Here is a 72,089-nt window from a genome sequence, read left to right on the forward strand (position 1 = left end):
ATTCTAGCTCAAAATAATAAACACAACATCACACAATTTTGTCCAAACAGAGTTTAGTCACAACCACAACAATTCAACTTCACAGCACCACAAATATATATATATATATATATATATGTCTGTGTGTGGGGGGCAGGATCTTGTCACACTAGTATAACTCTAAAAACTTTTACGCTCTATCTTAACCTTTCATTTAATTTACATTTAACGAGTTATAATTTATTACTTTACTAACCATTAGATGTAAGTTAAATAAAAGGCTCAAATCGAGTGTAAGAGTTTTTAAACTTACACTAGTGTGAGAAGATCCTTCCCTTATATATACTTAGATTCTCAACTCCTTTGCCAATCAAATCTATCTCCCTTACAAAGGAGTTCAAAATAAAGAAAGGGGTGATCTTTAAGTATCCAAGGATTTAAGAACCAAGCTCCAAGTTGTCCAGTTGTTGCTGCCCTTTAAGAAATATAAAACCGTAGGAATGAAGAGAAATCTAAGTATGTAATTGCATGTGAAATTTGAGAAAATATTGGCTAGCCATGGAGAAGAATAACTCACAGTTTGTAGGATGAGAAGAAGAGAAATTTTTGTGAAGTTGAGAGAATTCTTTCTTGCAATTTTAGAAGTGAAATTGATGAATGGATGGAGGGAGAGTGGACGGTCATGTCTTATTAATTTAGAGAGTGGAGTTTGTGAGGTGGTAAGGACATAATGAGGTGTCACACTTTGAAGAAACAAGGTGGCAATTTCAATGAAGATTATGTGGTAAGATTAGGAAGAATTAGAAGATTAGGCTTATGTTAATTTAGGAGAAAGAATTAATCAAGTAGGGTAATCATAATTGTGTACTCAAGAGAATAAAATTTTAGTTTTGAAGTGTTTTCACAATTGTATCTTAATATGGCTCAATCAATGAGGGATTAATCAGTTTTGAAGGGAATAAGAAAACTAAATTGTCGGATTACGTATACAACATTATTTTAGCGTAACAAAATTTTATCTCATAAAATATTACTACCGATGATAATAATAATTAATATTATCACTTTTAATTTAATAATTTAAAAACTAAAAAAATATTAAATTTTACTCATACAACTTTATATCCTATTTCTTCGCGTAAATGTTTATCGACAAAAATTATCGTAAACTTTTAAAACAATTAATTGTACGTAACTCTATAAATAATAAAATAATGATAATATATATTTCCATTAATTTTTTTAAAATAATTCAATCACATAAGCACATTATATACTAATCACAGAAATCGGGATATTATAGATAAGGTCTTAAGGGTGTTGCTTTCACAATAGTTTGTGGCTAATAGGAAGAAATGTCATTGTGCTCAAGTCTCTAGTGAGTATTTGAGGCATATTGTATCTCATGAGGGAGGTGCTATGGATCTTAGTAAGGTGCAATGTATTTTGCAATAACCTCCACCTAGGAATGTCAAAGGAGTAAGGGGTTTCCTTGACCTCACAGGGTGCTATCGAAAATTTGTACAAAATTATGGGAAGCTTGCCAAACCTTTAACTGATTTGACAAGAAAAGAGGAGTTTAAGTGAACCTATGGGGAACAAAAAGTCTTTGAACTTTTGAAGAATAAGATCACTTCAGCCCTAATTTTGGCCCTCCTTGATTTTGATCAGGAATTTGTTATAAAAAACAATGCTTCCAGAGATGGGTTGGGAGCTATTCTCAACCAAAAGGAGAGACATGTTACTTTTTTTTAGTAAAGCTCAAGTGGAGAGAAACATGGCCAAATCTGCTTATGAAATAGAATTGATGGTATTAGCTTTATCTATACAACATTGGAGACCTTATCTTCTTGGGAGGAAGTTCAGTGTCTGTATTGATCAAAAGAGTTTAAGGGAGTTATTATTACAAAGGATTACCACTAGGGATTAACAAAATTAGCCTGCCAGGCTTCTTCGTTACCGATTGGATATGGTTTATAAACCAGGTTTGAAGAATAAAGATGTAGATGCCTTGTTTAGGATGCATGAGGAGGGGAATTTTTGTACCATGAACTGAAATGGGAAACTAGGGGGAAGTAGTTGTTGAAGTACATCATGACAAAAGGATGTTGAAAATTATAAAAGATATTGTTAAAGGGGGTGGACAACATTAGGAGTACAACTATAGGAATGACGTCTTGTATTACAAGAACAACTAGTTATTTTTACTACTTTCTCTTGGAATCTAATCTTGTTACATGAGTTTCATACAACACCACATGGAGGGCATTTAGGTTTTTATCTCACTTATTGACGACTAGTTGTAAATATGTTTTGGTAGGGCATGAAAGATAGGGTTTATCAATTTGTTTGTGCATATGATACATGCCAGAGACAAAAATACATGGTCATTTCCCCTAGGGGTTTGCTGTAACCTCCCAATATTCCTAATCAGATATAGGAAGAAATTTTTATAAATTTCATCATAGGGTTACTCAAGTCCAAGAGGTATTAAGCTATATTTGTTGTGGTGGATAGGTTATCAAAATATAGCTATTTTTTCCCCCTGAAACATCCCTATATTGCTAAGTCCTTGGCTAAAGTGTTTATTAGGGAAAAAGTTTGTTTACATGGTATCACAACATCCATCATAAGTAATAGAGATCCTATTTTTGTGAGTACTTTCTGAAAAGAGGTGTTCAAGTTACAGGGAACCCAACTAAAATTGAGCACGTCTTACCATCATCAAACGAATGGTCAAACTGAGGTGATTGTCCAGTGTTTGGAGACTTTTCTATTGTGTTTTATTGCTAATCAACCACATACTTAGGTTCATTAGATACCTTGGGCTGAGTATTGGTATAATACCAATTTCCATGTGGCTACACGAACTACACCATTTGAAGTGGTCTATGAGAGAGCTCCTCTAGTAATCACTCCATTCTTACTAGGGGAAAACTAGAGTGGAGGCAGTCCAAAGAAAATTGACTGATCGAGATGAAGATCTGAAGCAACTTTAGAAATATCTAAAACATGCCCAAGGGAGAATGAAAGAACAAGTTAATGCAAAAAGGAGTGAAAAAAAGCTTTGTTGTTGGGAAATGGATTTTTTTGAAGCTACAACCTCATAGACAACAAACTATTCATACAAAGATGTGTCCTAAAGTTAGTTCCTCACTACTATGACCCTTTCAAAATTGTTGATCGAATAGGTGTAGTGACCTACAAAGTTAATTTGCCTCTTATAGCCCATACTTATCCTGTTTTCAATGTGTCTCTTCTTAAGAAGGCAATGGAAAATTATTAAGTAGAAACCACTTTCCCTATTAGTTTGGAAGTTGAAACTTCTGTTATTATTCCTACTGTAATTATTCTTGCTGTAGTTTTGGCCCATAGAGTTATGACTAAGAAGGGAGAAAATTTGTGACAAGTTCTTATTCAGTGACAAGACAAACTAGTTGAAAAAGTTACATGGAAAGAGGAATTCCACATCATAAGGCAGTTCCTGATTTTAGTCTTGAGGACAATACTATTTCTTAAGTGGGGGACAATGTTAGAGATCTAATAAAATCAATGGCCCAAGTGCTAATTTGGTGCAATGATAATAAAATAGCCAACCATTTGGAAGGTATATTTAAAAAGAAATTAGAAGAATAGAAATTGATGATGTGACAAGAAGTCTAGTTTTAAGTGATTTCTATTATATTGAAATGAAGTGAGAAAAGAGTGATATTCTTAAAAAAAGATTATAGAATTTGTCAAAGATAAAGAGATATTAAAGATTATGAAATTCATTAAAGATAGAGAGCTATATCTCTCAAAGCACATGAAAAATCATTCATGTATTTCCCTTTTGATCATTCAATAATACAAATAACATTTCTCTTTCAAACAATTTTTTCAATTCTTTCTTTATTTCTAAACGATTTTGCATCAAAATTCTGTGTTCACCAAATAATTATACTAGCTTCTTTTTATATATATTAAAAAAAAAAGTAAATATCCTAGACTCGTGTCATAAAATACAACCTGGAAAAAAGACCTGGCCGGTCTGAATGATTTTTATTTTTTTTAAATGGTTTACATTAACTTTATGTTTAGTTTGGTTTGACAAGATTTTCACACGGGTGGATCATCTTGCAAATTTTATAGACAAGTTCATCAATTTTTTTTACCATCACTTCTCTCAATTTTAATTCTTTAAAACAACTATATGTATAAAGACCAATAAGAGAACAAAATTTATGAGACAACTTTTACATGGAATTCCACAATTCATTTCATTAATCCGATGGCTTTGGGGACAAGCTGGGGCCCCCTGAGAAAATGTGAACTCTATATGAACTCTTGTCATGGACTAGTGATTCAACCCTTGTACCATGAGAAATAACTCCCGAGGCTGCATGTCGTTCTCTATAAGATGCCCATGTAACCGCATACAAGCCAATAATGATGAAAGATCCACCGGTGATGCTGTTGTCATGGAAAAAAATTAGGAGCAATAGGAAACTTGAAACAACAAAATAAATTGATCCACAATACCACCTCTGGGAGCAGGTGCAAAACATTTTCCACACGTTTTGTGGGCAGAAGTTCCGTTTAGATGTAAAACTTGATAAGTATTTATTCAAGAGTTTGGATCCGTTTACACTAGGTGCCAAATTTAACAACTTACATCATTTAATAACTTTAATATAATGCAAAATTGATCAATACAATTGTTTAATCATCTTATATTATCTTTTTTATTATATATATCAAATTTCATGTAATTTGAATATTTGTAAATATATTGTCTAAAATTTGATATATACTTATATTTTAAAACTATATTATCCATTGAAACAAAATAATGCAATGAAGCACCTAATAATTTTACTTTTTCATGAAATGTTATAAAGTTTATATATTTAATAAAAACTTAATTGAATTAGTTAATTTTACATTTTATAAAAAGTTATTAGGTGGTGTAAGTTTGCAAGTTTAACACCTAATGTCAAGAGATCTTAACTCTTTATTGCAAGCTTGTGTCATAAATTTCAACATGAAACTTAAGAAAATAAGTTAAAAAACAGCTTATTTCAATGCTTCATAAAGAAGCTTACTAAAGTGAGCTATAAAAAGAGTTTACAAAAGTGATTACTGATTTTCATAAATTTAAAAAGAGTTAACATGACAAGTCACCATGTTCCATAATCTAGTTGCATAAATCTAAGAGCTAAACAATTGTTATACCGAAAACAAAGATCTGTAGCTTAATGTAGACATCTATCCATCTTTTACGGAAAATAAAGTATATCGTGCTGCTCTTTTGAATCAGCATTAACAAGTCAAGTACTCTTATAGAACTTATGATCAACAATGTATCAATAACAAGGAGGTAAAATGAGATCTTACCTTCCCATGTAAATTGGACTTCCAAGAAAAATTCTGGACAAGAGAGCAGAAGCTCCAGGTTGAAGTGGATTATAAAGGGCAACCATAGCTGGCCCCAAGATCTTGTTGCACCATGTAATAATTCCATAATTAAGGGCTGATGCGATAAATCCCTGAACAAACAAGGAAAACTTATGTAAGACTCTACATGTTAAAAGCCTTCTAAAGTAAATGATTACAAATTGATATAAATATCGCTAGTGTCTATCAAAATAAAATAGAATAAAAATCACTGAACTCTAAAATGCTGGAACAAAGACTTGCATTACTTTCATGCTCAAATAAACACACCCTCTTTTATTTAGCCCAATAACTATAATTCCTTTCTTAAACTACGGGCATATAGCTAAATACAAATTTCAATGACAATTCATGGCCTCCTTCTTTCCTTTGTGTAAGTTCAAGTATTTTTCGCCCACTCTAGCATGACCAGACAGAAAGAAACCACTAAATCATTCCAGGGAAATCCAACTTATTCCATACTCCTGCCCCAATGAAAAAATGGGTTTTGCCAACAATTCTAAAGCCTGAGTCTAGTTGCTTGGATCAAAAAATGGTCGGCTGTGGTACATAGAAATGGGATGTGCAACAGCACTTGGTCACTAAAATTAAATAGGTGTCATGGGAGGGTTAAATGCGTTACCAAAATGTGTTCAGAGACTATGGTTTTATTTTCCCATTGTTGGATAAGAAATTGATAGAGGCCCATTAGTAGCAGGTCGAGGGGATAATCCTGAGATGTAGAGCGTTTATGATTGAAGAAATGAGAAAGGAAAACAAATATAAACAGACTAGTTCATGACATATACCATGGTCTGTTAAGTCTCTGTTTTGGTATAGGGTTCAATAACCGATAGTGGAGAGGTGGTTATATTGGAGGAGTGAGACAGGAGGATTATAATTTTTCTGTTTGTTATTCCTTTTGGGCTTTTGGCTTCTATATCAAGCAGTAATTGTTTTCTCTGTAAAGCATAGGACTGGGGTAGGAACTTAACAATTCTCTGGTGTAATCTCTCCTACATTCCTATCTTTTCTGGACTTTAATCAGACTACTTATACACTTGGCATCCATCAGCAACCATTTGCAGAGCAGAATTCTGGCTGCTATATGCAGCACAAACATTTGTTTTTATTTAAATCTCAATAGATTTGTTCTTTGTTTTTTTCAACTTTAATAATATCTATACATTAACATATGAAAAGAAATCAAAAAGAAGAAAGTTTTAGGTCATTAGGTGTACTATGAATTTTTAAATTCTCTACAGAAACAGGATCAGTACTAAGATTAGAATGAAAAGTTCATGATTTTGAATTTGATCAACTGCCAATGAAAAATTCTTCACTAACAACAAATAATAAATTCCTGGAACATTTTAATTACTAAGGGCTTTCAGTTTGACTTCCTAGTACAACCTTTTCACAGCGTGAAAGTGGCACATATGGGTTAGCAAATAGTGTAACGTATAGTATCAGTATATCAAACTTGAATCCAACATTAAAGACAAAAATTTAGGAAAGTATTAAACAGTAAACAAGAACATTTTCTTTTCATTTTTCTCACTCTAAAACTTGGTGCATATTGACACCTAAATACTTAAGTGAGAATACTTCCACTAAATGAAAGAAAGAAAAGAATGACATTTAATGTGTTAAGGAGTAAAATCACACAAACAATGGAATAAGGAATACGGACTACAATGATTGTAGATAACTAATATCAGCTCATGATACTGAAGGTTGACTTAAAATCCTAGTGACTCACAGCATAAATAACGGCAATGATTTCAGACCGTGTCAAACTCCAGTCAGTTGACTCATCAGTTGCAAAGAATGATGTAGTTACCATCAGTACAGCACCAAAGAAGTACGAATACGCTGTGACAGATAGATTTGCAGGATACTTTTTTAATAAGGGAGCCTGAAAATATTTCATGATAATAAATTAAACATAACAAACATTGCAGTTGCACATATAAAAGTACCTAATATCATCATGAAATTAATCAGTGAAGATATTTTAAACGACCTAATTTAGGAGTGGTGTTTCTGCTAATAAATCATTCAATCTGACAAGCATGACAACTTTGGGAAGTCATCCAATAGCATATCAACCTGTGTTAATTTAAAATATTTTTGAATGAAGATGAAGGGAGAATGGTAAGTTTTCATTGTGACTGTCGAAAAAAATTAAGAATGAAATTGACTAACTCGGTGCTGTTAGTCTCCCTCTCTCTATATTTATATTAAGAAATAATGCACAATACAAGAGAACTGACTATTCCCTAACAATCCCCCTTAAGATGAACCCTATATGTCAAATTGTCAATCATGTTTAGCTTGTAGTTCACACATACATAGTAATAAGACGCTACTGTAGCTTCTTTTCACGCTTAAAATGACAATCAACTCAAAATGCTTCAGTATTTCACAAAAGATCGAATTATAATCAATACACTTGATAATCAATCACACAAGCTCGATAATCAGTCACATTATAGTTTCATAGATCTTCAACTCTTAAAGATTTTGAGGTTTTCCAGATGACCCATCTCGTCTGGTGCATAAAATATGACTATTAGTGTCATCACACCACATCATGTGTATAATACATGGGAATTGTGGCTTAACATATGAGTAATAGAGAAAAGAAATGACTGTGATCACTACCCTTTTTATCTTAATGCTTCCAGTAATCAACAATCGTTTGCAGGATATAAAAGATATGAACCTGAATGGTTAGAAAAGCAGCCATGCACATGCAGTTCCCTATGAAGCACAAAACCCCAAGATGAAAATGGTCGAATCCGAGATCCAGTAAACCACCAATTAACCATCCAGAAGGCTCTGGTTGACCTTTGGCACTTATTTCACTATGTGATGCGAAGTCTGTTTCTGAATTTCCTATCAAGGCTGGACCACGATACAAAACCATCAGTACAGCACCAAAAACACAGGAACATGTCCCTCCAACCTTGGCCAGACCTTCATATCTTAGCAAGTTCACACTTTCTGTACTGCATGAATAAGTTTATTAGGGCACACATTACTGTATGTCCTGATGTATCTTAATTTAATAAATGTACAAATTTGTGGGCAACAATAGTGTGGAGTTGTGTGCTTCAGAAAAAGGTAAAATGAACATGTCACATGCACATGCACATAGAAATTGAAAGAGAGAAACTAACCCCATCACTACAGCCAACAGAAAAGTAAAGACCGGAGTGGCTGGCTGAATTGCAGCAGCATAAGTTGGATTAGTATAGCTTAAGCCAATGAGAAACAAAAGATGGTTGCCAAATATCCTAAGCACGAATAAAGAAGCAAAAATACCATTGCATCAATAAAACACCACAGTTCAAACATATCAAATAGAGGGCATAAGTGAACATATCAAGAACCTCACCCAGTTAATCCGAGAAAGAAGAACGAGATCACGAGGCGCTTGGTTAAGGGTGGTCGTGTATGTCTACAAACAAGGCATGATTAGGATACTCATGCATCCGAAATAAAGCGAAGACAATGAGTATAAGGTAAAAAAGAGTTGCAAGTTGAAATTTCATTTCCAAAGCTTGATTATATAGCACAAGTATGAGCATTTCCAGAACCAGACTTGAAACAATAACCAATAAACCGCAATCACCATAAGCCAGCAGGCAGGCATGTATTCCAATTATATTCAACGACTCAAAATCTATTTCATGAAAATCAATTCCATTCAATTTTAAAGCCAGTAGGCCTTAAATTTTTTTCAGCTTATTTCAAAATTCATGGTCAAATTTATGACAAAAGCTCCCATGTAAAAAAGGCGCTCAATTAAGTTGTTTTTTCCGACAGCATCCTAAATATCGAAATGCTCCAAATTAAGGATAACTGAAGAAAAAACAAAGAGGAACTCTTCTATTGCAACAAAGAAAAGGAGAGAGTTACTTTTCACGGAAAAAAGCGATGGGAGCGAGAATGGAGAAGGCAAGGAGATCGCGGAAGACGCAGAAAACGATTTGGTTGACCCCAACATTGAGCGCCAATTTGGTGATGACGTGGAAGCCTCCGTTGAATAGTTGAACCATTGCCATGGCGGTGTGAGCCTTCCATATCTCACCCCCTGAAACTGAAACTGAAACTGCTCCCATTACCAGAGTTCACGATGAGGGCTTTGGTTCGGTCCGTTCAAACCGAGCCTAGTTTGGTGCATTCAAAATGAAAATTCCGATGCCAGGAATTAATGTATTTTAAAATATACTACACCAAGTGTTGTGTCTGAGTCGTGTTGGAAAAGGGCTCCGATCTCTATGCAGTTCCTTCCTTTTCGTGTCTCATGCTCTTCCAATCCAATTAATCAAAGGAAATTACTATAAATAAATAACATAATTTCATACGAATATTTTTTAATGTACAAGATTTATTAAAATCCTGTGTTTAAAAAATACCATTTTTAAAAATTATCACTAGCAATTTTTGGTACAAGCACTGAGAGAACAAAAAAATTATCAAATTTTAGAAATTGTCATGGACAGCTTTTTTAAAAAATTATAAAAAATAATAAAATAATAAAAAATTTATACAAATGAAATAATTTTGGTAACTAATTTTTTAGAAATAAAAAAAATTAGGTTAAAAATTGGCTATGGATGATTTTTGAAAAAAAATTCATATTTTCATAATTTTTCCTAAAACGCCATATTTGTTTTTTTTTCATATAAAAAAATAACCCTACTTTCTAATCCTTCGGGAATACTTTTATATTATATATATATATATATATATATATATATAAATCTTTCTACTTTTAAAATAAGGAAATAATTAAATACTAATAAAATGAAAAATAAAATAAAAAATATTTAAATGTTAAATGTATTTTATATCTTCAAAATATTAAATATATTAATACTTCATTTTAATATATATACTTAATTAAGTGTTAAAAATTATATTAAAAATTTAATAAAAATAACGGTCGCGTTGAACATTAATTAAGGAATTAAAAAAAAAATTGTTCAATTGCATTAAAAGAAGGTATATTTGTTTTATTTTTAATAAGAAATTTTATTTTTGATCTTTTAACAACTTTCAATTTCTACGGAGTTGCTTTCATCTGCTCACTACTCTTCAAATTGTTTACAAAGGAAACAATTTCCTTAGCATGTATACAATAAAAATTCAATAATAGCAATTTTATAAAAAAATTTAAAAATAATATATTAAATATCATACATTGGTATTAAATATTATATTTTTATTTAAATTTATTATTTATTGTGTATTTCTTGTATATATTAAAAAAACAATAAAAATAAAAACAGAAAAGAAATCGTGCCTAAATAAATAATAAAATAAAGGCTGAAAAGGGGGGGGGGGGGGGAGAATCCCAAATTCTAAGTTAGTATTAAGTATTAATTCACAAAAATATAATCACCAATAAATCTCATCCTAATAAGTAAAAAAATGAATCTTTTAAATATGTTAATTAATATTTTATTTTTAACTATGCATATATAAACATTTTAATAAAAAAATATAATTGATTTTAATAATTTTTCTGGGCCAAAGAAATCAATATATGATTCTAAACAAAAAAATATGCTCAATGTATATCAGTTGATGTTAATTAAGGAGTTCAAAATCGAATCAAACTGCATTTTTATATTACATTTTAACTTTGTTTTATTTATTCTTTCATTATTAAATTTAAACCAAACTAAATTGAATTACATTTGTAATAAATTTATATTATTTTTTGTATTTTTATAAAAAAATTACCTAATTTTATCATAATATTGTATAAATATATATGATGTATTACTTCTAAATACTTTAGATTCTCATTTTTCTCAATTGAGTATCTTTTCTTTTTGTTTTCTCAACAAATAATTTATTATTTTTCATAATTTTTTGCTTTTAATTGTAGTTTCTTTTCTTTAATTTAGATTTTCAATAATCTCTTTTCCAATTTTTAAGCTACTATTTATTCTAAATTTAAAATTAAATTAAAATTTATACAATAATAAATAAAGTTTTGAAACAAATCATACAGTAACAAATAAAAATTGATGTAAACCAAATAATATTTTATGATTCAGTTTAATTTAATTTTTAAATTATATTTTAATCGAACAAAATTAAATCATATATATATATATTAAATTAAATTAATATTTTATGTTTAGATCAAATAAATTTTTGAATAAAAATTAAATTTATCTATTAACCATCAATTGTCTATAATTTAAGTTTTAGGATAAGTGAAAGTATGTAAATACTCTGAATATTAAAGTATTTTATGTTTTTCTCATGTGAAATAACTATAACTATTAATGTTATATAACGTATAACAGATAATCTATCTTAAAAAGGGTACAAGATAATTTTTAAGTTTATATATACGATAACAAATACTTAAAATAAAATCATGATTGATAAAATAATTTTTATTATAATTGTTTAATTTTTAAAATTATTTACAATTTAAAATAAATTTAGAGTAGAATCTTTTTAAAAGGAAAAAAATGAAAGACATATTTTTTAATTTTAATTTACAAGAATTATAAATCCAACAAATATATTATTATTTTACTAATTTATATGTTTTATTTAAAAAAATATTAATTTTAAATATATTTATTTAAAATATAAATTTTGACTTCCCTCTTCTCTCTTTCCATTTCCAAACGATCCAGTATAATTTCTTTAAAAAATTATCCTAATTTGTTTATTTCAATTTATTTTTATTTCTATTATAATTACTTTTAATTATTTTGTTTATGTCAAATCTGATAAAGTGGAATTCGTTTTGAACTTTCATTAATTGGTGGTACGGCTCATTTACGTGTTTTTCCATACAATAGTTGTATGTGTTTGAACTTTCATTAATCCGACGTCGTCTCTTGGCTCCATCCCTTCTCATCTCATCGACGTCGCTGTCTCTCTTTCTTGGCTTTTTTATTTAATTAATACATATTTAAAAATAAATTTTTAAAATAAAATTCTTTTCAAATTAATTCTTTGTCTAAGATTTTTCTTTATTAAATCATCGGTCATGTACCGATGATAGCTTTTTTATTATTTTTTTTTATTATTCTATCGGCCACTTAGTTTCAATATTATTTTAATATGTGACACGTAAAAATATAAAAGGGCAGAAAAATTTAAAAAAAAATATTAATAATATCAAAGGAATTTGAAAGAGACAGAATAAGTGTCAACAGCACAGCAGTATCGACTAAATAGGGATTATAGACATTTAAAATGGACGGTCATGGATGATTTGTGCCACGTGGTGAGATTGTGAGTGTCTTGAAATTAACACAGCGACTAAGCTATCGTCCTATCCTAAACTAGGTGTGATCTTGATACATGGCATATTGAAAATTGATGTCACTCACAACTTCTTCTCTTTCCTCTCCATCAGTGATTCTCCATTAATGTCGGCCTCCAACAAATTTGTATGCAATTTTGTAAAATTTTTGTTAAAAAATTTGTTTTTGTTTGCATTATTATCTGAAAAATTTGGAAAGTAAGAAATAATTTGTTGAATTAGTGATATTTTGTTGAGTTGTATTTAGAAAAAAATAACCAATTTGAATCTCAACTTTAGGATCTTCGGTAGTGAACTGGAATAGTCATTCTTGAGCATTCAAGGTTAGTAATAAATATCAAATGCAATTTTATATTTCTTTTTATCAATTTTTAGTATTTTTTTGTATTTATAATGAAATTTCTGAATGTTTATATATATAAATAATGTGCATTTGGCTGGAACCGTAGAATAAGGAATGTTAATTTGTGATGAAAAAATTATATATAGAAATTGATTGATATTAAAAAAATTAATGGATGTATAAGTAGTGAAATTATATTTTAGTTGATATATGTAATATTATGTTTAGAAACACAAAAATTATAAACATTATGATAGTTAAAATATAATAAAATATATAAATTTAGTTAAATCATAAAATATTAAATTTAAAATACGTAATTAGTTATATTTATAAGATAATAAGATAATTATATTTAGAAATAAATTTGTTATTAAGTAAAAAGTATGAAAAATTATATTATTAGTGTTGATTAGTAAAAATAATTAATTAAAAAAATTAAATATATAAATAAATAAATAAATTTAAATGTGCATAAATTAAAATAAATATATTAGGTTGTAATAAAGTTAAATAAAAAATGTTTTTGATTTAATATAAATAAAATAGGGAAAGTAAAATAAATATTAAAAATTAAATAAAGTAATAATGTAGTTTTTTCATAATTTTTTAAATTGTTGTAGAGTAAAATAGAATATAAATTGAATCTTTAATAAAACTAAAATTAATAACACTATTATTATAATTTATATAATAAGTATAACATGAAAAGTTGTTGTTAATACTTTGATGCATAATTATTATTTTGAAAGTTTTCATTAACATTTAATATATAGATATATGATAGAAATTTGCTAGAAGCTTTTGTGGGGAGTAGCTTGAAGCTTAGTTGGTTAGATCATCATTTCAGTCATGTTGCCATGCATAATCATGACGAGCTTTAACTTACGAGATTTGCTAGAGCCTATATTTTTAGACTCATTGGAGGGTTTATGCTAGCAAATCACTCTAGCAGCAGGGTCATAGATCGTTACTTGCTGTTGCTTGAGGATTTTTGCATCACAGTACAGTATAGCTGGGGAGGAACAGCTCTCAGTTTCTTGTACAGAGAGTTATGCATGACAACAAACATTGATAGACTTGCCATTGGAGGTTTGACTCCATTGCTGGTTATGTGGGCGTGAGATAGGTTTCCATATTTGGCTCCTCGTAATCCTCTACATTTACGACATGATCTTCCTTATGGTGCCAGGTATGCATAGTATATCATAAGTTCCGTAATCAATTGTTTTAAATATTAATACTTTGTTGTATATTTATACTTTATCAATTTTGTTATTGTTTAGGTGATTAGTAAATGGGGTGCCTAGAAGAGGGAAGAAAGATGTTGCATATTATAGATATAACTTGATCGTCTTATGCGTGATGAGGTATGGCTTTTAATTTTAATTTATAAATTATTTGTTGATTATGTTATTTTAACAATAATCAATAATTTTGTTTTTATTCAATTTGTAGATCATATGGCAGCCTTATAGTCAATAGTTACTTTCTACATTGCCTCCAATTTGCTTAGAAGGGAATCATATTTGGAGGTCAATGGTGCCCCTTATTTGCATACAGATTTGTGAGTGGCACTAATCAGATCGCGTAATGCGTCAATTTGGGATGGTCCAACACATTCCTCGAGATCCTTATCAACCTAATGCATTACATAACATCACACTCAGAGGTAAGACTGGCAAGAATTGGAATGATAAGTTCAGACATGTCTTAGCGTTATGGGAGAGGCACCTAGATTGGGTTTTTAGTAACGAGCCACAAATTGGCTTATTGAGTTCCAATTTAAAGTACATGAGATGGTATGTTCGTCATACTAGATGTTGGATGATGAAAGATGCAGCTGTTTTTTAATTAATGGTATGTATATCCACCTAGCTTTTTTATATAACTAGCCTGTATTTTGTATACCAACTATAATATTCTGTTTGTGTGAGGAGATGCACATGAGAGGGCATATTACTTGGCTACTAATGGCCAACAATCATTCACTTTTGATGAGTTGTGCTCATTAGCCGAGACCATGCTGTCTTTACAGAGTGAACAGGCTCGGATCTTATAACCGTCATCGGAGTTGACCCACCTGTCCAAAGTGGACACACAGAGGAGCCACCTGTTGATCTTGGACAACCTGAGGGACGCAAAGAAGGGAGAGGTTTGCAAAGACGGAGGTGACCGGTGCAAGCTGCCACATGGTCTATACTGCCTTTTCCAGTTAGACAAGATGGTGTGTATTTTATCCCCTCACAGATGCCTTGCATTCCATCTCAGTCTACACAGAGTTCATACTTTTACTCATCACAACTTACCACACATTATGTGTCTTTGTTTAGTACTGCAGAAGACTATGTTCCAGACTTTCATCATTTTATGACCCCGTCTCTGTATGATCTGTCACTATTCACACCTTCCGCTCCAGGTCCAGTTATTGAGTCACTAGGAGAGCCTTCTACAGGATCCATGCCCAATTTAGAGCAGTTACAGATAGTACCCTAGCATGATGTGAGATGTAACCCTCATAAGGAGGCCAGAGATCGACCTCATCATTGCATTCTCACTCCACATGAGGACCATGACCAGCAAGGCAGACAACAGTGATATTAGCATTGTATAACTATGTTTAGTTATTATGTATTATGACTAACCAATATAAAGATGAAACTTTATTAATATATCTGTTCATTCGTATTTCTACCATACATATGATACTCAATACTATTATAATACCATCATAAAAGTGGGAGTCTATTACAACAACTGAATACGTAACAAAAGACTTTATAATAGTAAAGCCAACATTTTATAACAAGTGTCATGTAGGTTGATTATGCCTAGGACAATGACATTGGTTGTGACCAATCTATTTACACAAACGACATCGTTGACGTGATTGAGAGTCCATCCAATTCATTTCATTCCTAATACGGGTAGATTTTGATCGACCTCTTCCCCTTGATCTTTGGTCATCTGGTACTAATTTTCATTCATTCGATGTTAATATATTATTGTCATTTCCAAGTGGCCACCAGTCAGATGAGTATGCATTAACAACAGATTAGACAGAATAAACAGGATCAACCAATTGCCAATAATCAATACTCACAAATGCACAAGCAGCTATGACATGTGAGCATGGGTAGCGATACGCCTGAAACTTTCCACATTCACAAAATCTATTGGATAAAATCACAATCCACTTGTTACCACCATGTTGCATGATAGGATTAAAATCCTCTTCTACTTCAAACCTTGTTCTTTGTATGTCATATTGTCAAACTTGATGTGAAGAAGCTTCCTGCTGATTTTTCTTTATTTGCTGCATTAACTTATGACAATATCTACTACCATTATTAAGCTCTGTTGTTGCTTCTTCACCATGCTTCATAAAATACTCTACTAAACGTGCATATGTACATTTCACCAATGCTGTTATTGGCAAATTTTGTGCACCTTTTAAAATTTTATTCACAACTTCAGATAAATTGGTAGTCATATGCCTATAACGTCTTCCTTCATGATCATAAGCCAAAGTCCATTTTTCTTTGGAGATGCAGTTAATCCAGCTTCTAATGTCCTGTGACTCATTACAAAACCGTTCAAGTTTTTTTTTTTTCAAATCTTTGCTTGTATGTTGTATATCCTATAATAAGAAATCAATAATATTATGACTGCATATATTTAATACGTAATGAGTTCATAATAAATCGACTTAATTTATTCACAACATTTGTACCTAATTTGATTAGCTCTTTCTTCAAGCTTGCATTCTTGAATCGCTAATTAAAATTGTTTGCTATATGACAAATGCAATACACATGATATGCGTTCGGTGGTTGCCACCCAATATGTAAATGACACTTTTAATACTTTAATGTCTATCGGAGATCAAACAAATACCTGCCTTGTCTGTGACATGAAGACGAATAAGAGCCAAAAATCATTCCTATGCTGACAAAGTTCCCCTTCTACAATGGCAAAGGCAATTAGAAGGACACAATTATTTCCATCTTGTGCGGTAGCAATCAGTAAAGTTTGATGGTACTTACCATACAAGAATATACCATCTACTTGTATTAAGGGTTTGCAAAAGTTGAAAGCAGTGATGCATTGTTTAAATAACCAAAATAATCGATGAAACACTATATTGTTATCCACTTGGTGACCCCTCACATAGTCATTGATTTCAATTTTGTATATTGACCCAGATGAATGTAATTGCATGTACTTTAACTATCTTGGTAATGTGACATACGATTCATCCCAATCACCAAAAACCTTTTACTATAGCTTTTTGTTTTGTCTTTCATGCTTTCTTGTAAGAAACTTGATAGCCAAATTGACCATTAATTCTTTCTTGGATTAATGTGATTGGCACCGATGGTTGCTCTTTTACCATACCTACAAATAACAATATAATTATGTATAATGTTCTTCAATAATATATAGAACCATCAAACGTATTAAAATAAATTAGTGCAATTTACCAAGAACGCAACTACAAATGAAGTTTGAATCCAATTTTTTTGTGGTAAAAAGACATCATTGCATGAACACACGTATGTGGCACACCACACCTTGTGATTTTCCACTTGCCAAAATTTTTGCCCAAAGTTGCTCTAACCCTCCAAGGACATCCTGTACTATGATTTAGGCATTTCACATGAAATTTGGTTGGTTTTATTTCCACCACAATATAGCTTTGATGTGTTTTCAATGCAAAGCTTTTAATAGCCATTTTAACATCTTCTTTAGACTCAAATATTTGGCCAACAAATAATGCATCACCCTCCCTCAATGCTTGATCAGGATCAACATCTATATTTTTCATTTCTTCATCAACATGTTCCGAGTTAATATAGGTATAATGTGGACTTGAATTCCAAAAGGGAGTTTCAACCAAGCCTGCATATTGCAACACAATCGATTTATTTTACATTATTATTGAAATATATTTTATAACAGATTAATGTACTTAATATCTTCAACTCCTGCATTATCACTTATATTCCAGCTACTATGAATTGCACCCTCTAAATCAGATTCAGATGAACTTTCTTCAGGATCCCCCCATTCAATTTCATTATCATCATCATCCTCATTTTCATATTCACATTCTACACAACCATGACATTTATTGTTAGGTAAACATAATTACAATGAAATTAAATATATATTTTCATCAGAAAATATAAAATTACTACACCAGATACAAATGGGGGTTCATCTGCCTCAAACATGTTGTCACGTGAACATGATAAATTTAACTCCACACCTTGTGACTGAATACAAGAACTCTCACCAGACGCAATATCTATATATACTTCAATTGCACTTCACTGATTTTATTGAAGAAAAGCACTTAGTATGCAATCAATATCTTCATTATCACATATATCCATAATTGTGTATTGTCTAACAATCGGTTTTACTAAAAATCGTGAAATCAATCTAGATATAACCTGACTAATAGACAATTTAAGTTTTGCATGAATATTTCTTTTCAATGTCTTCAAACTTATTTCATGTTTAATCTTAATCATTTTATTATTTCCTTCAAGCATAACACCTTCATTACTTGAAAATATTTGACCGTTTCAATATACAATTATCACAAAATTAGTCATCCTGCATCAACAAATTATACTACTCAATGAGAACATATATATTTATTTAATTGTTAATTGTAAATGACCCCATTCATATTTCAATTATAATTACAAAATTTCACACATTTTTCTATATTTTAATAATTGATTATGCTTCAATTTATTATATTAATCATATTTTAAAATTTTTAAAACTTCCATATTTATTTTACATAATATATAATAACTTATTACCTACTTGTGCATCCTAATATACATAATTTAAACACTTATTCTTCTCAAATCCTATTAAATAAGAAATTAATATTTCTTAATTTAATTAATAACTACAACAATAAGTACATTTACAATAGCGTAAACTCCCCGTTACAAAATTTACACTTTACATGTATACCACAATTTTTCCTAATTTTCTTCCATAAATCAATTATAATAAAATATAAAAATACAAACCTACCAACAAATCTACATAAATATTATATTAAATATATTTAAATCCTTCCATTATTTTACCACTTTTAAATAATTAATTATAACAAATTAATTTAAATTTCATACTAAATTTTTACACTATTAATACAAAAATATTATAAAATTAATAACAAAATTTACTAACCTCAAATATTCTTCCGCTCCTCCAACACGAAGTGCAATTTCAGAACCTTCATTCAGTATATATAGCAAGTAAAATTGGACAATAACCATTACACAGTAAGAAACTAAGAGATAGTGACCACGGATAGTGTATCGTCCACTAAAGTTTAATACTTCTGCCTTCACGTCACGTGTCACAACCTTGACTAGTATCGACCAAACATGACTGATACAATGTAAATAAAATAAAATAAAATAATGGCTATTGTCCTATTTTTTTTTTCTAATTTTAATATTTTTTTCTTTTTATTTTTCTGTTATTTTATATTTTCATGTGTCACATATTAGAATAGTTTTAGAGCTAACTGGCCGATAGAGTAGTAAAAAATAATAAAAAAAGGCTATCATCAGTGCATGCCCTATATTGATGCTGATTTGAAAAAAAAAAAAATCAGACAAAGAATTAGTTTGAAAAAAATTTTATTTTAAAAATTTATTTTTAAATATGTATTAATTAAATAAAAAAGTCCTCTTTCTTTCTTTCTTACTTTTTCAGTTCTATTCTTCTGAATCGCCATGCCATGATCTCTGTTGACGCCGCCCACGACTGTGTTTCTGTCGCCGACACCACCTCTACCCACCGCAAATCATCCCCTCTCGTCGACGACCCCGCTCCTGGTCTGAATGCAGCCACCGCTTCCCCAAGTGTTTTTTGTTTTTATTTTATTTTATTATATTTCCTGAGTTTTGTTTTTAAAGTTTTGGGGTCTGGGCTGGCCCAAATCCGGTTTTTATTTTTGTTACAGTTTTTTGTTCATATTCCCTTAGTGTAGGCCCGACCTGGGCTTGGTAATGGTAAGTTTCAGAAATATAAAATTTGGAAGGCATTGGGCTCGTGGAGTCCAATCAGATGAGCGAATACAAAACAAATTGTCTAAAAAGAATTATGACCCAACAAAAAAGAAGTGTTTAGTCTGCATCAAAAATAAAGAAAGGGATGGCTGTGTTTTTCTTTAACTTATTTTTATTATTTATTTATTTTTAGCCTGCTTTTAGTGAAAATAATTTACCACTCATTTTTATTTATTGTTCTAAATCTAATCCTTTTAATGTTCACTTAATTGATTTTTAAATAAAGATAATAATAATAATAATAATAATAATAATAAAAATAAAAGACAAGGATAAATGAACTCTCAAAATAAAAATTAAAAATATTTTATCTTATTATTATTATTATTATCTCTATCTCATTATATTAGTGTATCTTTTGAGTTATAATTTTAATTTTCTTATGATAATAAAAAATTACGTAATAAAAAGGTTCATTCATTTTCAAAAATTAAAATAATGCATCTATTCTTACTTTGATTTAATTGATCTTTCAATATTTTATTTATTTATTAATTTATAGTATTTATTTTTTGAGTTATTATTATTATTATTATTATTATTATTATTATTATTATTATTATTCCCTTTTGTGTTTGTAAATAATAGCATTGATGATAATGAGATGGATAAAATAATATTAAGAATTGAATTTTCTATTATAATTTCATGTTATTTCATTATTTTTGTTTTAGTTATTTATTTTGTTTATTTTTTCATTAGTATTATTATTATTTTGTTATTTTATTTTTGTATAAATTTAATATAACTTAATTTAGATTCATATTTTATGTTTTTTATTTTATGATTAATAAATTATATTTTATTTTAAAATATATAACAAATAATAAATAAAATTTATAAAATAATTTATAATGTTAACGTGTAATTTATTTATCATCATGCGTTGTCAACACCTATATATGTCTACAATACCTCATCCAAATGAAGCATAAAATGCAAAAGTAGAACTATACAATTTTTCATATAAAGCCTAAACAAAAATAACAAATCTAAATCCAATTCACTATTTATGTTTGCGTGATTCAAATTGCTAATATAGTAAAAATTGATGTCTTAATATTCTAACCTAATTTCTAATCAGAAAAACTTGATATCTTAGTAAAATCTAACTAGAAACATGTGCACCAATAAATATTAACAATGACAATGTATCTTCATCTTTATATCTAGTCAATGTAGAAGAAGGAAAGACTTTACTCTAAATTTAAAAATTAAATCAATATATCTATTGTGATTAATGATACAATTATACAAGTGACTAAAATTAATTGATATATAAAGAACATAAGTAATTCTTTGCAAGGTTCTAGAAAATTTAAATCAAATTCAATTGCAAACGAATTAAATAAAGTTTAACATAAAATCCATCTTATAAAAATTTAGAAATACATATGAATATAGAATAATACAATAACACAATGATGATAGAATAAATTTTTATAGAAAATTTGGAAAGACAAAAGAAAGTCTCCGAAACCTAATAAAAACCTAAAATAAAACTATCTATAACTATGTAAATTTCTAATTATGAGATATATCTAAAAATTGACCCTTATGATATCTATTTATATATTTCCGAGTCATGTTGGATATTGGGATGGATATTGAAATGTTTGGAAGCCTTTGTTCAATCTTCTACATGGAAAACCAACAATGCAATACTAAAAGCTAGCGTTAAAAAGTATATCGTCTTCAAGCTGCACAAGTTGTAGTGTCTAAATAGACTTTGAAACACCTAATCTGTGTAATGGAACACTTAGCCTCTTTTGGATACAAAGGTTGAGCTTCAATAGAGATATATGTGTAGATATTTCTTCCATATTTAGTTTTTCTCTATTATTTGTAATGTCTTTCTAATTTGTAATCTTGTTTCACTCAATCTTGATTCAAATTTTTATGGAAATTGCATTGCTTTACTTCTAAGCTTAATGGGCATTAACTTGGCCATTCAAATATACAAATTTGGAGCATTTTTCACAATTGAATAAATTGGTTATATGTTCAGATCTAAGATAAATATATCAACTTTTGAATTACCAAGACACATAGTTAGGATTTTGTATGATTACTGTTAATTCTTGTGCTTAATTGTTGTTCTTCATTGAATTTACCTATGATATTTGTATTTTGTTTTTATTAAAAGTTAATGTAAAGTTACAAAGACATTAGAATTTTCACTTGTGAATTAGATCATGCAATTTAATTATGAAATTTGAGTTAAGAATTTTTTTGCAAGAAGTGAGATTTTGGAAGACAATATGATTCCTAACCATTGTATTTCTTGGATTTCTATTTTGTTGTGTGTTTGATTTAATCAATCATAAATCATTTTAACTAGTTGTTAGGCTATAAACAATATTCTGGTTTACACTTTGTTTCTTTTATAAAAAAATCATTTTCTATATTATATTGTTAGTTATTCTTGTGTGCATTGTTGAACATAGACTACAATCCTTAAGGAAAATACTTTGCTTACTCTATATTATTAGGATCAACATAGTGCACTTGCTGTTTTTGGTGATTAACACGTTTTTGGTGCCATTGTTGAGGATGATTGAATTGTTTGTCAACAATAGCGTAGGAATTAATATTTATATAAATTTATATTTTTTTTGGTTATGTTTCTTAGAATTAATTCAATTTTTTATTCTCTATATTTTTGTTCACACAATAGTAGTTCTTTTTTTTTTTTTTTTGTAATCATTGATTGTTGAATTTTGTGCATAATATTGATTTTTGTTTCTATTTTCTAAGTTAGTAATTTTTCGTATATGTTTGTTATTGTTTTTTGATAAATTAAATTTCATTTTTTTTGTGTTTTGATAACTGAGATTGCATTTCAATTAAAATTTCTGTTTTCTATTTCAATTTTATAATTGATACAAATAATATAGGTTTATGTTAAGAAGTTTTCTTTTTATTTTGCAAATTTTTTATTTTTGTTCACTATTAAATATAGTTATTTTTCAATTACTTTATTTTTATTTAGCTCAATTAATCATGAAATATTGCTATTTGAACTTGGAATTGAAAAAGTAATAAGTAAAATTAGGTGGAATACAAGGAAAAAGAAAAAGAAAGTCAATCTAATTAAATTTAACATGAGCAAATTGGATAGGAAAATCACCAACACAAAAAACTTTAGAATTAGCGTTGGAAAATAATGTTAGAAGAGCTTCGAGATTACTTAATGTCTAGTGCCATAACCTGCAAAGGAAGCATAATAAGACATCTTATTTAGGTAATAAATTTCAAATTTAACATGCCTTTCTCAATATAATACAACAAAATTAGTTTGAAGGTAGTGAGTTTGAATATCCTAATAGACCTTTATTTAGATTTGTGATAAATTGCATGCGGAGGAAGCATGAAGTTTGAGATTGTTTCTTTTCCGTCTACAAATTAAAGTTAGCTAAGATGAGAGAGAAAATTACACCCTTTCTGCAACTAGGTCATGAATCAATCTATGATGCATGAGAAAGATATAAAGAATTATTAAGAAGACGTCACCATCATGAATCATTTTATAATGCAAGTATTAGAAGAGCTTTTTAGGTTAAAACACCTGAAAAATTGCTTGAGCTGTTAGAAAATATGACATCCAATCTTATTAGTGTGTAGTATGATGGATAAATCTGAAAAGGAGTATTAGAAGTCAATACTTTTAATGCTTCATTGGCTCAAAACAATTTTATTATGTGACAACTTACAAATCAAACTCAACAATTTGCTAATATGTAGTAACCACACCTCTGAAGTGTGATTAATGTGAAGAAGCTCAAATCAATCGAGAGCTTTGATAGGTAAAAATTATGCTGCACCCTAGAGCAGAGCCATATGCATGACACTTTTGGACAATAACAAGGGTCCTTTTGTAGACGTGTCTCTTCCTCAGCTAAATGGATCTAATCCTTGGTTGTTATATTGTCAATGAAATGATAACATTATCTTTTCTTGAATTCTTAATTCAATTTCTAAAGAGATAATTGCAAGTGTAATGTATTCCTTTTGAGCTACTGCCATTTAGTTCAATTTGAAAGAAAGATTCTAACAATACAATGGTCCTCATGTTTTTCAACTTAGGTGTAATATTCTCAATCTTTAGCAAGATTTTTTTGACTATTTCTTAGCACTTCCCCAAACTCAGCTTTATGAAAAAGTGATATACATACATGATTACTCTTCAAGTTGGTCATCATAACTATTTTTTTTTTTCAACTCTAAGGGAGTATTAACGGATAAATATAGTGATATACTGTTTTATTCACTTTAATTAATAAGTTAAGTTGTTATATATGTTATGTCAATTATCCACTACTTTTATATAAAAAAGTAGTTCCTTGTGATAAAATACAAAAGAATAAAATTCAATTTTATTTCAAAAACCATTGCTTTCAAATACGGAATACTATGGAAAGAACTTTATATAATTACTTTTCCGACTTGAATACTAAGTCTGGGATTTATCTTGGAAGGAATGGTTAAATAAAAATAAAAATTTAAAATTGATTTGATTTGATTTGATTTGATTTTATAGAAATAAGAAATAGTAACCATATACATACATGCCGCGAATCATGCATCGAAAAGTACGAAAAGATGTACGGACAAAAAAATTATTAGCTCCTCTTGGCCTACCATTTAATCGCAGGAATTAGTAGCTAAAATATGGTTTCACACCAGTCTACGATGAACAAGTGTTCTTTAGGTAAGTGGAGGTTAACGTTGATCGGTAAAAACGGAAATGTGAAAAGCACAAGACAAGAGATATCATACTTGATATTACATATACTAGAAATTTATATATTCATTATCAATAAAAAGTTGGGAGCAGTTCTCTTCATTTCTCTCCTTATTATTCATTCTTCGGCATTATACAAAAGAGAAGGACAAAATTATACACGAGAGTTCATCAATAGTCAATACACTACCTTTGTGTTGATAAAAAAAAAGAAAAAAGAAAAAAGAAAACTCAATTGTTGTAAATTTTATTTCACTGTCGGAAATAAACATTTCTAATTGTTTTATCGCAATTGATATTTATGTGTTCTTTTTAATAAATACCTTAAATTTTAGTTTTATTCTAATTAAAATATGACATTCATATTAAGTTTCAAGTTAAAAAAGTTACTAAAAGGAGTGACAATGTCACATGCAAAAGAAAGAGACTCAAAATAAAAAAAAGCAAATGAAAATTTTGCACATTTTAGTTACACAAGAATCATATATTTAAATAAAAAAGAATTGTAATGGATCAATATATTTCTTGAAATAAACAAAAATCAAATGAAAGATAAAACATAAATCATGAATCAATTAAATCTTTTCATAGACTTGCTTAAAACTGAGGTCAGGAACTAAGTTTTATTTTTCTTTAGAAGTTGTGTTAAACTAGAGTTTAATTACTAATAGAGAAGAAATGATAACTAATTATTCAAGAAAAGCGTTAAAAACACATTTTTAATATATTATTTTTAACACATTCCTAATTCATTATAATTTATTGAAAAGTATAAAATATGAGAAAGAATTATTAAACTAAGACAGAAAAAATAAATTTTATAATTTTTAATAAATTTTAATTAATAATTAAGAACATGTTAAAATAATATATTAGAAAATATATTACTAGCATTTGTAATGATTTAGTTCTAATCTCAAACGTTTAAAAAGTGATTTATAATTTAAAGTAATGAATGAATACAATTTAAGTTCTTTTTTAATATTAATATAGTTTAGTTTTTAGAATGTATTTGCATATACAACTTATTTAAGTATTTATTCAATGAGTTTTTTTTTAAATAACTTATGCCATAAATTTATTGATGAAATTTATTAGGATAATTTGAAAGTAACTTATTTAGATAAATTATACCAAAAACAATTATTGAAATAAGTCAAAAATAATTTATAAGAATCATAAGATATTTTTTATAAGTTATTCATAAATTTTTATAAATAGGCTTTAACATAGTAGAACAATGAATTAACAAAAGGAATAAAATTTAACAATCAATTATGAAAATATTAAGGCTTAATCGCATTTTGGCCTCCAACTTTCGCGCTCTTTCAATCATTCCTTAAATTTTAATTGTAAGATTCTAGTTTTCTTATTTTCTTAATTAAGCAAATTGCACACACACTTTTACTTTGAGAGACTTCTCCTTTGGAATCTTTGGAGGCAGTTTGCAAAGTTTGCTTAATTAAAGAAAATAAAGAAATTAAAATTATAAGATTAAAAACTAGAAGACTAACATTAAAAAAGCACCAAAATTAGAGACAAAAATGCAATTAAGTCAAAAATTTAAACTTCAAATATTTATTTATGATTTATGAAAGAAGTTAAAGTTTAAGAATGAATAAAAATGAAATTAATTTTTACAGTTTTTATTTTTATAATAGACTTTAAAAAAAGAATTAAGATGAATTCAATTTTCGGTGTATCTTTTTGCTCAAATGATAAAATATAATAAGTCAAATACTTCACAAAAAACTATATTTTTTTACTAGAAAAAAAATCTTTTGTTGTATGAAAATTTTCCACCAATAATACAAAAAAAACTGCTTACAGAACAATCCAATTCCAGCTTGTTTGTTTGTCAAATACTTTTTTATTTTATTTTTTTTATTTAACGTTTGTCCAATAAAAAACACACATTGTACAAAATTAGTGTAATTACTTTTCTCTTACAAGCAGTTTTATTTTAAAAAAATAAAATTAATCGGTTAATAAAACGAAACAGTTATTAATATTTTTCCATTATTAACCGTTTAACGACAAGCGTTACAAAAGGTAATGTTTTTTCTGAGGTACTTTTAAAATGATAGAGATTGTACAGAAAAATAACTGATACAAATCGTTGAATCCATGGGAAAGGCTGCTATATATGTAATAATTATGTCCCATATCTGGGAAAGAAAATCAAGCTGCAAAATACAAATTAATAAATGACTGAAGTTGAAGGTAAATAATTAATTGAAATTGTTTTGATAATAATTAAAATTAAATTTAATAGAAGAGACTATTTAAATTAAAAGATAAAATTTAAGAATTAAATCGATAAAGTTTAGGATTTTTTTGGGTAAAATAAATTAATTTTAAGAATCAATTAAGTTGGCATGGAAGTTTAAATCTTTATTTGTAAAATATTTATTTAAGAATTAATTAGGGAGATTATTATTTAATGTATATTTATAAATAGATAATATTTGAGTTTCAACTAAGCTCTTGTTTTGATTGAGCACCATCTTTTGGTCACAAACCTCCCACACGGTTCAGGAACGTGCTAGATTCAAATCCAGAAACAGTTAAAATTAATACTTTTAAAAATAAGCAAGTTAGACATCTATTTTACCAAACAATTTAATTTCATAAATTATTTATACAACTATAAGCTTTCGACTAACTTATGGTTAGAAGTTACAAAATTTTCAGCTCTTTTATATATTAAGAATATTTGTTTTGAAAAAATTAATGTTTTTGTTTTTTAAATATAAACTAACCTGTTGATAAAATGAAAAGCAGTCAATAATGTTTTTCTTATAAGAGATAATTTTATTTAAGTTAAAAATATTTATAAATAATAAGATTAACATATTTTAATGAAAATATTTATTTTAGAAGCATTTAAAAAAAGCAAAAGATCGAAAGGGGGAAAACAAAACGAAGGTAATACTTTTTCTTTGAGGTACTACTATAACATGATATATATTTGACCAAAAATAACAAAAAGTTGCTATATATGCAGTAATGAAATGTCCCATATTCTGAAAAGAAAATAAAAATCGAAGCAACAAGTTAATGAATGTATAGTGGTAAATCATTGACAAGTGACCTATATAATCTTATCTAGTAGAGCAAATCACCCATTAGCCAATTGGGACAAATTTGGGGCTACGTGTGAATTATGCTATATAAGTGTTTCAATTAGCATATAGCTTAGAGGCTGCGATATGGATTAATTTAGATATTGAAGCCGCACAATCTTCCCAATTGTCATGTACCTTCCCCACTCACAACAACACCTAAGATCCATATTCATGTTGCTTTTTCATCTTTCTTTTTCTCTCTACATCTACCACTCTCACTCAATCATCAACATTAACATCCCCCAGATTCGTGAATATATTATATACCAATACAGCAATCATAGCTAAAACATTCCCTTGTACCTACAAATGATTTTGATGTGGGTGGAGGAGGAGGATCCAAATCACCTCACCTCTCTTTTCAAACAGGAAAAAAAAAAGGAAAAGAAAAATCAGTGGAGAAAATATATAAATATTTTATGACTCTCCTAAATCTATTTGATATTTTTTTTTATAATTTATCAGAGTAAATATTTCATATTAAATTTATTATAAATAAAATAAAATTGCATATCTAAAACACTCTTTATCCAAGAAAACAAAAGAGGCACGCGTGTTTCCTGTGTGGGTTATACTTTCTGAAACCTTGCAGTGGCACCTGGGATTTGCCCCTCATTTCATTGTTCCAGATCACACCCACTTAACTTTCTCTCTCTTTACTGAATTATGAGTGGCAGAGGCATGATTGGGATTTAGCGTATGGGCCAACTGAAGGTGTGCAAAACATGTGTAATACACGTTAAAAAGATGAGAAGTGAATTAGTGAGGGCATATGAGCATGTCTATTGCTCCAACATTACAGGGGAGCAAATGGCATAAGATATCCACCTGTAGTGCTCTTCCATCATGTCTAATCACGCCATTCCTAACTATTTTAAATCTTAATTTCAATTTCTTCAACTTAATTAGTCTTTAACACTTTCAAGTATATATATATATATATATATATATATATATATATATATTTATTTACTTGTTAACATTAATTTTTCCCATTTCTTTTTAGAAATTCCCCTTGAAATAACACAACATCACAACAAATAATGCATGAGTTATTACCCTTAATAATTATATTGAAGGAAACTTATCAAACTCCACAAATATATCATTATCATCATAGTCATTCTTTTCTTTCTCACCTTTACCACAAGAATAATATACCCAGTGCACCAACTTGTTTAGCCTCCAATAATCAACCTTTTTGTTCCCTTGTCCTCTATGTATTAATAGTTAAAGGTAGAAGCCTTGTAAAATGTTTTTTAAAGTACAACTCAAAAATAAATCTTCCATGACAACGACCAAATTGAATCCTTTTCAGTAATGCTGATTTTAAAACACGTAATTATTAACCCAAGTGCAAGTTCTGTTCTTTTTTTTCCTCTCCTATTCTTGTCGTCTTCTAATATAACATGTAATGCTACAAAAGGGTATCCTCAGTGGTCACTTAATGATCTCATGTCCTCAGAAAGATGTTACTCTGATTATCATCATTAACTGATTAATAATAATTCCCATCATCTAGATAATGTAGAAAATGTCAGTTACACATAATAGAAAAGTGAAGTGTAGTACTAGTCGTGCAATCAGCTTGGGTTGGCCCCGTCATCTGCATTATTAAAGAAAGTGGGAATTCTTTAGCCACTACATATAAATGACGAGATCTGCACGAAACATATCATAAAGATGTAACCCTTAAAAAGGATTGTTATCATTATTTCCACCCCGAAGATCATTTACGTGCGAGCTTTATGTGAATTATATGGGTAATTGGACATGCGTGTCAAGCGTCTTGACTCAATTGGATATGCGTGTATTGTAACTACTAAGAAAAGCCCAATGCAAAAGCCTATATATATATTACTTCGAATTTTTGTGATGGGAATTCTAAAGATTGATTTACCACGATATAATTAAAGATAGATTTAGTGTGATTGAACTAGGAAGTAGATTCTATGAAGTCATGACGAAGAAAACATGGAAAAAAATCCATTTGTCAGAGTCATGAAGGATATGGTTTGAACTTTGATCAGTTATATCCAATTCCCACTAAATAATTATTCCACTACATTTCAAAAATCTATAATTAATATTTACACGTATTATATACAGACGAAGGGAATGGAGGAATTGTTTTAAACGAGAACAATTATATATAATTTGGATGGAAGACTCTTTTCACCATAAACAAATTTAAATTTGGTTTACAATTACAGGATCACCTAAATAATTTAAGAAAAATTATTATTTTTTTGTCTAGATCGTAGACAATCAATTTGTCTAAGGAATGTTTTATCACTTGTGAGCATTATGTGAATTTAGAGTTAGCCTTCATTAATTTATCCCCTATCATAATGGCCCTTCACATCCTTGACCATAATCCCATGAATCCACCCTAATTAGGATTTAGTTTACTTATTTGTACATCACTTTCCATCAATACGTTAGAGATGACACCCAAAGGCAAGATCACTCTTTTGTCTCATAGGCATGGCTCGTGTAGTGTCAACTAGTGACCCTTGGATGAATGGTTACATTAGCCTCACTTCAAATATTAATATATACTATACTCAAATCTATTTTGATACTATTGAGCATCGTAAGGATGGTTCTTTTTGTTTGTAATTTCTAACATTGTCAATTGTAACTTTTGATCTTCTACTGTTGAATTTGTGACTTTAAAAGATGCAATTAAGATTTAAAGTAAAATTTTAAAGCTAACAATAACGATGTTTAGTAGTATATTTCAACTTTTAACGGTGTTTAATAAAAATACTAGAGATTCTAAAGTTATTGAAGGAAATTTTTTTTTGAAGTCTCATTCATTACATTACAGTTAATTTATTTTTCTAATAGAATGTGCAATTTTTAAATTTTTAGGAAATTAAGAATTATGATTTTATGCATATTTTGAGAAAAGAGTGTATTTTATTCTTAAAAGTAACATAAAAGTGCTAGTAATATATTTTTAACATATTCTTTTTAATACATTTTTAATTATTAGTTATAATTTATTAAAATTATAAAAATATAAGTGAAAATTATTAAATTAAAAATGGAGTATATATTTTTTTCATGATTTTTAACAAATTTTAACCAATAACTAAAAATGAAAATGTTTTATTAATATTTTTCAAGAAATAGATATATCGTGCATAATCTTCGTTTAAAGAAGAAAGAACGAAACTTGACAAAATTAGTGCACAACAGGATAAAGAAATGGATTATATCTTCTTTTAGAATTAATAATTAAATATGTCCAAATTTTTAATACAAATAAAAATATATGTAGTTTAAATTTAAGAAAAGGGTAATTTTTTCAAGAATGAACTAAAGTTGAGGTTTAAGAATTTGAATCTTTATATTAATAAATTTAGTACAGAAAATAATCATAATGTAAATTAAACATTTAAAATTTGGATTTTTAAAAATATAAAAAATACTATATAGTAAGAAAATCACATGTAAAAAAAGAAATGTAATATAATAAAAAAGTATTTCTTACATTAACGAATAAAAAAGTGAATTTAATAATAATATTCTTACACTAATTTTTATGATTTTTGTGTTATATAAATCATACAATTTAAAATTAAATATTCATAATGTCCATATTGAGCAAACGACCTCAACTCGAGAAAAGTGAATTGAGTTGATAAAAAGTTTGTGAAAAATTCAATAAGTTAAAACCTTTGTTGTTGTTTATCAAAAATAGGGAAAATATCTTTTAAAGAATGAAGTAAATATGTGAGAGTAAACGATATACACACACTTAGGCACATATGAGAATTTGGGCAGAAACAGTAAAATACTTTACATACAAATTAAATTCACAACATATTAATAGTCCTGCACAAAATAAAAATTGAGAGAGATATGGGTAGAGAGAATGGAAACAAAATTTATATTCATTCATTCTCTACTGTTGAGAGTTAAATCCATGTCCAAACATGATTTGAAAATTTTCAATATATATTTTGCTTTATAGCATTTATATATAATCAATATCCAAGAATCACTTTTCTCAAAACAAGCTTATGATACCACACTTAAGCCTTTCACCACTAACAGCAGTAGGATTCCCCACTTGCTTTCAAACAACTTTGAAAGACTTTTTTTCTCCTTCCTTAAAATCTTTGTTTCACACCTTCGTAATGTGTATGACTTCCATTTCCAAAGCTTCCGAGGCTATTGATCTATTACAGACAGATGTAATTAATTATATAGATAAAGTAATCTATTAACTACACGTAGGTAGGAATAGAAACAGGTCAGACTTAGGGATGGAAACAGGTCAGGCCGTCTGACAGGGGTTAGTGGCTTGGTCTGGCCTGACCTTTTAAATAAACAAACCAGGTTTAGACCTTTTTTAAGGTCTGTTTAAGTAAACAAGCTAGACCTGAACTGTTTATAAAGCCTGTTAAGCCTGACAAACTGGCCTGTATAAATATATATATATATATATATATATTATATAATTTAAAAATAGAGCTATAAAAAAAATATTTAAATAATAAAGTTATTTAATAATATATTTTTATATTCTTAATTCTGTTATTATTAAATTAATATATTATGTTATAATTTTATTTATTTATAATTATAATAAACAGAAATTATATTATATTAAAAATAAAAAATATTTATACATGATTACACTTTTTAAATAATAAATTTATTTAATAATAAATTATTATATTTAAACAATTTAAAAAATAGTTAAGTCTTTGAACAGGAATAAGACGTAATCAAAATTAAATAAAATAAAATTTAAAAATAAAATAATAAAATTATATTAACATATTTTTTATACTCTTAATTTTATTATTATTAATTTAATTATTTAATTATTATATTAATATATTATGTTATAATTTTTTTTATTTATAATAAATAGAGATTGCTTAAATCTGAATTATATTTTATTTGAAAGTAAAAATTTATAAAAAAAATGATAAAAAAATAAAATAAAAAACTTATTATAATATATATTAATATATATATATATATATATTTATATATATATATATAATCAGACCATATAGCAAATAATATAAATAATATAATTATAAATAAATTATATAATAATATATATTTTTATAACTTGCACATATTTTAATTAAATTATTAGTCAATTTATCAATTTATATGTAATTTATAAGTATGTGTTTTAATTTATTGTATCAATAATATTTTCTATATTACATTAATATTATAATGTAGTTAATTTTACATTTATTTGTTAATTTAAAATAACAAATTAATGAGACAAATAAAATTAAATATTTTGTAATTATTTTTTAATTTAATAGTTATTATTATTTTCATTTTTATATATATATAGTACATTAAATTTAAATTTTTATATTAAGTTTTATCACATATTTTTTAATTAAGATAAAAATTTAGAAATATAAGTTATTTTAATTTAAATATAAATTTTAATAATTCTTTCTATGCTCATGTTATTTTTCTGCATCTATGAATTTTATAATATAAGTATTTATTATCTACAATTTTTATAATGACAATATTTATTTACTTTTTAAAATATAATAATTTTTTTAGATGTTTCAATAAATTTTATAAGTGTTATTTTTTGTAATTATTTTTTTAATTTAATAGTTATTATTATTGTTATTATATATATATATATATATATATATATATTGCAGTAAGTTTAAATTTATTTTTTTAAAAACATATAATTTTATTTTAATTGATTCAACAAACTGTGTGAATGTTATTTTTTTAATCAATTTTATGTATTTACTATAACTTTATTTGTTGAATATAAGATGTCTTTAAATAAACAAAATATGTTTCTAAAATAAAACTAAAATATTTACTATTTATATAATTTTAAAAAATAAATAAAAAATATAAATATAAAGTTTATTAATATAAAATATTTATAATTAATACTTAAATAATATTTTAAAAATTATTTATAAAATTATATTAATATTATTATAATTATTTAATAATTATTAAGAACATAGATAAAAATTAGAAAAATATATAAACTAATTTAATAATAAAATATTTTTATTTTTATTAATATTAATTTTTTTTTAACAGGCTTTGTTAACAGGCTTTAGGCCAGCCCTAAAATAAAGCCTTTAATAGGTAACAAGTCAGACTCAGGCCTAATAATTATGTTACAGGCTAGGCCTGTTTAGAGTAAAGTCTGTCCTGACCTGACCTGTTTCCATCCCTAACTACATTATGTAGTTTATTATTTTAATTCAAAAACTCTGTAAAATAATTTTAAACCCATGCAATCTATTAAAAGAGTCATGAAATCTATTAAATTAAAGAACATAAAGCAATGCTATAGATTTTTGTTTTTATATATAACATATTAAGATGCTTATGTAATCTGTCAATTCCACCAACGTAACCATACCTTATCCTAATTGTAAATGTATTATAACTAACAAAATAAACAAGTTTTTTTCCATTACTTTTAAAAATTTACCAATTTCTCAAAAATTTTTCAAATCAAACTTATTTTGATTTAAAAACTTTCTGTGTAATTTTCAGATTGTATTCATATGAGCTCATTTCCATTTGTTTTCGTTGGTTTTTCCTCAACTGAATACTAGAAACCAAAATATCATTTAATCTTGATTCCTTTTTGCTAGCATAAATTTTAATATGATGGAGATCAAATGCAAATTATTTCTAAATATAATTATTTGATAAAGCAATTTAACCGATTACTTTATGCTAAAAGATTTAGTTCACACTTTAGGAATGTAAATATATATATATATATATATATATATGTTGACAAAGTAAGTACTAAATAAAAAAATTCCAAGCAAGTTAAATTTCTCATTTTTACTTTTTTAATTATATAATTTCCCATATTCAGTTTTATCATTCAACTTTTAAAAGTAAATTATGATAGTTATAATATCTGTTCATCAACGAGAATTGGTCAAAATTTTAATAAAAACTCAATTCCATTTTCTTTTCAAGAATAAAGTGTAGATGTGAGAATAAATATGTAACACCCTACTGAACTTAGTTTATGCTTAAGTCATAATTACTAAATACAACAGTAATAAAAATTTTGTTTATTTCGCTCATTTATTTCGTGTTGATTTAGTAGTAATTATCGGATGTATAAAAGAGCGAGACGTTATAATAACAAAAATAAAAGAAAATTGAATATGAAATAACCTAGATAAACATAGTAATTAATTTAACTCATATATTTTACAGAAAGATAACTAGACATATTTATATATATAGGACACCATGTTATTTATATATAATCAGTAATAGTATAAGGACTACTATATACAAAAAGATCAGTGACTCAATGTTATCAAAGTGCAGTCCTAACAAGTTCTTACCGGACAATTTAGAATCAAGGTTAGTGTCCTACAACTACTATCGTGGCCCACTGCACATCCAGGAACTCAATGTAAATCATTGTTGTTGCGTTCATCATGCAGATCTGAGAATGAAACGGAAACTAAGTAGGATGAGAATTTTGAAAATTCTCAATAGGGCTGTGTATTTCTATGTGACATCGCTTTCATTCTCAGTTGCTTCGATTTTTATTTAAATTAAAGGTTGTTAAACCAATAAGGAAATTTTTCAATTATGATTATTGAAAACATGGTCCGAAGCAAAGTAAATTTTATGTCTAACAGTTGTAATACACAATATCATAATGATTATGATTCACATATACAAGAAATTAAATAAATAATTAAAGGACTCAACATAAATCATACATGTGACATAACAGTACTTAAAGTTGTAATTGAAAGCAACATTGAAATGCATTAATATTAATCAAAATACTTTCAATCACATAATAAGGTACTTAGTTCTCATATATGTTCCTATCCTTAGTCCCTTGGCAGTTCTTAGCCATAAGACTCCTGGGTAATAGTCTGCTTATCAGGATCGAGCTCATTCCTATACAGGATTTGTCAGGTTTACTTTCCCCAACGCTCCCACCGACTTATTCCCCTTAACTATTTATCCGGGGCTAGCCCAAGTGATACAGGACTTTCTTATAACTTTCAATCATCTTAAGCTTTCATAACTTTCATATTGTTTCTCATATATCTCTTTGAAATTTTATAAATTATCCATAATTCTTACAAAATATGTGTAGCATAACATATCATATTTGCTTTTCAATGAATAGTGCCAGCTAACAAACAATCATTCACATATCATAGCAAATAAATAAATAAATAAACAAAACCTTTAAATTCATAATTCTTTCCTTAAAGCGATAAATTTTGTCTTGTTTTATTTTTACTACGTTTATTGCTATATGACTTCAATAGACCTGAATATTTTTTATATATTGAAGCCCTATTTGTCTATTTTCTAACCTAATTGGTCCCATTCAGTTTTGACAAATACAGCTCAAGATTTTTGCTTTCTACTATGACCTGTCATGTGATTAGCTAGAACAATACTCAAAAAATGTTAAAATCTACCAAAATTCGAATTCTAAGTGTATGACTGTGAAATTCATGTCATTTTAAAGTTAAGAAATCAAATTTTAATACCCAAAAAGTTTCATTTCATTTGGTTAAATAGAATTCAAGTTATAAGGTTCTAAAGTTGGTTATTATAAGTTGCTCTGTTTCTGACTCAATAGCACTAGGGGTAACTTCAGAAAAATTCTAGGAACTGCTCAAAATGAATTGGGCTATGAAATTTTTATGGTATAAACTATTATATCTTATATTTTTAAAAATTTTTGTTTCACCTCAATTCAAGTTATGTGGAACGAGTTATGTCTTATGCAAGCTTACCTGCCCAAAATCAAAATATGAAACTTAACCCAAACTTCAAAAATTCATAACTAATTATATACTAATCCAATTGCTTAATAATTTATATGTATAGAAATCTATGGATGTCTAGTTTAAGTTAAAATATTTTAATAATATTTAAACTGTAAATAATTGGTCTACATAGTATATTTATACGGAAATCCTAGAAAATTCTGTTTTCAGACTTGCTGTTTTCTTTCTCTTCTTTGTTTTTCTATTTGATCTACCTTCAAACTAACCCAAACCACCATTAATCCAACTATACATCATAAAAACACCACATATATCATGTATTAAAAGATTTAAAATATGAAATAGATAGGCACACACATCCATATAAGCATATCAACATAGATAGAACTCTACCTCCTTTGAGCACCAATTTGATTCCAAATATGTTTCTAAGTTGCAAGTGTAGGTGAGCTTGATAGAAAAGCTTATGGAGGTAAGAAAAGGAGAAAGATGGAGAAGAGAACAAGGGAGAGAAGTGATGAATTTATAAAGAGATAAGGGAAAGCAAAATATCCAAGTAGTCATGATGAATGGAGTTACTTGGCAAATTTTGATTGGTTCATAAATTTTGTAGTCTCAAATGAGCCATAAGGTGGATTATGAACCATTGGATCAAGGTGTAGTGGATGGCTTCCCCACCGTTGGATCTAGGACAAATAATATTATTTTATTCTGGTAATTTAAATTACTGAAACTATACCGGTCTCTCTCCTAAGAGAAAATTCTACTATAAATTTTTAATTCTAGTCTGCCTAATTAACATAGATTTGAATTCTAATAAATATTCAATTAATGTCTTATCAACCTTATTCATGTAAATTAATCGAGAAAATTAATTAATAGCATAAAACAGACATTTAAAATTTTGGACGTTACAAAATAAATACTTAGAAAAATAAAAAAACTTGTGTAGAAACAATCAAATATTATAGAATGCATTACAATCAAATTTATAACATCTTCAAAAACTTGCACAAAATTTAACTGAGAGATAAAAAAAAAGAAAGAATGCAAACTAAATTTATACAAATTCATTTTTATCATTGAGAGTTACGTCTAATCTCAAGTATTGCTTGAAATTTTACCCCATGCACTTCCTTACAATATTATCCAAAGAGCAACTAATCTTATTCAAGGATTAACTTTCTTATAACTTATATCCACTTAAACCTTTGATCAATGATAAGATACTCTACTTACTTTAAAAACGATAAGAGGGATCTCTCACTCTCTTAAAGACACTCCAATTTTTAAGACCAAATCACACTCTATGTTACATATAATAATTTTAAGCTATCACAGGATAGATCAAGGGAAAACTAATAAAAATAGCCTTTTGAAATGTTAATATTAATCGTTTAATCATTCACGTGTATTTAAAATGATTTTAGCCTTAAAAGCTCATGTATTTACATTAGATATGAGAAATAGTTGTTTGCGGATTAGATAGAATATATCATATAGTTAAAGTTGTCCAATTTCTAACCTCTACTAAGTGATAATTTAATTAATCTATTACAAATTTGTGCAATTAATTAATTTGATCATGCATGTAATCAGTTAAAGATGCAATGTAATCAATTAAAGTATTCATAAATTCCTTGAAAATGATTTTGAAACATTGTAATTTGTTATAAGAATATTGTAATTACTTAAACTAAGGACATATATAATGCAAGGTATTTGGTTTTTTGTTTTATAATCTGTTCAATCCCTTTTAATAAGTTAAATTGAACAAGAAGAACAAGATTCCTCACAACCTTAAAAAATTTAAGGATTTTCTTAAAAATTTATCAAGTAAAAATAATTTGATTTAAGATTTTTTTTCATGCAAATATCTGTCATAATCATTTTCAATTTTTAAGATTAATTTCTTCGCTAGGTTGAATCAAGGTGACTTGGGTGTTAGCTTTGCGGATTGCATTCATTTTCATTTTTGTGGATATTTTTATAAATCCTCACTGAGTCCTATGACCCAACTAAATATTTAAGTCTAAGAAAATTAAAATAACATTTAGTCTTAATCACTCATTGGTTTGCAGTATTATTTGCATCAAAATATCAATACATTTGAGATGAATATGTTTGATTTTAGCTTACTATATGCATATTATTTTTATTTTTATTTTTAAAATTTTTGTAAGAAAATGATGTACTGATAAATCCACATTTTATTACATTTTTACTATAGTTTTTGTTAATAAATAAGTAGTAAAGTATTAAATAAACTTGGAAATATCATAAAAATTGCATTGATATTCTTAATTGTGTAGTTGGTTTGGAATTTTGGATTTTATTCTAATTTTGGAGAAATTTAGCTTAAAAAGAATTAATTTTTTTGTGCATAAGCTTGGGCTGAGATTTTGGAGTGAAGAAATAGAAAGATTAAGCTTAAAAGATCAAGAATCAAGTGATAAATGCTGAACGTAGCCACTTTAGGTGCATAGAATCAACACTTTGAAAAAGAGAATTTATAAAGATCAAGTGCGTAGCATCTCTAAGTGCTAAAAGTTAACACTCCAGCAATAGAATTTAGGAAGGGCTTATGCGTTAACACTCTGTCTGCTAAGAGTGATAACGCCCAAGGCTAATTTGCTTAGGCACCCTGCACGTGTTCACTCTGACTACTGAGAGTAGCCATGCGCAAGGCAAAAGTTCAGAAAACAGCTGTGCATTATCACTCTGTTTATTGAAAGTGTTTACGCAAAATAACAAAATTCTAGAAACTACTTTTAAGTGTCAACATTAGACGATTTAAGTTCTTACTTCAGCCATAGAAGCTTCTAGAAGGCTTTTCATGTTATAATTATCAGAGATTAAAGTGTAGAAGTGAAAAAGTCAGGAAAAATATTATAAATAGTAGTTAGGAGTTCAGCTTAGAGACTTTTGTATATTTTTTGTTATTTTTCACTTTCTAACTGTTTTAACTTTCAAGGGAAGTCAGAGAGAAGGAAAGGAACTGACTTTCAAGCATTGCTAGAGGAATCAGGGTGAAGATTGGGTCTTTAAAGATGTTCTTCTGCTCCTTGTCTTCTTCATCTCTTACTTTTCCTTCTTCAATTGTAATGTTGTTCTAAATCTTTTTGATTAGGGATCCATGGATCCAGATTTGATATTGTGATGTAATTGTGGATCTGGACCTTGAGATTTTAATTGAATTAAGTATGTGATTCTGTTCTTAATGCAGTTGTGAACTAATCCTTCATTTAATTGAACTTAGAGAAATCTTCATCAATGAAAATTAATATGCCTAGGTTATTGAGTTCTTAGGAATAAATATCATAATCTAGTAATCCTATACTTTTCATAACTTAATGCAATATTTGATTGAATTTCACCTAAGGAATTAGGGAGGTTTAATTAGGTATTACGATTAATGAGGCAAGGAATTGTTCTTTGGTTAAAAAAGTGAAATTGATTATCAATCAATTAGAATTCTTAAGAGTCCAGAACATGATCATATTGCAATTGAAAATTGTGATTCCTAACTATTATCCATATAGCATTTTCATATAAAAATTCGTATTCTATTTTTATAGCATATTTGTTACCTTTTATTGTTTTTATTTCTTATTCTTATATGTTCCAAATCTTCCAACTGAATTGTGTGGCTCAATTAAGTGCCAAATTGTAAAGTGAGAATTGAAAATAAGATCTTTATGGACGATACTTAGGACTCATATTGATTTCCAAAATTTTATTATTTGTTACAACTACCTAGTACACTTGCTAGTTAGTGATTTTATATAAAGCATATTGCTCTATTATGAAACGTAATAAGTTTTAGGCGCCGTTGTTGGGGATCTTTGTTTTTCAATATCATTAGTAGTAAGGAGACAGTTAGATTGAGCTATTTGTTTTTTGTTTTTCTTTAATTATGTTTTCTATATACTTGAAATTCATAATACTTTTTGATAATTTTCTATACATTTTTGTTGTCTAGTTTTTTATAAACTTTGTGGAATTTCATTTTATGTTTAGCTTAGATGTTTGAATATTAATTTTCACTCTTGATTCGTTGTAGAATATTCTATTAGTAATCTTTTGCCTAATACTGTCTTGTATTTTGATCAATTTCAAGTGTTTTTGCTATGTTTAGTTTTCCTTTTTATTTATGGGTGGAAAAAATAAAAGCAAGACTACCCTTGTATTTAATCTGGATATAGACAGAACATTAAGAAGGCTAAGAAACAAATTAAGAGTAGGAAATTCAGCAAGTAAAGAGCAAGAATTATAATCTACACCTTCTACTCCTAAATAAGATAAACTTCAAATTTCTTCTCCTACACCACCAACACCTTAAGAGAAGATAATGGCTAAACAGAACAAAATGAGAACTTTAGGAGATTATGCAGTGCTTAACATACAAGGATATTGTAATACCTTAAATTTAATTTTAATTTAATAAGAATTTCACAAATTCAAATAATCAATTTTTATAAAATACTTCAAAATAAGGGAAGTGTTACAAATTAATATTAAATGACTACTACAAGACTATTTTGGTTACAACAAATTTTAAAATAAAAACTAAGTCCTATAGCAGTCCATCCATCTCTTCACTAAGTCCGGTGCTGATCCAAAACACACATTCAACATAGAGTCTCACCTCTAGAACCTTCCCAATACATTTAACATAAACAATGACAGGCAGCAATTCACATCCATAAGTACAAAATACAAATCCATGCATATACATACCAACCACACTCACTATAGTACTGTGATTATAGATTTACACCATAAATGGTCGCCGGTTACCCCTGCCTCACAGATACCACGTGAGCAATCACGGGTCGCTCAGCAAGGATAGTAGTCAAAGGTTTAGTCAGGAAGAGAGTGTGTGGCCTGTGGTGCACCTGTTTCGCAGTCGGTGTCACCACTACTCTTTCTTCCCCAAGGTATTCCTACTGTTCTCATCTTTCACACTCCCAGTGTATCGCTGAACCATTCATAGCACATCACAACGGCGCTAATACGCCCATTCATACATATATTCCATTCACGCATGCAAAGATCATGCTTACACACGGCACATAGCCCACATGGCACTCAAATACACGGCACTAGGCCCACATTCATTTCACATTACACCGCATATAGCCCACATTTATTCACACTATTATTAATTCACCAAGCAATGGCATTCCATCACACACAATCACCCTCATGGGGTCCAATTATTCTATCACACATCACTTTGCACACCAATTTCCATTCAACACGCAATTTCTCCTCCCTATCTCTGCCACATTGCATTAATCAACAAAACACACAAGAATTATAACACATTGAGATAGGGTAGAGTCCCCCTTTACCTTGGATTGAAGACCCACACTTGGATTCAACCACGGACGTGCTCCCTATGCAGATTTTGGCCTAAAACACATGGAGAAACTCCATGAGAACGCAGGGGAACCACAAAAACAGAGAAAGAGGATGAAAAATTGAAACCTTAACCATTAAAACTTACCTCCAAGCATTCCCCACACGAATTCTACCTTCAATCAAGCTCCCGAACGACTTCAAAGGTAATTAATAGGTGGAATAGGGCTTTGGGAACGAGAGGATCAAAGGAATTTCGAAGGGAGAGGGAGAAATAACTCTCCCCGAACCCTAACCCCTTTTAAATCCTTTTTTGGTCGTGACACTCTCGCTAAGGCGAGACTGCACCCAGAAATACACCCTAAACTGTCGCTCTATCGCTACAGCAAGATATCTCTCGCTATAGCAAGAAGGCGACAATTCTGGTCCTTCCTTCCAGGGCCTTCTTGCTACAACGAGAATAGTCCAGTGTTACGCCCCGCACTTAGGCACTTAGCCCATTTCAGCCCTATCCAGTCATACATATACATATATACACACATCCATGTACTTAATACACATAAAACATCATTTTCAAATAAATCAACACACATATGAATATATATATATATATATAAGAATAATAATAACAATAATTAATATTACCAAAATTCAGGGCGTTACAAATACAACTCGTCTATAGTCAAACCTACCATACAAGCCAATCATTTTGAAATAAAATCAGCTCTACTTCATTTAGTTCAACAAGATCAATTTTCTAGTTCAATTTCAGATGATTCTAACTTACATATCTCTAACTTTTTGCAGCTTTATGATACAATTAGGATGGATGAAGTCAGCGAGGATGCAACTAGATGGATATTATTTCCATTTTCCTTTAGGGATAAAGCAAAGTGCTGACTGCAAGCTCAACCACAAGGAAGCATAACTACTTAGACAGACCTTGTTAACAAATTTCTTATCAAATATTTCCCACCATCTAAGGCTGTCAAGTTAAGAGGTAAGATCACATCATTTGTGCAGCAAGAAGAAAAATCATTATATGAGGCTTAGGAGAGATATAAAGAGCTTTTGAGGAAGTGTCCACACCATTACATACCGGAATGGATGTGAAAACTTTCTATAATGGAATGAGTCCAGCCACTCAGACTATGATTGATGCAGCTGTAGGAGGATCATTGAATACAAAATCATTGGAGGAAACTCAACAGATTATAGAGATGATGGCTTTATCTATGTATCAAAATTCTAATGCAAAACACTCTAAAAAGAGTGGAGGATATGAGGCTAAAATTCTTGAGACTTTCCTTGCGTAGAACCAGCTGCAAAATGAAATGTTTTCAGAGCAAATTGCTGCACTAACTCAACAAATAAGCAATCTTCAAGTAGGGCCAATTCAGAATATCCAGCTTACTTGTGATTTTTGTGCATAAAACCATGCCAATGGTGCATGTGATGCACCTATAGTTGAACCATAAGAGCAAATTAATTATATGAGAAATTTTTAGAGACAACAACCTTCATTCCCACCTAATTTTCAGTATCCTAATTGTAGAAATCAGTAGCATTATAATTAAAATTCTCAAAATTCTGTTGCAAAGAATTTTAATTCTGCTATGCCTTTTTCTGGTGCAGGTACAATAGCACAACAACATTATTTACAAGAGAATCCAGCTACTCAACCTCAAAGAAATCAAAAGTTTTCTAAGCCTATGACTAAAAGGTTGAGTAAGATAGAGGAAACTATGTTGCAATTTATGAAAGTAACCCAAATAAGATTCAAGAACCAAGAAATTTCCATGAAAAAGCTTGAAACTCAAATAGGACAGCTGGTTGAACAGCTGGTTGAACAGCTGTTCAACAGAGATGAAGGGAGATTTCCTAGCAATATAGTTGTCAATCGAAAGGAACAATGCCAAGCTATAATGACTAGGAGTGAGGCTGTTGTGGGGAGTTCCAAACCTGTAGAAAAGAGAGAAAAAAAATTTTGCTACTAAGGAAGAAAAGTTGAAATCTGATTTGGATGAAGAAAATTCACTTTGTTGAAAAGAAAGAATTCAGAAAAAGTGATTTCCAAGGGCTATGAGAAAGACAAAAAGACAAATACTTGAGGAAACAAATCAACCTATTGATGATAAGAAATACAAGAAACTGTCATATCGTCAAAGAATGCCAAATCACAAATAAGAAAAGCAGTTTGAGAGGTTTCTAGATGTCTTCCAGAAACTTCAAATAAATATTCCTTTTGCTGAGGCACTTGAGCAAATGCCTTCTTATGCAAAATTCATGAAGAAGCTATTATCTAAGAAGAGAAAGCTTGAGAATTACAAAATAGTCCATTTGACTGAAGAATGTAGTGCTATTTTGCAAAGGAAGCTCCTTAAAAAGTTAAAGGATCCATGTTCTTTTAGCATCCTATGTTTTATTAGAAATTGTACAGTTGAGAAAGCTCTATGTGATCTTAGGGCCAGTGTTAATCCCATGCCTCTTGCTATCATGAAGAGACTTGGAATAGAGGAAGTCAAGCCTACTAGCATAACTTTTTATAGCTTGTAGAGGATTTGCTAGTTAAAATTGACAAATTTATTTTTCTTGCAAATTTTGTGATATTGGACATGGAAGTGGATGCTGACATCCCTTTAATTTTGGGTAGACCTTTCATAGCCATAGGAAGAGCTTTAATTGATATCCAAAAAGGAGAGCTTATGTTAAGAGTGCAGGATAAGAAGGTTATTTTTAATGTATTTGAGGCACTCAAACATCCCAATGATGACATTTACTTGTATGAGAGTTGATATTCTAGATTCTATTACTTTCCCTCATTTTATTGATAATGCTGATGAGATTTCATTGTTAAGGAAAACAATAGTTGCAGAGAATTATTCTACTGCTGTAAAGAAAGAAAAACACTTGAGAGAATATGTGCAGCTGTTGGACACCTTGCCAATTGTCCCTTTGTTTTGAAAATCCAGCAAAAGAAGAGTTGAAAGAGGAAGCAAAAGAAGATAAGGCAGAGAAACTTGAGTTGAAACAATTGCCTTCTCACTTAAGATATTCTTTCTTAGACCAAGAACATGAAAATCCAGTAATTATTAGCAATGATCTCAAGGGAGAGGAAGAAGAAAAATTGTTGAGAATTCTTAAAGCTTATAAGTCAGCAATTGGTTGGCATATTTCCAATTTAAAAGAGATAAATTTAGCTTTTTGTAAGCACAGAATTTTGTTTGAAAAAATTATAAACTAGTGGTGTAGCCACAAAGAAGATTAAATCCAGCCATGAAAGAAGTGGTGAGAAAATAAGTGATGAGGTTGCTAGATGCAGGAATTATTTATCCTTTCGGACAGCCAATAGGTTGGTCCAGTCCAAATTATTCCTAAGAAAGGAGGGATGACCGTTGTGCCTAATGAAAAGAATGAATTAATTCCTACAAAGACAGTCATAGGCTGGCACATGTGCATAGATTATAGAAAATTAAATGATGCAACTAGAAAGGATCATTTCCTATTGCCATTTGTTGATAAAATGTTAGAAAGGCTAGCTGGTCATGCCTTTTATTGTTTTCTTGATGGATATTCCGGCTACAATCAAATAACGGTGGACCCTATGGATTAAGAGAAGACTACATTTACATGTACATTTGGAGTTTTTGCATATAGAAGAATGCCATCGGATTGTGCAATGCTCCCACTACTTTCTAAAGGTGTATGTTGTCCATTTTTTTTATTTAGTAGAAAAAAATTATTGAAGTGTTTATGGATGATTTCTCTGTTTTTGGTAATTCTTTTGATGATTGTTTAGCTAATTTGTCCATTATTTTGCAGAGGTGTTAAGACACCAACCTTGTTTTGAATTGAAAAAAGTGTCATTTCATAGTTCAAGAGAGAATTGTCCTTGGCCATAAAATTTTTGAAAAAGGAATGGAGGTGGAAGAAGTGAAAATTGAAGTTATTAGTAAACTGCCTCCACCAATTAATGTGAAAGGAGTGAGGAGTTTTTTAGGACATATAGGTTTTTATAGGAGGTTTATCAAAGATTGTTCAAAATTAGCAAAACCTCTTAGTGATTTACTTATCAAGGATGCTGACTTTGTATTTAATGATTCTTGTTTGCATGCATTTTTTGTTTTGAAAGAGAAACTTATTTCTGCTCCTATTCTTGCAAAACCTTATAGGAATTTGCCATTTGAATTAATGTGTGATGCAAGTGATAGTGCAATAAGTCCTGTTCTAGGACAGAGAAAGGATAGAAAACTGCATGTGATTTATTATTCAATCAAAGTCTTAAATTATGCACAAGTAAATTACACAACTACTGATAAAGAACTTTTTGCCATTGTGTTTGCTTTTTGTAACACCTTAATTTAATTTATAAAATAAATAAATTTCGCAATAATGAGTGATAAAAATTTTCATTCAACGTTCCCAACACATAGTTTCAATAAAGTCTTTTAAAATAAGGATGGATTATAATTTGAATCAAATAGTTGCTACAAGATTTAATTAATACATTTCAGTTCCAAAAATAAATATTCTAAGCCCTATAGTAGTATCATCCATCCTTTCACTGAGTCCGGTGCTGATCGTCTTGGTCACCTGTAAAATAAATGTAAGGGTGAGTACTCTACACTATTACCACACATAAACAAGCATATAGTCTCATTTTGCCCATTCCATCATTTCATTCTCAATCACAAATAGGTGCGCTCACTACACCATCAAACATTCATCATACAACACCCACGTACACACATTGCACGCTAGCCACGCTCATTGTGGCACTGTGATCACATTCATGATGCCCTCAACCTTAGGGACTTACTCAGTTCACACCATGGATGATCGTCGGATAGCTCCCGAGGAAAATAGTTTCCCAGGAAGCTTGCCTTAAATGCTTCCCATTGAATATAACCACCCTTCTGTGGCAAGGTTTGACCCGCAAACCTCCACCAGTCCTCCGCCTCCCCACATAACATGTAGGTAGTATATGTCACCTTGTACTCTTCCCTGCACCCCATCGCATGGAAGATCTTCTCCGCATCAGATAACCACCTATAGGCTTCCATAGGATCGAACTTGCCCTCAAACTTAGGAGGATTGTGCCTAGTGAAGGCAGACAACCCTCGGTACTTAGTCGGCTCTGCGTCTTGGTTGTGCACCAAGGCCTCTAGAACTTGGGTCATTTGTTCTAGGAGATCATTGGTGACTCTAGCTCCTCTACCTCTACCAGCCATGTCTAATCTAAGATAGCAAACAGTTCAACAAACCACATTTCAACCCATCAGATCAATAACAACATTTATATTTTAGGTAATCAAAACATATCAACACTCAACCTGGACGCTTCAGCCCGATACCATAGTCTGATTTGGATGAACTGCTCTTATACCAAAATTGTAACATCTTAATTTAATTTCTAAAATAAATAAATTTTGCAATAATGGGAGTGATAAAAATTTTCATTCAATTAGTTCCTAACACATAGTTTCGATAAAGTCTTTTAAAATAAGGATGAATTACAATTTGAATCAAATAATTGCTGCAAGACTTAATTAATACATTTTTGTTCCAAAAATAAATATTCTGACCCATATAGCAGTATCATCCATCCCTTCACTGAGCCCTGTGCTGATCGTCTTGGTCACCTGAAAAATAAATGTTAGGGTGAGTACTCTACACTATCGCACACTCATAAACATGCATAGAGTCTCACCTTGCCCATTCCAAACACTTATAAAACATATTTTAAATCATGTATCAACAAGTACAAGACATTAATTCCATTATTTCATTCTCAATCACAAACAAGGGTGCTCATTGCACCATCAAACATTCATCATACAACACCCACGTATGCTCACTGCATGCTAGTCACACTCACTGTGGCATTGTGATTACAGATTTCTAATGCCTTCAACCTCAGGGACTTACATAGTTCACACCATGGATGGTCGCTGGATAGCTCCCGCTCCACGGATACAACGTGTGCAGGACTGAGCCCCCAAGCAAAGGTGTTAGTTAGATGCCGAGTCAAGAGGAGAGTGTGTGACCTATGGTGCACCACGCTCACTGTTGGTGTCACCACCACCCTCTCTTTCCCAAGGTATTTCTATCGCCCCCATCTTCCACACCCCAGTTTATAGCTGAACCATTCATAGTTTTTCAACATTTCCAAACATAATCATAATCACAATTAACATGCCGTTTCCACACTTTCAACCATTTCATATCATTCGTCATCAATAAATAGCATGTTCACACATGTCAACTGCATTATACTCAAAAACAAAATTTCCAACACCATTTCATCACACACAACATTCATTATTCATCATACACCTTTCTCAAGCAACAATCACATTACACTCAAACATCAAATTTTTATAGAAACTCTATCACAGTCAAGCCATTTCATCACACATCATGCCTAATAACTACCGCATCATACTTCATACGAAACTTTTATTAAAACACACATTCTTCTACATTCTATCTTAATCACATTTCCTCATCTAACATTATAAACGAAATTTAAATACAAGAGATAGGGTAGAGTCCCCCTTACCTTAAATTGAAGACCCAACAAGAAATCTACGATGGAAGTGTTCCCCCCATGAATTTTTGTCCCATATATAGGGAAAACCTCATAAAAAACCAAAAAGAACTGAGAAAGGGGGGAAATCATAAACCCTAACTCTCAAACTTACCTCCAAATGCTCCAAACGTGATTCTATCCTTCAATCTTACACCTAAATGGCTTTGGAGACAATTTAAACGGTAAAATAGGGTTTTGAGTCAAGAGAATCGAAGAGATTTCAAAGAGAGAAATGAGAAATGAATTTTCCAAACCCTAGACCCTTCAAATACCCCTCTGGTCACGATGCTCTTACTACAGTGAGACATCGCAGCGAGGAAATCTCACTGTAGTAACACCCTCTTTTGCTACAGCGAAAATCTTAGAAGAAACTGCACGCTAGTTTCTACAAAATCTCACTATAGCGAGTTTGCACTTAGAAATGCACCCTTGTCTGTTGCCTTCTCGCTACAGCGAGAATGCAACAGAATCACCCCCTTCTCCCAAGACCTTTTCGCTATAGTGAGAATGCCGTAGACTCATGCTCTATGTTCAAGGCCTTTTCGCTACAGCAAGAATGCCCTTGCAGCACACACTTAGCCTGTTTTCAATCAGTCCAGCATATCCAATCTCAATGTACAATCAGCATCCACATTTATCACATGTATACACATATATCCACATGATCAAATACATCAAATACACATTCAAATAGCAACCCACACATTTCTATTATTAATCAAACAATATTACAAAGTTTGAGGTGTTACAACTTTCCCCTCCTTTAGGGAATTTCTTCCTCACAATTCAACCAAACTACATAAACAACCTCTGATACAATTCTCTCATTCTACTCTCCGTTTTTCATGTGGCATCTCCCTCATCACTTGAGCTCCATATCACTTTCACTAATGAGATTTTCTTACCCCTCAACTGTTTGACACGATGATCCACAATCTTCTCCAGATATACATCATAGGATAAGTCCCTTCTCACTTGAATTGGGTCAAGATCGATCATGTAAGAAGGATCCGACACATATTTCCTAAGTTATGACACATGGAACACCGGATGTAGATTTGAGAGATTTAGAGGTACTGCTGTCCGGTATGTTGCATGACCAATTCTACTCAGCATTTCGAATGGCCCAATGAGCTTAGGAGATAACTTCCAAGATTTCAGAGCTCTCCTAACTCCGTCACATGTGAGACCTTGAAAAACACATTGTCACCTACCTAAAACTCTAGAGGTTTCCTCCTCTTATCATAGTAGCTCTTCTGTCTATCCTGTGCAGCCTTCATCTTTTCTCGAATCATCTTGATTTGCTCATTCTATTTCTGGATCATGTCAGATGCACACAAGGTAGCCTTTCCAGTCTCGTACCAACACAGAGGAGTTCTACACTTTCATCCATACAAAGCCTCAAATGGTACCATCCCAGTGCTGGTGTGATAATTGTTGTTGTATGTGAACTCCACCAATGGCAAACACTATTCCCAAGTCCCTTGCTGCTCGATCACACAAGCTCTCAACAAGTCCTCCAGGGATTGGATGGATGATATGTTGAACTAAGTCTCAACTTAGTACCCAACGCCCTCTGCAAGCTCTTCCAAAACCTCGAAGTGCACCTTGGGTCTCTGTCAGATACCACACTAGTCGGCACTCCATGTAGCCTAACTATCTCCCTCATAGATAGGTCCGCTAATCTTTCTAACTTATACTTCATATTGATCAGGAGAAAGTGTGCAGCCTTGGTCAACCGATCTACTATCACCCAAATGGCATCATGGTTGTTCCTGGTCCTCAGTAACCCAAAAATAAAATCTATGGAAATGCTATCTCACTTCTACTTGGGGATTTCCAGAGGTTGCAACACTTCTAGTGGACACTGGTGTTCTACCTTTGCCTTTTGGCAAGTTAGGCATCTAGTCACATATTTCACAATATCCCTCTTCATCCCATTCCACCAAAAGCTCTTTCAGAGGTTCTGATACATCTTGGTTGCATTGGGGTGGAAAATCATTATGCTCTTATGCGCTTCCTCAAGTATCATTTGCTTCAACTCATCCACTTAGGGAATGCACACACGGTTTTAAAACTTGATCACCCCATTCTCATCACAGTGGAACTCCAAGTCCTTTCCCTCACTCTTCTGCCTCATCATGTTTTGCAAGAAAATATCTCCTTGCTGAGCATCTCAGATGTATACCAAAAAGTCATTATGGATCGTCATCGTCCTGAGATACAAACTCCATGGCCTTACCTTCATAGCCAAATTCATGTCTTAAAACTCCTCAATCAACTCTATCTTTTTCACCATCATCGCTGCCATGTATAATGACTTCTTGCTCAATGCATTGGCTACCACATTTGCCTTGTCAGAATGGTAAGACAATGTGAAGTCATAGTCCTTGAGGAATTCCATCCACCTCCTTTGCCACAAATTCAGCTCTCTTTGATCAAATAGGTACTTCAAGCTCTTATGGTTGCTGAACACTTTAAATATTGCTCTATACAGGTAGTGCCTCTATACCTTAAGAGCAAATACCATAGCAGCTAACTCCAAATCGTGAGTCAGATAATTGACTTCATGCGCGCATAACTATCTTAAGACATAGGCAACTACTCGCCCGTCTTGCATCAAAATGCACCCAAGTCTATGCTCGGACGCATCACAATACACATCAAACTTTCGCTACGGGTCAAGTGCTGAGGTCAACTTCACCTTCAGCTCTAGGAAACTAACTCACACCCTTTGGTCCATTTAAACTCCTTCCCCTTGCGGGTCAACTTCGTTAAGGACAAAGCTATTTTAGAAAATCTCTCAATGAACTTTCTATAATAGCTAATTAGTCTCAGAAACTGCGGATTTTTGTCACATTCTTCGGTCTCGGCCATCAGGCCACCGCTTCCACCTTCTAGGGTCCACCATAATTCCATCTTTGGACACCACATGCCCCAAAAATTGAATCTGAGACAAATGCTCCAAATGCTCCAAACGTGATTCCAACCTTCAATCTTACACCCTAACGGCTTTAGAGGTCAAAGATATTTCAAAGAGAGGAATGAAAAATAAATTTTCCAAACCCTAGACCCTTCAAAGACCCTCTGGTTGCGATGCTATCACTGCAACAAGACATCCCTTGCTGCAGTGACACCCTCTCTCGCTATAGCAAAAATCTCAGAGAAAATTGCATTATGATTTCTGCAGAATCTCGTTATAGCGAGACACTCTTACTACAACAAGATTGCACCTAGAAATGCTCCTATGTCTATTGCCTTCTCGCTACAGCGAGGAGCCTTTCGCTATAGCGAGAATGTAACAAAATCACCCCTTTCTCCCAAGACCTTTTCACTATAGTGAGAACGCCATAGACTCATGCTCTATGTTCAAGACCTTCTCGCTACAGCAAGAATGCCCTTACAGCACACACTTAGCCTATTTTCAATCAGTCCAGCATATCCAATCTCAATACACAATCAACATCCACATTTATCACATGTATACACATATATCCACATCATCATATACATCAAATACAAATTCAGATAACAACTCACACATTTCTATTAATAATCAAACAATATTACAAAATTTGGGGTGTTACACTTTTGATAAATTTAGATCATATTTGATGGGATCGAAAGTCATAGTCTATACTAACCATTATGTACTTAAATATTTGTTGTCTAAACAAGATACTAAGCCAATATTATTGAGATGAATTTTGTTGCTGCAGGAGTTTGAATTGGAGATTAGGGATAAAAAAGGAAAGGAAAATGGGGTAGCTGATTATCTGTCCAGACTTCCATTGGACAATTTAACCTCTAATTTCTTAAATATTAATAAAGAATTTCCAGATGAAAGACTCTTAGCTATAGAAGATCTACCTTGGTTTGCTGACATAGCAAACTTTAAGGCCACTCAACTCATTCCAAAGAGATTCACTTGGCAGCGAAGAAAGAAATTTCTACATCACAGCAAATTCTATGTATGGTAAGATCCTTATTTGTTCAAAATTGGGGTGGATGGTCTACTTAGAAATTGTATCCCACAAAGTGAACAAGTTGAGATGTTATGGCATTGTCATAATTCAGACTATAGAGGCTACCATGGGAGTTTAAGAACTGCTACAAAAGTCTTACAAGCAGGGTTTTTCTGGCCCACACTCTTTAAAGATGCCAAGAATTATTGTTAGAGCTGTGATAAGAGCCAAAGGACAGGCAACATCTTTAGGAAACATGAGCTACATTTAACAAATATTTTGGAAGTGGAATTATTTGATGTGTGGGAAATTGACTTCATGGGACCTTTTCCCACGACTTCCTCTCATAAATACATTTTTGTGGCAGTTGATTATGTTTCAAAGTGGGTGGAAGTCATCCCAACAAGGAAAACTGAAGCCAATGTGGTAATTTCTTTCATTAAAAGGAACATCTTTGCTAGATTTAGAGTACCCAAATTTTTAATAAGTGATGGAGGTCCTCATTTTTGTAACAAGCATCTTGAATCAGTTTTAGCAAATTATGATGTTAAGCATAAGGTTGCTACTCCTTATCATCCACAAACAAGTGGACAAGTTGAAGTTTCAAACAGATAAATTAAGCAAATTCTAGAAAAAGTGATAAATAATTCAAGGAAGGACTGGTCAAAGAAATTAGATGACTCTTTATGGGCATATAGAACTACCTTTAAGACTCTAATTGGTATGTCACCTTACCAATTATTCTTTGGAAAAGCATGTCATTTACCTTTAGAGTTGGAACATAAAGCTTATTGGGCCACTAAGTGGCTAAATTTTGACTTGGCAAGTGCTGGAGAGAAGAGGATATTACAACCAAATTGGAGGAATTTAGGCAGCAGGCCTATGAAAATGCTAAGTTATACAAGGAGAGAACCAAGAAGATCCATGATAGATTCATTTTGAAAAGAGAGCTTAAACCAGGACAACAAGTTCTATTGGTTAATTCAAGGATGAAATTATTTCTAGGAAAGCTTAGATCAAGATGGTCTGGACCTTTTATGATCAAGGAAGTATCTTCCTATGATGCAGTATTAATTAAGGATCAAAAGACAGGGAAGTAGTTCAAGGTCAATGACCAAAGGCTGAAAGTTTATCATAGAGAGGCATTCACCAAGAACATCTCTTATGTTAAGTTGGTTTCTCTTGATTGAGAAACATAAGGCGTCAAGCTAGTGATGTTAAAAAAGCGATTGTGAGAGACAACTCACATTTCTAACCCTTTACTCTTGCTAGAATCTAGTTAGGAATTTTCAATTTTAGTTATTTTTGAATTTTAGAATTCTGCATTTTCTGAATTTCTAGTTTGGATGTAGTGGTTAATTCTGATTTTTTATAATGATAATGGAATGCAATTTGGATTTTGATGTTTGCAGGCTGTAGCTTAAGTAAAGACAAAGTGATGAAATTATGTTTTTAAGAGAGATCATCAAATGAGTAACCACTTTGGGCAATAAGAATTGGAGAGCAAAGGCTATATTTTGAGTGGGATCATTCAAGTTGACACTTTAAGTGCATAAAGTGTCTACATAGAGGCCATTACTCTTAAGTTCTAAGTTCAAGAGTTGCGCGTTAACACTCTTGTTACTCAAAGCGTTAATGCGCAACTAAATTACACTGGGCATTACCACTTGTGGTACTTAAAGTTGACACGCGTAACTGTGCGTTGTCACTCTTATTGCTCACAGTCAACACGCGCAAAGTGTTTATGGAAATTTTTGAAGTGAAGCTTGCGCGTGGATACTCTTATCACATAGAGTGTTAACGCTCACATGTATACCCTTTGCATTGCTACTCTAGTTGCTTAAAGTAAACACGCACAAGGGTACATGAAGAATTCTGAAGAAGTAGCCTTTGCATGGCCCCTCTAGCTGCTTAAAGTGATCATACGCAACTATGCGTGGACACTCTGATCACTTAAAATAAATGTGCGCATCTGAACAAGGCTTCTACGTGGCTACTCTTGTCACTGAGAGTGAATACGCGCAAAGGTTAGACCTTTTAAGTATCAACTTTAGTCACTTAAAGTAGTCACATGATTTGCACACTTCATTTTAAGTGTTAACTCTGCATGTTTAGAGTAAGTACGCATACTTTATATTTAATTAAAAATTTTCAGAGTGCTTACTATCCCTAATTAAAGTGTTTACCCACTCTGTGTAGCTATATAAACCCCTCAGAGTAATAACGCAGAGCACCAAAACCCTAAACCCTCACACTTGCCTAAAACCCTAGCTTTGAAATATGATTTTCCTGCTCATTATTAATTGTGTTGTTGTGAATTAAGTGCAATTCCATCCATTGCGAGTAAGATTACATCAATTGTGCACTCCAATTCTAAGTAATTCTTCCTCTAATTTTAATTTTTTCAATTAGGGTTCTTCAGAGCATGAATTGGGAAAAATTTGGGAACTAGAAATTGGGGACAAATTCTGTGAAATTGTTGGTTCGAATATGCAATTGAGGGTTGATAAGGTTGATTCCATGCTGAAATTGTAATTTTTTATTGAAAATTTACACTGCATTACAGATCTTTATATAACCATGTTGCTGTGTTCTGTACTTTTATATGGGATTTGATTTCAGACAAAATTATTGTGAAACCCATGCATTTTAATGTTGAAAATTGCTTGAAATATGTTCTGCATAATTCTGAAATAATTTTTTATTAATCAATTGTGAAAAAAGGAATTTTAGAATGAATTGCATGAGTACTAATGTGAATTTTGGTGCTATAATTACTTGATCATGACATTCTAGATTACTATTTTGCTGCATTATACTGATTTGCTCTGAATTTCACATTTACCATTGAGTTTTGAATCCACACATGCTTGATCACTATATTCTACATATTAGTACACTGCACATGAAAAATAGAAGTTGAGCTGAGCATGAACACTAATTCTGCACCTATACATTGTTGAATTTGATGAATTGTGTTTGTTGATGAGTTGCTAAATTTATACACAGTCTCTGGACAACATATCCTTTGTGTTTTAAACTAGAATAAGTGTTGGAATTACTACAATATTTTCTGCCATATTATCAAGTTCTGAAACTTATTTCTTCTTATATTCACTTATAATTCCACCTGAACTATGGCAAGCACACCAAGAGGAACTCCAAGATCAAAGAGAGGCAGATTTGCAGCTGGTCTCTCTTTAAGAACTATTCCTAATCATGACCCAAGATTTAGAAGCATTGCACATGAAGATTATTTCAAAGCCAACATCTTGAGAGGAAGATTGTATATGATCAAAATTTTGACTTGCAAGAGGGAGAATATCTTGAATTTTTTTTAACAAATTCAGAAGAGAGGCTGAGAGATCTTCACTATATTAACTGGAAAAGGGTCCAAAGAAATCACTCAAGAATTTTACACCAATGGTCTAAGGATCAAAGGAGATCATTTGCTCTACAATCACACTGCTATTAGAGGCATAGTGGTGGATTTTTCTGTTGAGAATATCAACAAAATTTTGAAGATTGCTGCTGAAAAGGAAGGACAGCAAGATTTCTCGAACTTTGGGAAAAATATGGATAAGGATTATACTGAATCCTTCACAAAATTGGTAGACCTAGAACTACATGGGAGCTAAGTGCAAGAGATGAAGCTAGAAACATCTCTACACTCAAGAATATTCTGACCAAGCATTTGCTACCTTTGCCAAAGTGTAGAGCATTTTCATGCTTAGTTCATTCATGCCGATGATACATAGTTCTACCCTTGCTATCAAGAGAGCTGAGCTTATTTTTGCAATAGTTAGTGACTTCTATATCAATGAGGGAGAAGTGATCAACAACAGCATTAAGGCAATCCTAAAAACAAAGAAAGATTCTTTAGGATTTCCAAGATTAGTCACTTTGCTTTGTGAAGATGCAGGGGTAAATTTTGGAGATTTCCATGAGAAAATCAAGGTCACTCCTTGATGATAAACAAAATATTTTCACGTTTTGCATAAAGATTTGTCGTCAACCTTCATCAAAATATGCAGAAAAATTTGTAGTATCTAGGATGTAAGCCTAGGTTGTCTCCAATGACTTTGGTTTGTAACATACATTGAACATGTTGTAAACATTTACTATGAAAGCAATTAAAACAAAGGGATTTTGTGTGATTCCAATTTTAATGTAAAGGCAAGTCATGAAATTAATGAATCCAATCAATGAAATGTGCAATTCTTAGTTTGTTCATGTAATTCTATCCCTTTCCCTCTCAAGATTCAATACCTTTCCTCTTCCCCTGAATTAGGATAACTCTAAAAGCAAGAATTAACCTTAAGGTCCCATACGAATTAAGCAATTTACATGGGCTCTAACTCTTTTACCTAAGATTACGCAACCTTAGAAATTAACTTAGGATTAACCAAACTAAGTTAAGAATTTCATTAAAATGAATTAGGGTTAATTAAGCAATGTCCCCCTCATTCAACCATTAATTCAATTCAAAGAGTTGAGAAATGTAAATTCATGAAAAAAATGGAAGTATATTGACATTCATACCCAGGAATTCAAGAATCCATGAACTCACTAAGGATTACAAAAAAGTTTAGCCCTCCATAAGGATGGGTCTTACAAATTCAAGATGAAAACAAAGGGAAATCAATAACATCAATGCAAGAATTAAAAGAAAGTGAAGAGAAGTTGTAAATCAAACCTTAAGATTGGCCTTGGCTGTCACCCAAGGATCCTAAGCTCTGCAAAATGCTCCCAAAGTGGCAAAAGAATCTAAAAGATGCAAAAGATCCGTACCCTAATTTCTAAAAATCTATATATACTAAGTCTGACATGGCCCCAAAGTGATCACTCTGTAAACAAGAGTGATTACGCGCAACAACTTCATATTTTTCCCTTTCTGGAGTGATTACTTTCACTTCTGAGAGTGATTACGCACAAGGCTATTCATCCTGAAGCACTCTGGAGTGATCACTCTCACTTTTGAGAGTGTTTACGCGCAGGTCTGGTGGTTCTGGAGCTTTCTGGAGTAATCACTCTTACTTTTGAGAGTGTTTACGTGCAGGTACTTTGAATCTGAAGCTTTCTGGAGTGATTACTCTCAGTTCATATTTTCCCCAGAGCCAAAAATTCATGAAATTTGTCTAGAATTTCCTGCACAATTATTCAAATAATCAAAATTGCAAAATATATTCACAAAAATTAGTGGAAATAAGACAAAGATTAAGAAAAATATAATATTTGATCTAAATGAGGTTTTTATGTTATTTACAATCTCTAAGTTTATTTTTCATATTAAAATTCTATAAAAAGCTAGACAAAATATCTATAAATTGTGAATTCATCACTCCTCTCATTACAGCAGCTATGATTAAGAAGATCTATGCCACTACCCCTGTCACTACTGCCTCACCAGTCCCTACAAAGTTTAAGAAGGATTCTCCTCTCAAACACAAGACACAGCTGTAGAAAATTATGCACAGACAAGACTCCTTGGTTAAGATGCATAATGCCTTACACGAAAGTAACAAGACTAGAGTTCTATTGCTGAAAAATATAATGATGAACATTGGTAAGAAGATGGGCATGACAAAGTAATAGCTCTATAAGTCAGAGGTGGAAAATGTCCAATGCCTTAGAGCCACCACATTCAACAATCTCCCTTTTTTTAACACTTGCTTCAACACTCCTCCAATAGCTGAAGTGGATGAAAATGATGAAAGTGAAGAAGAAGATGAAGAAGAGGAGGAGAGTTCGGATGAAGAAGATGCAGAAGAATAGATTAGGAATTTAGTTGTTGCTATTTTTCTTTAAATTTCAGTTTGTGTAATTTTTAGTACTTAGGAACTTTATTTTCTGCAATTTTAGCTAGTGATTTTCCATTGTTTAGAACAATTTTAATACTTTTTCAGTTGTAATGAAGTATAATTTTCATTTGGTTTTATATTTCTACATTTTAATTACTTTATTTTTCTGATTAATTGATGAAAATTCTGGTGTTTTGTGCAAAATATGTCACTATCACACAGCACCCAAGCACATGGATTTTGACACTTGCACAAGCTTCCATAAAAAGGGGATAAATTCTATACCTCTTGGTCATGAGTTTAGCTTTACAATGCACTGAAAAATTTTCAAAAAAACACAAAAATATTAGTTTAGACTTTAAGCTGTATTTTGTGAATAAACTGCATTTTAATTGAAAATTCTATGAATTATGAATTTTTTAAAGTTGTTTTTTCCATTCTCACATGATAATCACACTTGTATTTTTCAAAATGTAGTAGTCTTGCCATGCTGTACATATAGTTCTAAAAAAGTGGAGTGTGAGCTTGATTGGTTGACATTTTTACTTTAAAATCCTTGGTGAGACTTAAACCTCATGCATAAGCATTTCTTCTTATATGATAATTGATCTCATATTTTGTTGCACCTCTAGAACTTGCATTGTTTCTGGATTGAATATGTAATTTACAGATCTCATTTATAATGAAGACCGTCTTTGATCATGCTTAGTTAGCCTAAATAAACCTTTCCTTATGTTTGAGAATCCTAGTTCACCTTTTTTGAGCTTTTAGCCTTTTCTTTGGTAAAACTTCAATATAAGCCTTGTTGGAAAACCATGAGACTTATCCAAATTGGAAAGAGGCAGTTTGAGTTTAATCCAAGATGAATTTTAAAATGAAGTTTGGGGTGACATCTTCTTTTGCATTGCTTGAGGACAAGCAAAGTTCTAAGTTTGGGGTAGGACAGTAGCAAAAATTCTGAGTTATGAGAAAATAAAAATGAAAAGTAAAGTGCTAAAAAGAAAGAAAGGAAGAAAAAGTGTAAAAAATAGAAAAGAATTGAAAAATAAATTTATGCATAAATGATGCATTCATAATTCTTTAAATGTTGCAAAAGTTATGAAATTTTGTGCAGATTTGAATAAATAAGAAAGAGAATGCAATTTCAAATTTGAGTTTTAAATTTTATTTACTTGGATTGCATCTTTTTTGTTTAGAAGTAACCACATTGTTTCCCTATTTGATTGAACACCTACGTGTCCATTAACCTCAATTTCACCTGAAAAAGTCCTCTTGATGTGTGATTTGATGTATATTTGTAGAGGAGATTGAGAATGTTTGCAAGCCTATGGTAGAGTGTGGTAAAAATGATGACTTTTGAGAGCAAACATTGAGCCTAAACACTACTGAGTGATGAGGGAAACACTACTTGTGAGCTGTGATGATGTTTCTTAATTTTGCTCACATAAACCTTTGCTGAATTACATGAACTCAGATGACAAGCTCTTGTTTATCATGTGATTAATTCAGTGTGATTGTCGTAGTGATTGAATAGAAATATAGCTTGATTGAGAATGAGAAATCAAAAAGCACAGAATTGGAAAATTGAGAAAAAAAAATCTTGAAGAAAGACAACTTGCTGATTGAATTTTGAAGAAGTGGATGAACTTTCCCTTTGAGTTGATTTGATTTGCTTGAGGACAAGCAAAATTCTAAGTTTAGGGTGGTGATAAATCTACATTTTACTACATTTTTAGTACATTTTTTGTTAATAAATAAGTAGTAAAGTACTAAATAAACTTGGAAATACCATAAAAAATTGCATTGATATTCTTAATTGTGTAGTTAGTTTAGAATTTTGGATTTTATTCTAATTCTGGAGAAACTTAGCTTAAAAAGAATTAACGTTTTTGTATAGAAGCTTAGGCTGAGACTTTGAAGTTGATATTGAAGTAAAGAAGTGGAAAGATTGAGCTTAAAAGATCAAGAATCAAATGATAAATGATGAGTATAGCCACTTTAGGTGCATAGAGTCAACACTTTGAATAAGAGAATTTATGAAGATCAAGTGCGTAGTAACTCTAAGTGCTGAAAGTTAACACTCCAGCAACAAAATTCAAGAAGAGCTTGCACATTAACACTCTGTTTGCTGAGAGTGATAAGGCCCAAGGCTAATTTGCTCAGGCACCCTGCGCATGTTTTCTTGGCTACTAAGAGTAGCCACACGCAAGGGAAAAGTTCATAAATTAGCTGTGCGTTAACACTTTGTTCACTGAAAGTGTTTACGCAAAATAACAGAATTCTAGAAACTACTTTTATGTGTCAATATTGGATGATTTGAGTTCTTACTTCAGCCATAGAAGCTTCTAGAAGGCCTTTCATGTTATAATTCTCAGATATTAAAGTGTAGAAGTGAAAAAGACAGAAAAAAAATATTATAAATAGTAGTTAGGAGTTCAGATTAGGGACTTTTGTATTTTTTTGTTATTTTTCACTTTCTAACTGTTTTAACTTCCAAGGGAAGTCAGAGAGAAGGAAAGGAAGCAACTTTCAAGCTTTATTGTCAGAGGAATCAGAGTGAAGATTGAGTCTTGGAAGATGTTGTTCTGCTCCTTGTCTTCATCTCTTACTTTTCCTTCTTCCATTATAGTGTTGTTCTAAACCTTTTTGGTTATTGATATTATGATGTAATTGTGGATCTGGACCTTCAAATTTTAATTAAATTGAGTATGTGATTCTATTCTTAATGCAGTTATGATCTAATCCTTCATTCAATTGAACCTAGAGAAATCTTCATCAATGAAAATTGAGTTTATTTCTCTTATCTGAATCATATGCCTATGTTATTGAGATCTTAGGAATAAGTATCATAATCTAGTAATCCTATAATTTCTAGAACTTAATGCAATATGATGAATCTACATTTTACTACATTTTTATACATCATTTATTACTTTTTATAGAAAAGAATAGACTTAGATAGTGTAAATAAGATGAATATTCCAATTAGGCTAAATAACATAGGTTTCTTAGTTTTTTGTTAATTTACATGAATTTAGATAGTTTATTTTACATATTTTGATCATTTGAATAATATGGCAGGAATCTCCAAGCTTATTTTGAAGAATTATTGGATTTTGAGGAATTTGAGGTGAAAGTAACTACTTTCAATATTGATAGTGACAACTACAGCAAGCCACTTCCAGCAAAGGGACCAAAGTGATCACTTCCAAAGCTTAAAGTGACAACTACAGCAGCCCAGAATCAACCAAACCTGCGCGTGGTTACTATGAATATTCATAGTAATCACTCCAGAGCATGCAAAAATTGAAGGTGCTGCGCGTAACTACTATGAATATTCATAGTAATCACTCTAGAGACCCAAAATGTCCTAGTGCTGCGCGTAACTACTATGAATATTCATAGTAATCACTTTAGAGAGGAAAAACCTAACTGATGCTGCGCGTGGTTACTATGAAAGAATGAGAGTAATTACTTTGGGCGGCGCCAGCTTTAGTATAAATAGATTTTTACCAAATTAGGGTAGGGAGTTCTTACACTTTTTGAACCTTTTCTCTTCTTTACTCAATTTAGAATATTTTCCAGAGCTTAGGGCAACCTTGGGTGACAGCCAAGGGTCCAACCTAGGGTTTGGTTTCTCATTTCTCTTGCTTTTACATTAATGTTAATGAGTTTTCTGCATTTCCCAATTGCGTTTTTGACCCCCATTTCCATGGAGGGCTAAGTTTGTGTAATCCTTAGTGAATTCACATGGGTTCTTGAGTTCCTTGAATTTAATGATAATATAATTCCTTTCTTTCATGAATTACTTCTTCCTTGTCTCTTGAATTGAATTAATGGTGAATGAGGGGGGTATTGCTCAATTAACCCTAATTTCGTTTTAAGGAGATTCTAAACTAAGGGTTGCTTAATCCTAGGTTTAATTCTAAGGTTGCGTAATTTTGGGATGAGAGATTAGAGCCTAACAAATTGCGTAATTTCGTTGGGACCATAAGGTTGATTTTCGCTTGTTAAATTAACCTAATTCATGGAAGAGAGGATGAATGTTAAATCTTGAGTGGAATGAGGATAGAATTTATGTGGATGAACTAAGGATTGTTGTTTTCTATTGTTCGAATTAATTAAACTCATTTGCTCATTGCTCTTTATTTTAATTTGAAACCACAAACCCCCCTCCCCCATTTTAATTGCTTGTTTAATTAATGCCTTCAACATGTTTAATGAAGATTAATAACCAATGTTCATGGGAGACAATCTAGGGTTACCCTAGTACTACATTAATTTGTTTAAATTTTGATGAGGATTTACGACAAATCTTTTAAACACCTCGAAAAAGATCATCATCACAATATTTGATTGAATTTCACCTAAGGAATTAGGGAGGTTTAATTAGGTATTAGGATCAATGAAATAAGGAATTGTCCTTTGGTTAAAGAAGTGGAATTGATTATCAATCAATTAGAATTCTTACGAGTCCAGAACATGATTACATTGCAATTGAAAATCTGGTGAAGTGATTCCTAACTATTTTTCATATAGCATTTTAATACAAAAATTTGTATTCTAGTTTTATAGCATATTTGTTACCTTTTATTGTTTTTATATCTTATTCTTACATTTTTCAAATCTTCCAACTGAATTGTGTGGCTCCATTAAATGCTAAATTATGAAGTGATAATTGAAAATAAGATCCTTGTAGATGATACTTGGGACTCATTGATTTCCAATACTTGTTACAACCACCTAGTACACTTGCTAGTTAGTAATTTTACACAAAGCATATTACTATATTTTGAAATGTAACACATGCATATTCCAAAATATGCCAATCAATTAAACAACCCCCAACATTTTCTTACCTTTGGACAAACTTTTTTGCTTAATATTATGCTCATTCAAATTGGTAAAGTTAATTTGAGAAATATTAGAAGTTTTATATTAAAAATTAATGGATATTCTCGCTTTTGACATAGGATTAAGAGCTACACAAAAACGCAACCGCTCTTATCTAAAAATGTTGATCTGCCTTCACCAAAAGATGCTGCCAAGAAAGAAGGTGGTTGGTTCCATAACAAAATCCACTTAACTCAAATAACAATTTAATAAGATACTAATAAAAGGAAAAGGATAATTGAACTGTTTAGCCTTACTAATATTGCACACCCTATATCATAAAGTTAGATTAAATATTCTCAAGAACTGATTTTCTCTTTTAACCTCAACAAACCTCCTATCCTTAATTGGCAAGTTAATTATAATATTTTTTTTTTGTCTATAATTACATTTATATATACTCTACTGCCATCCACGACCTTTTAAAAATTAATTAGGGCATCAGTGCTTGAATATTAAGACAAACAAAAAGATAAATTTAACTACAAGATTACCTTAATTGATCGAGAAATATATGTTTTGTTTTTCTTTTCTTGAAATGATGTTAATTAATCAACTAGGCTCTCAAACTCCATGGAATGACAACCATCGTAGAAGAAAATATTCCCTTTTCATATCCAATAAAGTTTTGTTAACATCCTTTTGTTTTGTTTTTTTCTTTTTAATCGCACTCCAACACTCACTTTCTATTATAAGAATTTGAAAAAAAGTTTGAAGTTATATTTTCTCTTTCTTGCCTTTCCCATAGAAAAGAGTGTAAGGATGTAGCATAAATTTTTTTGTCAAAATATAAACTTTCTTTCATTTCATTGCAATTTATTTTATTCAATTTTAATATTTTATATTTATTTTTAAAACACAAAAAATATTCATTTAATCCCTTAAAGTCTCTGTTAAGTGCTAAAAATTCATGTTTTATCATTAATTTGACACTTTTTTTGGGTTAAAATATAAAAAATTCTAGGCATATTAATCTCCCAAGTAGGTAAATTAATCTATTTCAAGAAGTCATAAGAGTGGCAGTGTTTTAGTTTAAAATATCTCTCTTTTTATGTAGAATTTAATGAAGTCTGAAGTCTAGGGCTATAGCCCCAACCCCACAGCTGCAACCACGAAATTATGCAAAAATACGAGAATTCTAGAGAGTTACAGCCATGGCTATAAATCTATAGCTGCAGCTGTGAGAAGACAAAGTAATTAGGGCAATCCAGAACTCCAAAGCAGCAGTCGTGAATCCATAGTTGCAGTGGCAGAATTTGTAACACCTTAAATTTAATTCCAATTAAATAATAATTTTGCAAATTGGATAACCAAATTTTTCATAAAAGATTTCGAAATAAGTGAAGGTTACAAATTAATATCAAATAACTGCTACAGGACTAGTTCTATTACAACATTTTAAAAATAAATTCTATGTCCTATAGCAGTCCATCTGTCCCTCACTGAGTCCAGTGCTGATCGTCTTGGTTACCTGAAAAATGAATGTAAGGGTGAGTACTCTACACTACCCAAAAGCACATAGTCAGCATAGAGTCTCACCTCCAGCACATTACCAATACATTAAGCAAATACAATCACAGGAAGCATTTCACATTCACAAGCACAATACACAAACTAGTGCATACGCACAACAGCCACACTCACTATAGCACTATGATCACAGATTTACACCATGAATGGTCGTTGGTTACCCTCGCTTCTCTGATATCACGTGGGCAGTCACATGTCGCTCAGCAAAGGTAATGGTCAGAGGTCTAGTCAGGAAGAGAGTGTGTGACCCGTGGTGCACCCGTTCCACAGTCGGTGTCACCACCACTCCCCCTTCACTAAGGTATTTCTACCATCCTCATCTTCCACACCCCAGTGTATCGCTGAACCATCCACAGCACATTACAATGATGCTAACACGCCCATTCACACATATATTTCATTCACGCATGCAATAATCATGCTTACAAACGGCGCACAATCCACATTACATTCAAATACACGGCACTAGGCCCACATTGATTTCACATTACACGGCACACAGCCAATATTCATCAATATTACACGGCCCTCGGACCCACATTTGTTCACAATATACAGCACATAGCCTTCATTTATTCACAACCACATTAATTCACCAATCAAAGACATTTCATCACACACAATCACCCACACGGGGTCTAACTATTCCAGCACACATCACATTGCACACCAATTTCCATCAAACACACAATTTGTACTCTTTATTTCAGCCACATTGCATTATTCATTGAAATACACAAGAATTACAATACATTGAGATAGGGTAGAGTCTCCCCTTACCTCAGATTGAAGACCCACATGCTAAATCCACCAAGAGATGTTCCTTCTCACGGATTTCGTCCTAAACACATGGAGAAACTTCATGAGAACTCAGGAGAACCACGAAAACAGAGAAAGGGGATGAAAAACTGAAACCATAACCATTAAAACTCACCTCTAAGTGTCTCCCACACGAATTCAACTTTCAATCAAGCTTCTGAACGACTTTGAAGGCAATATAATCGGTGAAAAAGGGTTTAGAGACGAGAAGATCAAAGTGATTTTGAAGGGAGAGGGAGAAATAACTCTCCCCTAACCCTAACCCCCTTTAAATCCTTTTCTGGTCATGACACTCTCGCTATAGCGAGATATTCTCGCTGCAGTGAGGTCTCGTCGCTGCAGTGACACGCCCTCTAACTACAGCGAAAAACCAAAGAAAACTGCACTCTGGTTTCTGCAGAATCTCGTTACAGCGAGGCCCTCTCGCTACAGCGAGACTGCACCCATAAATGCACCCCAAATTATCGCTTTGTCGCTACAGCAAGACATCTCTCGCTACAGCAAGATATCTCTCGCTATAGCAAGAAGGCGACAGTTCTGGTCCTTCCTCCCAGGACCCTCTTGCTACAACGAGAATCCTCTCGCTGTAGCGAGAATAACCCAGTATTATGCCCTACACTTAGGCACTTAGCTCATTTCAGCCCTATCCAGTCATGCATACACGTATATACATACACACATCCCCAACATACATATATGCACACATATATATATATATATATATATTCACAACATATATCTAAAAATACACACATGAATATACGTTTAGATTTATATAATTATCAATAATTAATACTACAAAATTTGGGGCATTACAGAATTAAAAATCCTGAATTTTTCTTATTTCAAAGACATGTATAAAAAGGCATTTTGGGGAGAGACTTAAAGCAACGAACAAAGATAGAGAGAGAGATATCCAAGAGAAAACGGAGCACAAAGAAGATGTGGGAAAGAGATTGCTTGGGAACAAGGAGCCTTCTTCATCTCTTCTTCTTCTTGTAATTTCATTTTGTATCTTGCTATGGCCCTCACCATGAGTGGATAGTTTCTCTTGGATTGGATTCAATATAACTACTAACTTTATTTCTTCTTGAGTTTATATGATATTTAGTTACCTTACTTGTGTGTGATTCTAATCTTAATGCTTATTTCGGCTTGATCACCCGTTTTATGAACTAGGGTTTGAAATTTTGTTGGGAAACATTTTCTTAATCTGAATTGAATCATCACACCTAACAAACTTTTGTACTAGGAATAGACTTGGGTTTGTTAGCCACTTAATGTTCAAGTTATTGTTCTTAATGCAAAGTGTTATTCTTAATCATAGGGGAATCATGTTTTAAGATTAACTACCTTAGGACTTAATTTTGAGGGATCTGGTTAAGTTACTCAATAATGAATGTGGAAGTAAGATAGTTAAAATCATATTTACTCATTGAAGATAAAGTGTTAGCAAGTGCATTTAAATCCAATCTCTTTCTTGCATAAGATTATCTACTAAATTTTACTCTATTTGCTTTTACTTAGTTTCATGCAAACCATTATTTCAACCATGCTTTCCATTTCTGTATATAAACAAGAAAGAAAATCACTATTATCACCAAATCCTGATGATGATATTAATTTACTATAACGAAGTTTGATCCGCTTGCCAAGTGTTACAAAAAACATCACCAGGAATAGAAATAAATAATAATTTATAAATCTCTATCTTCTCTAACCTAATAAACTATGATGTGTACTGTAGTACTCTAAATTTTTTTTATAGATAATATACCCAACAAATTTATAACAATTAAAAAAGACACGTGATAAGTTAAAAAAAATATTATTATATATAATTTATTTAAAATTATATTATTTATATTATTTACTACATATTCCTATTATTATTATATATATTATATATTAAATTTTTTATTTTACTTTTTTATTATTTTTTAGTTTTAAATAAAATATAATTCATATTTAAATAATTTTTATTTATTATAAATAAAAATAACTATAACATAATATATTAATATAATAATTAAATATTAATAATAATAGAATTAAAAATATAAAAATATAAAAATATATTAATATAATATTATTTTATTTTTAAATTTTAATTTATTTAATTTTAATTGCATCTTAATCCTATTTAAAGAATTAAAAGTTTTTTAATTTATTTAAATATAACAAATATAATAATTTATTATTAAATAAATTTATTATTATCCTGAACAAAACTACAAGGCGAGGCTCACGCTTACCAAAACAAGCAATACTTCACATGCATTAGTTCAACAGTAATGTGAATTCCTTAAATGCAAGAAGGAATAATTTTTTATTAGATTCCAAAAATAAAAGAATAGATTGAGTTATCTAAACATAAGAACATTGTATTTATTTCGTGGATGACACAGCTTCATGCTCTAACCTTATCAATTTTTTTAAGGTGAAGTCCCGAGGAATATCTGTTCCACTAAAGAAAAGGAAAAGGAATATTTTGTACCAATTAATATTACAAAGGAATTTTCTTTTGAAACGCTTTTAATCACTATGGGGAGTAAATTTTTCAAACTGGATCAAGATATTAGATATACTAGTCGACTCATGTAATTGAACTTTGGACAACTTACAATACAAAATGAATCAGCCAAAACATTATCCATCAAGATAATATACATTTAGTTTTTAGTTATCAAAATAAATAAACAAATATCACAGTATACAAATTAGTGAAGTGGGATCACTTAAAATGTCACGTCAGCACAAACTCGGCTAATAAAAGAGATTATAAGTACATCTAAAAGATACACTAACATAATAAATATCTCTTTGACAGTGAAGTCAGCCACCTCGTTTGGGTTAATAAAAGATTGGTCTAGTTGCTGATCAGCATTTTTAATGAAGAAATTATTGGATCTTATTTTTCACACTTTTTACATGTATTATACTAACTTGAAAAAGAGACTAGAGAGTGTTTCCGCTTTAACTTAAATAGCTTTTAAAATTATTGTAAGATCTCGTGCTATGTAAGTGTGTTGCATTAGAGTAAAGATTGGAGAGATGTTTCACATGAAATTACTATTCAAAGTCAAGTTTAAAAACTTATTGTTTAAAATTTTAAAAAATTTTGAAATTTTTTTTTTAATAAGTTGACATTATTCTGTTTGAGAATAATTTTTTTCTTTATTAATTAATATTTAATATTTAAACTTTATATTTTATATTTGACAAAATTTTGGCAACATTTCCTGTTAATTTCTTATTACAAAACTTGAATGTGATATTATATATCTAGTAACATCTTTAGTTTCTTATTCAAAAATAGAAAAAAATTTCATAACGAGAAGAGAAAATAGATTTTTTTTCTATTTTATGACAAAGAATTGAATAAAATAACTAATCACCAATATTATGGATATATTTTAAAATTATTAATTACAACAAAATTTATTAAAGTATTATAAATTTAAAAATTGACATTTAAAATATTTACAAATCTTAGTTAACTTAAAATATAAATTTAATAAAATACTACAATTCTTCAAATTATTTTAAATCCTAACAGAGCAATCCTTCCTTACAGTCCTCATGAGAATATGATTCAAGATTAGGTAAATCTTCTCTAATTTCTTTCAATTTTATTTCCTAAAAATAATTAGTACGGGTGAATTCTCTGCTCCACTAAATCTTTTATTTGATATAATTATTGAATGATAAAAAATATTATATAACACCATATATAATATATTTTAGTTAATAATAACTCATGAATTATACTAACAAATTTTACAACAAGGTACACACTAAATCAATCACATTTATAATATTTATAACATTTATTTCTACGCCAGTCTGTATATCATAATACATAGATTATATCACATTTATCAATATGTCACAATACATGTATCCTAATCACACCCGTCAATGTATAACAACATATATATCATAACAATGCTAATCAGTATGTTACAACACATATGTTATAATCATACAATTATGATATTACATCATATCTATCACAATTCCACAGTCATTGCCCTTGGGATCCCTTGAGGTTTTCATAGTATAGATAGTTGCTGGTTAATCGCTGCACACGGATACAACGTGTGCCAACTTGGCTCTTTTTAGCAAAAGTGTGGTAAAGAGTTTAAGTCAATAAATAAGTGTGAGGCCTATGTTGTCTTTTCCCTTTATTTTATTAATTATGTGCAATCAAAGAAAAACATCTATCACCCTCATTTTTCCTAGATTTTCAAAATTGTCCTGTCTTCCACATTTCCAATGTATTTCTACGACTATCTATACATATTCTTAGCATTTTTCAAATATTCTCATCCATTTCAATATACTTTTCATAGATTAACATGTCATAATACGTGAGTTATAATAATATAAATCAATGCATTACAATACATGTATTATAAGTACACTCTTTGATGTATCACGATACTTGTATCATAATCACATTCGTCAATAAGTTATGATTCACATATTATAATCACACATCTAACAATTCTACAATCATATCATATTGTCTACTTTTATACATAATATTCTTTATTCATTCAAAAATAGTCAAATACTTTTCATCAATAATATAAATCTACTAATTTCAATATACATAAGCTATAAGACAAACATCCATATTTATTGTATCATATTAGTCTAATGCAGAAAAATCATTAATTATTTTCACATCATACAAGTCAATGAAATGTGTCGGAGGTCAGACATCTCCAGACTCAAACCAATCGTACAATTTAACATATACATAATTAAGTTACACATATATTGCTGGAGATCACACTTTCTTGGTCTTAATAAAATCATCTATCATAAAGTTCAACATCTCTTACTTGTCTTCTTACAACACACACACAAAGATATAGGGGCAAGATCTTTTTATACCAATGTAAGTCTAAAAACTCTTAGACTCAATCTGAGCCTTTCATTTAACTTATATCTAATGGTTTATAATTTATTACTTCCTTGACCGTTAGATGTAAGTTAAATGAAAGGTTCAAATTGAGTGTAAAAGTTTTTAGACTTACACCAAGTAAGAAGATTCTTCCCGATATATATATATATATATATATATATGAAAACTTCTTGAAAATTCATTCTTGTTCATAACTTTTGCTATAAAATTATATCTTAGTTGATTCTTAAACTAAACCATAGGTGTTTCTTACCAAAAATCTCTTTTAACGCTATAATTTTAAGAAAATCTTATAACTTTTCTATTTAGAATCAAGTAGTTTGAGTTTTCTAAGTTAAAATACATATATAAGACTTAGGATTCAGGATCAACTTCCTTACTTAGAAATAGATCTCTAAGACTACATTCTTCGCGAGATCTAGAGGAAATGGAAGGTTATAATTGGGAATAGTGAGAATCCTCACTACAACAAGAATCTTTTGGGTCAATTTTATCCATTTCTCGCTACAGTAAGAGCACTCTAAAGAGTCTAATTCTGGACGATCTGTCTCGCTACAATGAGATATCCTGCAGTTTAACCAATTAAACTCTCCTTATTTCAAACAATATGCACAAACAACTAACATAAATTGCAATAATAATAAAAAAAACAAAATAAGGGTGGTGTTACATACCTCAATCAAGCATGCTCCAAGTGACAATCAGAAATGTTTCAATAAATTTTTTGTCAAGTATAATATAATATTATAAGAAGCATTTGCTAACCAATTAATGAAAACTTTGTTCCCAAACTGTCCAAGTTAGACAATTAGAAATTCTTTAATCACTATTTTGAATTTCAAATGGAAAACTACGGTTTCATTCAAATTTAGTATTTTATTGAGAATTTAAAGTTTAACTTCAAAATAATTTACAAAATAGAAAAACAAGAGTATATGTACTTGCATTCTCAACAAAACAACAAAACATATGTATATATATATTATCTTACCTACTCACAACTAAATATATTTAAATACTATATTCCTAACAAATTTTCAATATATAGGTTGTCCACATTTTTGCATGCATTCACAACATTTCATAAAGCATAACAATATGCTTGATCATGTGTTTTATCAAACAACAAAACATATATTTCTGCCTAAGCTAAGACTATATGCATTTAATTCTATCTTGGCATACAATCATTCTTGCATATTTACATGTCTCTACCTAAGGCTATACAACAGGGCATCATCATGGACTCATCATTATCTAGTTGAATAAAGAGGCACACACTTCACAAATCTCATCAAAGTTCAATCTCTATTACATCCATAAAAATTATCCTTCATTCTTCCTAGTGCATAAAATCATAACAT

At 30.4% G+C, this 72,089-nt stretch overlaps 1 protein-coding gene and 1 non-coding gene across 3 annotated transcripts; both read right to left on the reverse strand.

Moving 5' to 3' along the window:
• Window positions 1-4,241: 4,241 nt before the first annotated feature.
• Window positions 4,242-9,551, reverse strand: LOC113858732 (WAT1-related protein At4g19185-like). 2 transcript variants are annotated; one of them, XM_027491467.1, is made up of 7 exons: window positions 9,322-9,551; window positions 8,798-8,860; window positions 8,580-8,696; window positions 8,123-8,408; window positions 7,157-7,312; window positions 5,356-5,507; window positions 4,242-4,431 (listed from the first exon to the last, which is right to left on the reverse strand). In XM_027491467.1, the coding sequence occupies exons 1-7, from the start codon at window positions 9,522-9,524 to the stop codon at window positions 4,242-4,244; spliced, it is 1,167 nt and encodes a 388-aa protein (XP_027347268.1). In that variant the 5' UTR covers window positions 9,525-9,551. The 2 variants fall into 2 exon arrangements, with proteins under 2 accessions (XP_027347268.1, XP_027347269.1); XM_027491468.1 differs by lacking the exons at window positions 8,580-8,696; window positions 8,798-8,860.
• A 33,628-nt stretch (window positions 9,552-43,179) lies between these two features.
• Window positions 43,180-43,286, reverse strand: LOC113860341. The gene has a single exon (XR_003503793.1). It is a non-coding gene; the product is annotated as a small nucleolar RNA R71 (small nucleolar RNA).
• Window positions 43,287-72,089: the final 28,803 nt, after the last annotated feature.

This window comes from Abrus precatorius, unplaced genomic scaffold (genome assembly GCF_003935025.1).
Source record: "Abrus precatorius isolate BTA unplaced genomic scaffold, Abrus_2018 Scaffold2, whole genome shotgun sequence".
Taxonomy (NCBI): domain Eukaryota; kingdom Viridiplantae; phylum Streptophyta; class Magnoliopsida; order Fabales; family Fabaceae; genus Abrus; species Abrus precatorius.

Bases quoted from the DNA above. Each gene is read 5' to 3' on its own strand.
- LOC113858732 (XM_027491467.1), bottom strand. From the start codon at position 9,524: ATGGGAGCAGTTTCAGTTTCAGTTTCAGGGGGTGAGATATGGAAGGCT. The intron at 5,508-7,156 runs GTGAGTCACTAG...TTGTTTGTTCAG, and splicing joins TCATTGCCGTTATTTATGCT to GGATTTATCGCATCAGCCCT. The intron at 4,432-5,355 runs GTAAGATCTCAT...CCATGACAACAG, and splicing joins AGTCCAATTTACATGGGAAG to CATCACCGGTGGATCTTTCA.